The sequence below is a fragment of the Rosa chinensis genome, chromosome 5 (assembly GCF_002994745.2).
Source record: "Rosa chinensis cultivar Old Blush chromosome 5, RchiOBHm-V2, whole genome shotgun sequence".
Classification (NCBI taxonomy): domain Eukaryota; kingdom Viridiplantae; phylum Streptophyta; class Magnoliopsida; order Rosales; family Rosaceae; genus Rosa; species Rosa chinensis.
The window spans coordinates 24,962,218-25,023,165 of NC_037092.1; the positions used below are offsets into that span (position 1 = coordinate 24,962,218).

At 41.5% G+C, this 60,948-nt stretch overlaps 9 protein-coding genes and 1 pseudogene across 15 annotated transcripts in view; 6 read left to right on the top strand and 4 right to left on the bottom strand.

Annotated features, from left to right (window-relative positions):
* The window catches only part of LOC112165408 (protein DJ-1 homolog A), a 15,298-nt gene extending 9,793 nt beyond the window's left edge, over positions 1-5,505 (top strand). The window contains exon 9 of the mRNA XM_024301894.2: positions 5,361-5,505. The gene's annotated coding sequence lies outside the window, so the exon portion shown is untranslated. The remainder of the gene's footprint in view (positions 1-5,360) is intronic.
* LOC112165411 (protein DJ-1 homolog A) lies at positions 577-5,474 on the top strand. Its single transcript, XM_024301896.2, has 9 exons — positions 577-847; positions 1,359-1,687; positions 1,764-1,964; positions 2,561-2,710; positions 2,839-3,024; positions 3,879-3,959; positions 4,236-4,436; positions 4,519-4,659; positions 5,040-5,474. Exons 2-9 carry the CDS (start codon positions 1,520-1,522, stop codon positions 5,244-5,246), a joined length of 1,335 nt encoding a protein of 444 aa, XP_024157664.1. The 5' UTR covers positions 577-847; positions 1,359-1,519; the 3' UTR covers positions 5,247-5,474.
* Positions 5,506-18,397: 12,892 nt separating the features above from the next.
* Positions 18,398-23,531, top strand: LOC112166215 (cold-responsive protein kinase 1). Of its 2 annotated transcripts, none has more exons than XM_024303002.2 (7): positions 18,398-18,774; positions 19,805-19,999; positions 20,762-20,877; positions 21,004-21,214; positions 21,291-21,528; positions 21,984-22,134; positions 22,807-23,531. In XM_024303002.2, the coding sequence occupies exons 2-7, from the start codon at positions 19,927-19,929 to the stop codon at positions 23,179-23,181; spliced, it is 1,164 nt and encodes a 387-aa protein (XP_024158770.1). In that variant the 5' UTR covers positions 18,398-18,774; positions 19,805-19,926; the 3' UTR covers positions 23,182-23,531. The 2 variants fall into 2 exon arrangements, with proteins under 2 accessions (XP_024158770.1, XP_024158769.1); XM_024303001.2 differs by having other exon boundaries at positions 19,847-19,999; positions 22,807-23,530.
* A 167-nt stretch (positions 23,532-23,698) lies between these two features.
* On the bottom strand, positions 23,699-25,650 carry LOC112166214 (ABC transporter G family member 10). Its single transcript, XM_024303000.2, has one exon. It carries the CDS (start codon positions 25,529-25,531, stop codon positions 23,699-23,701), a length of 1,833 nt encoding a protein of 610 aa, XP_024158768.1. The 5' UTR covers positions 25,532-25,650.
* A 97-nt stretch (positions 25,651-25,747) lies between these two features.
* LOC112203511 lies at positions 25,748-42,909 on the top strand (annotated as a pseudogene).
* A 1,148-nt stretch (positions 42,910-44,057) lies between these two features.
* Positions 44,058-45,026, top strand: LOC112203512 (NAC domain-containing protein 83-like). Its single transcript, XM_024344473.1, has one exon. It carries the CDS (start codon positions 44,058-44,060, stop codon positions 45,024-45,026), a length of 969 nt encoding a protein of 322 aa, XP_024200241.1.
* Positions 45,027-45,662: 636 nt separating this feature from the next.
* LOC112168205 (UDP-N-acetylglucosamine 1-carboxyvinyltransferase 1) lies at positions 45,663-47,735 on the bottom strand. Of its 4 annotated transcripts, none has more exons than XR_005800620.1 (5): positions 47,560-47,732; positions 47,139-47,421; positions 46,362-46,440; positions 46,046-46,249; positions 45,663-45,927 (listed from the first exon to the last, which is right to left on the bottom strand). XR_005800620.1 is itself a non-coding variant. In XM_024305326.2 (3 exons), the coding sequence occupies exons 1-3, from the start codon at positions 46,931-46,933 to the stop codon at positions 46,171-46,173; spliced, it is 231 nt and encodes a 76-aa protein (XP_024161094.1). In that variant the 5' UTR covers positions 46,934-46,949; the 3' UTR covers positions 45,666-46,170. The 4 variants fall into 4 exon arrangements, 1 of the variants encoding a protein (XP_024161094.1); XR_005800619.1 differs by having other exon boundaries at positions 45,664-45,931; XR_005800618.1 differs by having other exon boundaries at positions 45,665-46,249; positions 47,560-47,735.
* A 3,254-nt stretch (positions 47,736-50,989) lies between these two features.
* LOC112203513 (heat shock 70 kDa protein 1-like) lies at positions 50,990-51,361 on the bottom strand. The gene has a single exon (XM_024344474.1). The coding sequence runs from the start codon at positions 51,359-51,361 to the stop codon at positions 50,990-50,992; it is 372 nt and encodes a 123-aa protein (XP_024200242.1).
* A 1,407-nt stretch (positions 51,362-52,768) lies between these two features.
* LOC112165111 (multiple organellar RNA editing factor 8, chloroplastic/mitochondrial) lies at positions 52,769-55,338 on the top strand. Its single transcript, XM_024301537.2, has 4 exons — positions 52,769-53,229; positions 53,684-53,781; positions 53,871-53,936; positions 54,425-55,338. Exons 1-4 carry the CDS (start codon positions 52,820-52,822, stop codon positions 55,048-55,050), a joined length of 1,200 nt encoding a protein of 399 aa, XP_024157305.1. The 5' UTR covers positions 52,769-52,819; the 3' UTR covers positions 55,051-55,338.
* A 328-nt stretch (positions 55,339-55,666) lies between these two features.
* Positions 55,667-59,947, bottom strand: LOC112165112. Of its 3 annotated transcripts, XM_024301538.2 has the most exons (7): positions 59,841-59,947; positions 58,563-58,969; positions 58,398-58,456; positions 58,162-58,199; positions 56,987-57,377; positions 56,177-56,460; positions 55,667-56,048 (listed from the first exon to the last, which is right to left on the bottom strand). In XM_024301538.2, the coding sequence occupies exons 1-6, from the start codon at positions 59,855-59,857 to the stop codon at positions 56,203-56,205; spliced, it is 1,170 nt and encodes a 389-aa protein (XP_024157306.1). In that variant the 5' UTR covers positions 59,858-59,947; the 3' UTR covers positions 55,667-56,048; positions 56,177-56,202. The 3 variants fall into 3 exon arrangements, with proteins under 3 accessions (XP_024157306.1, XP_024157307.2, XP_040375655.1); XM_024301539.2 differs by lacking the exon at positions 59,841-59,947 and having other exon boundaries at positions 58,404-58,456; positions 58,563-59,828; XM_040519721.1 differs by lacking the exon at positions 59,841-59,947 and having other exon boundaries at positions 58,563-59,828.
* Positions 59,948-60,948: the final 1,001 nt, after the last annotated feature.

Here is a 60,948-nt window from a genome sequence, read left to right on the forward strand (position 1 = left end):
AAATTGGTCAATACTGGTCAAACTAAGAAATGTCGGTCAAACAATGGTCAAATTTGGTCAACTCCTGGTCAAAACAGGAAAAGTTGGTTTGGACGATATATTAATCGTCGAGATTTCCTATAATTGTTCAAAAGATATTAACCATCGAAATGTCGGAATCTAGGACTCCAGTTACCCAAGGAACGGAAGCTTCGCGACTCTCGGAGTACGTGAGAGAAAGCATCGGAATCCAGGTAGGGGATTCAGGACTCTCCTCGGTTAGCGATTTTCTTATATTGTTATTAATTGATACACGTTAGTTGGTATGGTTTGGTCATGTTCAAATGCAATGCATACTAATCAAACCATGTGAGAAATGTGATGGCTTGAGAGCGAAGGGTGGCTCTGACTTCCTTGGGTTCGATCCCCAAAACCTCCGGAGGGTTAGTTACACCGGTCGGACGGTGAGCGATCGCAATAACGACCCGATCCGTGTGTGTAGCTAGGTAGCGGACGCTCTCGCTACGCTTACCTGGTGATAAATTAATTTGAGGTAAGGTCGTGTAGTGGGTCTATGGGACCGGCCATCAGGTAATATTTGGATTTGGCGCCGTATTTATTTAAGCATCACGCATCTGTTTTCAAGTTGAAAAACATTAAAGTTTGTCGTTCCTTTAAAATGTTTGACTTAAGCATGTTTTCATACTGGGATCCCAAATATACATTAAAGGGTTTCAAACCTAGTCGTGGTAGAGTTCCTGTAAGAGCAGCGAGGACGAAAGCTCACCCCTACAACAGTGTGGATGCAGGTACTGTGCACTGGTGACGGGACAATAGCGGACGGAGCTGGGTGTGCAGAACAAATTCGGTAAATTACCTTTTTATTTCTTGAACTTCGTATTCCGAGACCTGTAAACAGTCAACTGAGTGTCAAATCCAGTCACACTCTTGTTCTTTGAAGTGCGTACCCTTTGTGTGAACACTAATTCCAAGCTTTAGCCGATTGAAACGAATTTTTCACCTCAAAAGTATTTGTAGCTTCCGCTGTGTTTCTACGAAAAGTTTTCAAACAAAATGCCTAGCGGTTCTCTAGAATGTAAATCGAGCGTTCGGTTTATGTTTTAGAGTCTCGCGGCACTGTGACGTGCTTAAGCTGGTGAGGTGCAGCTTGGGGCGTTACAAGTTTGCTGAACGGTTCAGAACAATACCCAACCCGATCCGACTGGTTACACCACCGGCTCCTCTAGCCGCTCAAATCTGATCCGCTCGATCAAATGACGCCGGCCCACTTGATTAGGCCAAATAAATCCCTACTATATTGAGATAGGCTATCAGAGTTACTTTGATAATAATAAATTTATATATTGTTAATATTTCAGAATTATTTTAATACCTACGAGGAAAAAACTTAGATGGATGGATTTTGGACCCGTTTACTGAACGGTTCGGAACAATACCCGACGCGATCCGACTGGTTACCACTTACGGTGTTAAGTCCACATAAACCCCGGGAAGCTAATCTAGAAGGTCTCGGAAACAGATGGCATTGCCTCGCTCATTTCTGTTTGGCTCGTCTCCCTTTATATTACGTAGCAGACTCCATCATATAACAATCCTTCTCCCTTCTCTCACTACCAAACCCATTCCTTCACTCTCTTTCTCTCTCTCCTCCACCACCGCCATGGCTTCCGCTTCTCCCGCCAAGAAGGTAATAGCACTACTGATTCTCAGCTCTTGTGTGTGTGGTTTTGTGTGAGTGAGAGAGTGACTGTTGAATCTTGCAGGTTCTGGTTCCGATTGCGAATGGCTCGGAGCCGATGGAGGCGGTGATCGTCGTCGATGTTCTGCGCCGAGCCGGAGCTGATGTCACTGTGGCTTCTGTGGAGAAGCAGCTGAGGGTTGAGGCGTGTCGTGGGGTTAAGATCATCGCTGATGCTTTGGTTTCGGACTGTGGCCAGACCTCCTTCGATCTCATTACTCTGCCTGTGAGTATTCCATCCCTCGTGTTTGAATCGATGAGTATATATGTGTTCTTAATTTTTGTGTCACAACTTCAAATTTTGGCAGCTTTTGTTTGATTGCTTAAACTCTTGATAGAAAAGAAAGACGAAAGTGAAAACTAACGATAGAAACCAAGAGAGTAGTGGGAATTGTTGAACTGGTTACTAAAGAAGTATGCTTATTTGAAGCAGCTGTTTTTAGCTTTGTTGAATCTAGGCTTGTGGTTGTTCATTTGGTTCGTAGCCGGCTTGTGATTAGGAGTTGATAATCAACTAATTGGAGAGCTGCGATCGGGGAAATTTAGGGAATCAGTGGGATACCTTATATGGAACTGTTTGAGGAAACTGATTCATATCAGTCTTAAGCAACCATCTGTTTCCTTACCGTTTAGTTTCCCTCAAATGAGCCCATGTCTTTTGATAGAACTATGCATACAGCTTGATATAGTCCATAACATATATCAATGGAGGAAGCCTTTTATCTATCTGTACTTGCATCGTTCTATCTTAGGAGTTTTTGAAGTGTGCGTTATTGGTTGCTTATTGTAATTGAACTTGACTTTTGGCTTTTCATGCTATAGGGAGGGATACCGGGTGCTACCAATCTTAAGAATAGTGAGGTCCTGCAAAGCCTGGTGAAAAAGCAAGCTGCCGATGGGAAGCTCTATGCTGCAATCTGCGCTGCACCTGCAGTGGCACTTGGGTCTTGGGGTGTGCTGAAGGGATTGAAAGTAAGTACGCTAAGCCTCTGCTACCATTTTATTTTTCATTTCTCATATTTACAAATTTTTATTGTAGTTCCTTTTTTTCACCTGAAGTAAGTAGATTTGAGCTTACGGCCTGAATTGGTTTTTGACAGGCAACTTGCCATCCTTCAGTAATGGATCAATTAGCAGCATCTGGTGCAACTGCTGTTGAATCAAGAGTGCAGCTGGATGGCAAAGCTGTGACAAGTCGTGGACCTGGTACTACCATAGAGTTTGCTGTTGCACTTGTTGAGCAATTGTATGGGAAAGGGAAAGCTGATGAAGTTTCTGGTCCCCTGGTAAATGTTTCCTCAGCATAGTTTCTTTTGACTTGTTACATTATTTCCCAAAAAGAAAAGTATAAAACTATGGAAATAGCATTTGAAGATAAGGTCATTTGGGTAGTTTGATCTTGATAGAGTTGGTACAACGGATATTGGTTGCTTATCTGATGTAGGAGAAGGAGTTCAGTAAAGAAAGGGGAATTCAGTAGAACTTTCTATAGCAAAACAATGTGGTGGAATTCAGAAATGGAACTTTTAATGTCCTTCGACTAAATGGAAACAATTGGTGAAAATTATAGAGGACATTTTAGTGTTCAGTTCAGATAGACTGCAGAAGATGATCCAAAAAAAACTATTCACCTAAGGTTCATTCATTTGAAGAAAGAAATGGATAAGCGGTAGTATTCAGCTGAAAGGGTGGTTTATTATAATAGTTGCACCTAGCTGGGTTTAAGAGCCTACCGGATATGGACCATTGTGGTTTGGCTTCTTAGTTGAGGAAGCCACAAGCTTTGATGTTTGGCTTTGGGCCTTTGGCTTGGTTTACTTAAACTTAAAATAGGCTTCACCAGAGCACAGTTATGTATCAGCTATCTGTGAATGCTCATATTTATTTGGAAGACCTACCCTATGATTATTGGGTGGAGGTAGTGGTTGCTGCTTTCCAGTGGTGCTATTCTGTTAGTGGCTTTCTTATAGAGTGATTGGGAAGCTATCATTGTCTGGAAAAATGGAAATAAAAAGGCTCTGTTATGATCTAACCTCTTCTGTTGCCATTAGTTTTATCGCCAAATAGAGAAGTCAATGCATTTTTGAATACTCTTTTGTTTCTGTTTGTGCTGGGTGTGTGACTTCACATTTTTACTCAGGTTATGCGTTCCAACCATGGGGATGAATATATCATAACTGAGCAAAACCCAACAAAGTGGACTTTCACTGATTCCCCAAAGGTGAACTTTTCATTTTTTATATATTTGTTTTGTCTTGGAACATTGTAGGCAGTGTTGGTTCACTATTTAGCAGAGAGTAAAATTTGAGAACAAAAAGTGAGCTCATTATTTGTCTTGTGTAGTAGTGTTAGACATTGTGTATATAGTCATATTCAAGTGCTTTACATTTGCAATTATTTTCATTATCTTACGAGAAACTATAAGTTTGATGTGACAGGAAGAGTTGCTATTCTGTTTCAAGATGCTCCTTTATGACCTTTTGTCTTTATCCTTCAGATTCTTGTACCGATAGCTAATGGTACAGAGGAAATGGAAGCTATAATGATCATTGATATTCTACGAGAAGCCAAAGCAACTGTTGTGGTGGCCTCTGTAGAAGATAAGCTAGACATTATTGCTTCTCGCAAAGTTAAGCTGGAAGCAGATGTGCTCCTGGATGAAGCGGCCAAACTTTCGTATGACCTAATAGTTTTGCCTGTAAGTTAGTTTTCTTGTTTGCTTTTGTTTAATCATTACTGTTCACCAGTTGACTAGGGTAACTGTATTCTTTACTTTTCAGGGTGGACTTGGCGGTGCTCAAGCTTTTGCAAAATCAGAAACACTTGTGAATTTGTTGAAAAAGCAGAGGGAATCAAATAAGCCTTATGGAGCTATATGTGCTTCACCAGCTTTAGTCTTTGAACCCCATGGCTTACTCAAGGTATGCCCTATAGCATTTTCTGAAATCCATTTCATTGAAGGACCACTCCACTGAAACTTGATTAACTCCATTAACATTGCCCAGAGCTGACTGCAGTGCATCTAATGCGGTAATCTACTAGTTAGTTCTAACTGCATAAGAGATTCACCTGACCACTGTGCTTGTTGGATTTCTCTTTCGCATCATTAAGATCCTTTCTCTCGGAATCTGATATCCATTATAGTCATCCAAATGTTGTTATTTGAAAACCATGATATCAACACCATCATCTCAACATTTTGAAATGTGAATAGAACATGTTTTAATATCAACGTGTAAGATCCCCTTTATATGCCAGAGTGCTGCATCCAGTTGTAAACTATGTTTTTTCTTTCATGCAGGGAAAAAAGGCCACAGCTTTCCCAGCAATGTGTGACAAGCTGTCAGATAAGAGTGAAATTGAAAATAGGGTATTGGTTGATGGTAACCTCATCACCAGCAGGGGGCCAGGAACTTCCGTGGAGTTTGCTCTAGGAATTGTTGAGAAGTTTTTTGGCCGCGAAAAAGCAATAGAGCTTGCAAAAGTTATGGTTTTTGTTCGTCCATAAAACTATATTCACCTAGAGAAGTGGAGAGCGGGATTCATGTGCAAACGAATCCTTTTATGAGGTTATGTATCATGGTTTTGTATGTACATAAATGTGTAAGGGATGGAGCTCCACATGAATCCTTTTATGAGGTTATGTATCACGGTTTTGTATGTAAATAAATGTGTAAGGGATGGAGCTTTGAATCTTGTGATAATTCTAGGTTTATATGTCTAATTTCACTGCCTACTTGAGAGTTTATCTCTTTGTAGTATCATCCTCCTCTGTTCAGAAGTTCTTGAACCTTTTGGACCTTGAATTTAGCACCTGGTTTTGTGAACTCTAGGCTCTCAGTGTGTACCAGATATTGTATGAATTTGTACATGGGTCGACTCTGGTTTGCAGGCAACCATACTGCAAGTTACTAGTGTTTGGTGTTAATTTCGCCTTCAAAATTTTAGTGTTTTATAGTCAGAACGGTAACTTGTTTTGCCGTTTGAAAATTGACTACGAGGAAGATGTCTCTGGTGAGTCTGCTCGCTGCCAATCTCACTATAGGACAATACTGAAAGATCTGTAAGAACTTTAACGTCTGAAAATTTGAGTTGAAATTATCAAAGAAAGTATCCAAGGAATAAAATCCTGTTTTAATGATGTAATCAAATCAATGTTCCAGAAATCGGTAGGCAAAAGGTCGAGTCTTAGATAGATAGATATGTATTTTAATGTTATTAACTTATTATACAATTATACAATAGATTAATTAATGTTCTTACAGTCGCTAGGGGGTAGGCTGATGGGAGGAGGGCCTACTGCCTAATTGTTTAGGCAGGCATATATATTTTAATATTTTAATTTTATATAATAACATATAAATACGTGTCTGCTATAGAGAAACTGAAATTGAGAGGAAATCGCTGTGTATTTTCATTGATAATAAGGGTCTCTTTATATAGAGGATTACAATGTATAGAATCTCAATCATACAAGGAAAGTAATCGTACTTTGAATAGGAATCTAGATCCTTCTAATTTAACCCTATTACTACTAGGTCAAGTAACCTAGAGTTTGGGCCAAACACAAATTAGGGTTTACTTGAACACTCCCCCTTGTGTTGCCCAAGCGCGTTGCTTCTCTCGTTGCCTCGTTAAAAACCTTGCCGAGTAACAAAAACCCAGTGGGACAAAAATAACCTTGGTCGAAGGGGAAAAAGAGCACAACACACCCTTCACGTTTCGAGGTGAACATGTAGACATCTCCCCCTGATGTCTGCGTCTCCACCTGATGACTACGATCACGAGAGTTCAGATAATTTCCGCAAGCCAATTCTTGCCACATGTTTCTCGAACGTGGATTTGGGCAATGACTTAGTAAACAAGTCTGCCACATTATCTTCATATCGAACCTAGTTCACTTTGGTATTTGAGGAGAGTCTGTTGTTGCTGATTATGCTTGGTATTGTCGCCTTTGATGTAACATTGCTTCATTTGTTCAAAACGAACAGCATTATCCTAAATGCTCGTAGGCTCATCTTGTGGTAGATTTCAAACCACAATTGTTCGAACATGCGTGATTATGGATCCAATCCATACACATTCATGAACCACTTCGTGAAGAGTAATAATCTCTGAATGGTTTGAAGATATAGTGACTATGGTCTGTTCTATAGACCTCCAAGATATCACGGTCTTTTCCCATGGCGAACACTTAACCAGTTTGGGAGCGACCTTTGTGTGGGTCAGAGAGGTACCCAGCATCAGCAAAACCTTCCAAAACACTTATATCGTTTTGGGATGGGGATAGAGAACGCAGGCCAACGTTGGCGGCGTTTCTGGTGTGTGATGGGTCCGAATCCATCTTCTTTCTGTAGGGATAGAACAAATTCATATCAATCGTACATCTCAAGTATTGAAAGATATCTTTTACACCAATCAAAATGGCATCGCGTTGGCGCAGAGCTATACCTTAGCTAACAAGTTCACTGCAAACGAGATGTCTAGTCCTGTGCATTGAGCTAAGTACAATAAGGCGCCTATTGTACTCAAGTAAGACATTTCTGCCTCTAGCACATCTTCGTCATCATCCTTTAGAAGAAGAGGATCCTTTTCAAGATCGAGACTACGGACGATCATGGGGGTGCTTGAAGGTTTGACCTTGTCAAAATGCCTAAGCATCTATCGACACGATGCTCAAGTTCCAAACTGAGACATAATCGTGTTCTCCCATAATCCTTCATCTCAAAATCGGATTTCAAGTGTTCAGCGATTTCCCTTAACTCTTTAAGGGCTTCTAATGAAGATCATGTCCAACATGAACCGCGATGAAATCCGAAACTTGTTATGGAAACACTTGGGCATATCCCTTCCCAATCAAGTAGTCATTTTAGCGAGCGTTTCAACTTCTTTGTAAACGCGCTCCGTGGTTTAGAGCCACTTGACTTGGGTAAATGAAGTTCACCATGAACCTTCATGTATATTCCGTATCTAGATCCTTATAGAGATACGTAGTGACCACATTTGTAAGCTGCATGTTCAATTATTCAGAAACTACCAAACTGACAGGGTAGTGGAGTGCAATGACATCCATTACGAGAGAATATGTTTCATCGTAGTTGATTTCAGGGCGTTTTATGAGAAGCCTTGTTCCATAAGGCGAGATTACCATCTCTTTTTCTCACTATGCTTTCTAACGAAGACCCATTAGTCAACATGTTTTATGTTAGGAGGTGTTGGCATCACTAGCTCGAAAACCTTCCTCTTCGTTAGAGAATCCATCTTAACCAGGATCGCATCTTTCCATTTAGGCTAAATTTCTCTACGTTGGCATTCATTCATCAACTGAGCGTGGTTCGATATCATCTGACTCAACAAACTCATGCGCAACTACATCATCAATTATGATGGAGTTTCTATCCCACGTCTTATGTACACTAGTGTAAGTTTTATAAAGCTCTATATTCTCAGGAATATGTTCTGACGTTGAGGCGTACCCCAACGATAACCATAACCCGGAAAATACTCATGAGACGGATTTTGAGTGTCGATGATCAAAGTATTGAAATGTGCCAAAGTATCATTCGAACCCACCGACCTCTCACGCATCCTAGCTGGGGCCATGGCCTATAACACCAGAGTGCCACTCTCTTTGGCATTGGCGCCATGCCTACCTCCATGTAGGGTGGAGCTACGTCCTCTCGTAGGGACGTCCTTCCTTGCAGGCATGTTTGCAGCATATTTGTGTGATCTCGTCACTTTAGTAAGGATCGGGATGAGACATAGTGGGGACAGACCACGACAATTCCTGTCGTTCCTGCTGAACATCTGTGTTCTTATCTCCCCCTAACGATGGGAAGACTGTCTCATCAAAGTGACATCCGCAAATCTAGCGGTAAGGAGATCGCCTAGCAAGGGCATGAAGTGGCGGACTTCAAGAAAGTGTGTGTGTAACATTTTTTTCAAAACCTAGCCCAACCAGGCATCTTCTAGAGTTCTAGACTAATTGAGGCGGCTAATCATTGATTGGGTCCTTAACCTAAAGCACCAAACTAAACAAATATTATCTCATTTACTCTAGCAACATAATTTTATTCCCACATACACAATTTAACATCAAATGACCATTTTGCCCTTAACTTAATTAAGAAACTACAACGTGCCACTGATGTAGATCGATCTCCTCTCTCTCTGATCTTCGATATTCGATCTCCACCTCCGAGCTCCGGCGCAGTGATGGCTTCCACGCCTGAAGACAACGACGATGCCCTCCCTTGACCTCGACGCCCGCTTCCCTCCGGCCACCTTCGAAGTCGCCAACGCCGACAAAACGTAGGTCTTCGGCAAATTCTATCTCCTCTCTCTAGAATGCCCCCAGCCCCCTCCTTGGATGTCAACTGCACCTCCAATTCCGAGCACCGCCGCCAGATGAAGAAGACCTCTGAAGCTCCGCTGCCACGCTAGGGTTGTCATCAGACCTCCGAAGCTCCACGCGCCAACATGGGAGTTTGGTTCGGGTTGGGCTCCGACTCTGTTGTTCAGTTTGTTTTTTTTTTGGGTAAAATGGTTTTTCTGGGTGCCTAAATCTTTTTTTAGATAAAATAAGTGCAGAAAGCTCAAAAGGAAAGAAAAAAGAAAAGAAAAAAAGTTCTATTGGAGGGCAATATAAGTCTATTGAGGGGCAATACAGGTTTATTAAAGGTTTATTGGGGGCAATAGATGTTTTGAATTGATGTATTCTCCTTTTTTTTTTTTTTCTAATCAAAATTTTATTTTTCTAATTTTAGAAAGATTAGTTCCCATTCTGGTGAACGAAAGTTCTATTGAGGGGCAAAAGAGGTCTATTGGGTAGCAATAAAGGTCTATTTGGGGGCAATAACCTTTCTGGCGACTTATGAGATCTTCGAACGACCTCTTTGGGGACCTCCAGCGAGGTTTTCAGAGAAGTTTGGTGGGCGGTGGCCTGTGACCGGGCTCCGACGAAGTCTCCTATGGTTTCTCTCTCTTCCTTTTTTTTTTCTCTCTCTCTAAATAACAAATGATTGAGGGTAAAATAGTCTAAAAAAAAACTTAATGTGATAAGTGAGAAAAAAAATCCATAAAAATGGGGTAAATGAATAAAATATATATTTTTTTTCTTAAAAAATTATCAAAACTCCTCTGTTATCTCTTGTCGGAACCAATAAAAAAATAAAACCTAAGAACATGAAAAGCCTAGATCTCAAATCCAAGGGAGTTATCAACTAATATATGATGTCTGAATGGATCAAGAGTTCAAGACTAAGGATCTCGTCAATTTATATTGAGTGAGTGGGTGAAGCAAATGGTAATCCTACATGTCTATGACTAATATCAGCAAGAAATGAGACTGAAACAATGAGCAAAAGAATTGTGAAGATCCAAATGAAGGTGCGACAAGGCTTGAGTTTTGGTTCTTTTGAAAATCCCAATGAAATAATTGGATTGAGCAATAAGCTCAATAAAGCTGAAACCAATCACCAAAACCAACTTAATCATGGGAAGAAGGAAATTCAAGAAAGACCTAACAGGTCAAATTATATCGCTTGCTATTCAAATCTTCCAACCGCCCAGGCCAAGTCGTGCGGTCGTACCTCATGGTACTGTATAAGTAATATGGGCAGTTTGCAACTTTGCATTCCAAATTTCTAATTTCTTTGCAGAAGTGCGTATGGTTACTTGGTTAGGTTAGGGAAGATGAATTTTCATATCTAATTTGTAATTTCAATGCCGTGGAAAACTGTTCTTGGTTGACGACTTGACGGGGCTTAAGTATCAATTTGTAATAGAAAACAAAAATACAAACGGCATTAATATGGTCCAACCACAAACGGTTCACATATGCTATGTGGATTGAAAATTATTTCGATTTTTAAAACATTGAATCAAATAGATAATTAGATGATGAATGTATTTCTGTTTTGTATGAGTTATGTAACGGAACTCTTCTTTTTTGTTTTTTTTTTATGTTATAATGAAGCTCATTCTTGTTGGGACCAAAATGAAAAGTCCCTTCCTTTTGCCCTTTCTATTCCCTTAACAAATGCTCATCAATTGTCATAAGAAAGTCTTCATCAATATCTCATTGTCAAAAAGTCATTCCAATAAAAGTGCCATGTCCGCTTTGGGTGCCATCATCAAGGTTCAATTCAAATGTCATATCTATATATACTGTTCTAAAAATTCTTCTACGCGGTTGTTCAGACTCAGTCTAAGCGCTACAAAGTCACTAGCCACTTAGGTATGTCAGGTTGAAGATAACTATTCATAATATTTTTTATGACTAACTTTTAATTTGTAAGTATTCATTATATACTTAAATTAATTTTTAAGTATTCATTATATACTTAAATTTTTCCACGTGTTTTTCAATCAAGTATTGCTAACTATAATTTTTTATTTTAATAAGACACTTATTTGTATGTTACATAATAAAATAGAAACCGCCTAGACGCCCACCTAAGAGCATCTCCAACAGAATACTTATTTTAAAAAAAATTTGAAATTTAACTAGTTTTAGGCTAAATTTGATCTCCAGCAGACTAGCTAAACAAAAGCTGAATTTAGCTTTAGCTAAAAGACCTAGCTATATTAAGCTAGAGAGGAGAGAGAATTTAACTAAAAGTTAAATTTAACTTGAGTTTTAGGTATTTGCTGGAGCATAATTCAATATTCAACTAGCTATATTTCAATTTTAGCTACTTTTAGCTATCCAGATAGCTATCACTGTTGGAGATGCTCTAAACAATATAGATACTAGGCTTCTCCCCACCACCAGCCTACCGCTACTTTTAAAACATTGCTAATGCATACATGCTAAATGACTAAACTACAAGCCAACCTTTTTTGTTTTTTCCTTTCATTGTCCATTTATTCTTTTTCAACCCAACTTACATAATCTAATGAATAAATCAAATTAACAACTGGTTTGTCAGTAGTTTTAATATATATCTAATATGAAATTCCAATTTGTATCACTGTGTCTGTAAGCTAGGATTTCAAGTTGGGAGATAATAGATTCAAGTAACAACATATAATAGGAAGAATTAATATAAGTACAAGATATAAAAATAATTGTTACGACGTAGTCATTAATTGGACTATGTATCCTTGCTTTACTATTTTTCTATCTATTAGTTGTAGTGATATAGAATGTTCATATTTCCATGACTTCGATCAATATCATGATTTGTAGTCTGTTTTTGGTGATAGATCTCGACTAAACGAAGAACAAGAACAAGAACAAAACAAACAAGGAAGGGCATGAACCAAAACCACCAGTTAGAAACAAATTAATGACATAAAGCCTAATGAAAAAAGAAGAAGATAAATACAAAATAAATAACTATGAAGCTTGAGAAATGTAAAGCATACTTGGATTAAAGATTTATTTCCGCGGTCTAATTTTTAATTTGTTGACTAATTTGTCTCGTTGAAAACACAACTGTGAAGTTTGTTAATAATATTACTTTTAACTTGATTTTGTGTATAAGACATCAATTGTAGCGATTTGGTGCTATAAAAGAAAGTTGTGATGATATGCAAGTTGACAAGTTGTTACAAAATAGAAAAGTGAATTGTACGCTACACTAAAACAATAATGTAAGAACCCAGGGCATGATTACAAGTTGACATTATATTTGACCTTTTTTTTGACGAAAATAGATTAGTTATTTCATTAAATTCAGCAAGCAGTACAAGAACGAAACACCCCTATGGGGTCGATAGAAAGCAATCGTCCCTTAGAACTATAAGAAACCCTACTATAGACAAATAGCGCCCTATATAATCTCTAGTACACTCACCTTTTAGGAAGTCTACGCACCATTATTCTAACAAAAACCATAAACCTCAAAGCAGACATAAAAAGTAAAAACTAAGGCACTGGTTTTTGTGACCCAAATAGAAATTAAATTAAACTAGCAGTAGAAGGTGACAGACCACCTTCCACATTATCCTCAGCATCAGGAGATGACCCAAAATGGACCCATAGCCCTGTCGAAATTAACCACATCCAAGGCCCAATGTGAGTAAACCCTAGAGCCCAGCTAGGGATGGCAATGGGGCGGATTGGGGATGGGGATCACAATACCATCCCCATCCCCAGGGTCATTCTCTACCCCCATCCCCGCCCCAATCCCCAATAAAATTATATTGGGGATTCCCCATCCCCATCCCCATCCCCACTGGGGACTAAACCTCCAAACCCACTCCAAATCTCCAATAAGAATTTAATAAATAAATTTTTTTTTTCTCATATTACCTTTTTAAAAATCAAAATCTACAACAAATAAATTTAAAACATGATTAAATTAATAAATCATAATTCATTGAGTGCAAAAGTCAAAACACTATTAAAGTAAAGTAGTAAATGTATATATTTATGATTTATATTATAAAAAATAAATTAAAATATATATAGTTAAATATATGTATATATTATTGGGGCGGGTTTGGGGATGGGGATCACAATACCATCCCCGCCCCATCCCCAATCTTAGATAGCGGGGATTGGGGATCCCTATCCCCATTCCCCATTTGTCTCCGAATTCTCCCCCCATCAGGGGCGGGTATCCAATGGAGCTCCGCCCCTCTGGGGATTTTTGCCATCCCTAAGCCCAGCAAGCACGTACTTTAGGAGAAACCCTAGCCTCCCCAACAATTCTGCAGTCGCCGTCACCCTCTTGGAAACCGCCGTCGTCTCTATAGAAACTGCCACCCCCATAGAGACCACCACTGCCACCATAGAGACCACCGCCACCCAAGTTCCCATGGGAACACTGACCACTACCATCATAACCACCATCAAGGACATATTGCATAATCAGATTTGATGCCCAGCAACTTAAGTCCCCCGACGAGCAAGACAGATCCACCATCACCACCATCAGATTGATGCAATCCCAGGAAAACCAACCTGACCAATCATCACCACAAGCTGCATGCCGAACACCGGTACCCGCCTTCGCATCCATTCTCCCTAGAGAACCCACATAATTAACATCCCGATCCAAGCTTAGATTGGTAACAGAGCCACCATCACCATAACTATAGCCGGCGACGAGAAGAATTAGGCAGCAACCTAGGAGCAAGGAGCCTCGTCGAGTTGTCTTGCCGGCGCCACCAAGAGTTAAACTAGAGAAAGGTGAATGGACCCTCCTCTCAGTCAAAAGCACTAGACCGCCACTCCTTGATAAAAGTCGCCGTCGAGAAACCTCCCCCAAGGGAGTCAGAGAAGAGAGCATGGTTCGACATTATATTTGACCTTGATTGCATTGATAATTTCTTGGAATAATCACACACTTCTTTTGAGTTTTGGAAAATAATAGCCGAGTATGCTTTGAAGTAGCCACCCTAACACAATTTTTGAGGTCTAATTGTTGAGGTTTGTCGCAAGAGTAAGAAACCTAGGATTTGAGATTAGGACGATAAAACAAGGTCAGGAGTAATTTAGAGTTTGAAGTGAATTAGTTAAGAATTCGGAATCATTTTTCACCGTTACGACTACACTTCAATGAGTTGAATCATAGTGTTAAATCCAAAATCCCTAAACTCCAACCAACGAGCCATGTCCGGCAAACTTTATATGCTTGCAGGCCCCCACAGTTTGTATTCTATGGTGGGAAAATATATAGCTTGATCTATTAGAACCCAAGTCAACTAGGAGCCCTAGGCTCAACTCTTCATGCAGCCTAGCTCCAAGTCTTGCAAGTCAAGCAAGTTTGGGGCGTAGCTAGCTAGGGTCGAGGAGGGTCAAACGACCCCGTTGACTTTAGTTTCTCTGTTATAGAGATCTTATATTGTCTGCTTAATATTGCTTGTAAAGTTATTGTTGATCCCTCTAATTCTTATTATTTCTTTCGCTTTTTATGATTTTTTAATCTAGTGTTTGAGTAAAACCATTTTTTGCTATATATCGATGTCACATTTGTAAGGAAATTAAGATTTTTCTTCTTTTTATTTATTTCTTTATTGTGCATAAATTTTTCACCTAAATGTAAACCCTAACTTAAAAGTTAAAACTATATATTTGACCGCGCTTATTACAATCTCTGGCTACGCCACTATAATAGCCTGGTTAGTCTGAGATTGATGGCACTAATTAGCAAGTAGAAGGCTTTCAAATACTTGTTTGTTCATTCTAAATAGTTAGAAGAGATATCTCATCTTTTTGTCATGCTCCTAAGCGGTGAGTATCCAACACTTAATTTAGTAATTGAATAACCCCATATTTTTTTTCAGAAATCTTATGATATATAGATACAAAACTAAAGAAGAAAAAATCGGCAAATACCCATATATTTGTCCACTACGTATCTTGACTGGCATGTCAAACAGTCAAAGGAGAATAAGTCATACATCATTACATTGACTCCTCCATGCCTTTTTGATATCAGACGTCTGATGACGACATAATTCCAAGAGAAATTTTTTATAAAAGCTCCGTTTGAGTTGTTTCACACTTGAACAGTTGAGCATGTCTTTCTTTGATTCTTTCACATTTAAAATGCCAATTTGAACTTCCTGTAGAAATTGATATTAACAGATACATTCAGGTAAATAAAAAAATAAAATAAAAACAAAAATAGAAGGCACGTCATTCATACTATATTGTTTGCTACTTTGAACCTATCTCAATTTTCGTAAGACTTCAACATATCGGTCGGTTTAAAATTTGATATCCCAATATTCTTCGTATGGACTTGGTACAGACAAACAATGCCACTTTTTGGTACAAAATAATTTCCGTGAAATTTATCCACTTATTAGATCAATTGGAACCAGAATTTGTACACACTGGATGTGCCAGCATGTGACTATCCTTCCTCACTCAATCAAAAAGACTCCTCCCTCCTAAACCTTCAAAGAAAAAAGAAAAAAAATCTTCTCCGATGCCTATATCATTTTAAATTTCTAACACCTCAAGTTGTTTCTTAATTTAGTAATCACCAATTTTTGTTTCAGCCTCATCAGTAATCACCTAGTCTATGATCCCAGCAATTTCAACATAATGTGGCTTCATTTCCACATGACATAAGTTGGGGTAAAAATTTGATGTTAAAATGTACCAACTTTATCCTCAAAAGATTTGAGGAATTAGTTGATGATGAACTAAAAATTAAAAGGGGGGTGAAATTTGCACCTCTAAAATTACAAACTACACTCCCTTTTATTTTTTTAATAATATTTCATATCATATGTTTTTTGCACTTCCTAAAACACCCTCAATGTCGGATTTTCTTTTTTCTTTTTCTTTTGGGTCTTTTCTTCTCTCTCTCCCCCCTCTCTTCCAGACCACCACCAAAGTTCTCTCTCTCTCTCTCTCTCTCTCTCTCTCTCTTCTTCCCGATCTTCCTGATCTCCCGTTCCGCCTATCTCGCTCCGACGGCTACTGCCGGAGCTTTGTAGACGAGCTGGAGAGTCTATGCACGAATTCTTTAAGCCAGCTCCTTCCCGAGGCCACGTCAGCGGCTAGACTGGCCTTTGACGGCAGCGACGGCGGGAGCTCGCCGAGAACAACAATCACCTCTTCTTTCTTATCAGACGAGCCGTTTCTGGCATTGGACAATCTGATCTCGGAGTCGTCATCGACGAGGTAGTTGAACGATCCGATGGAGTAGGGCGGCGCGGGCTGGAGTTGGACGTCGTAGTTGTTTGGCGGCGGCTGACGTTGCCAATCTCGATCGGCGGCGGCGGCGGATTCGGCCGGAGATACTCCAGGGCTGGAGACTCGGGCGGGGGTGTCGTGGATGCAAAGGAGAATTCGGCAGAGGGAGAATGAGGCGACGATGGTGACGACGACGATGAGAATGAACTTAAGGTTCTCACGGTCAATGAGCAGTTGTTGTGAGGTGGCGAGGTGGTGGAGGTTGATAATGGCGGTGGCGGCGGAGTCCTTGGTGAAGATCGGGAAGAAGATAGAGAGAGAGAGGACCTTGGTGGTGGTTTGGAAGAGAGAGACAAGAAAAGACCCACAAAGAAAATATGACTTTGAGAGTGATTTAGGAAGTGTAAAAGAAGAGACAAGAAATATTATTAAAAAAATAAAACAGGGTGTAGTTTGTAATTTTAAGAGTGTAAATTTCGACCCCCAATTAAAATGTTGTTAAGTGAGAGAGTTTTGTAACATTGTTTGGCTCACCAATTATATTAACATTAATGTGAGCGGGACTAGCGAGAAATTTTAGATTTTGGCTTAGAAACAAAAAGGGCTAATTACTGTTTAGTACCCTGTGGTATGGGTCGAACATCAATTCAGTCCCTCGACTTTTAATTTCATCAAAAACACCCCTACACTATCATTTCTCGTCCAATAGGTCTATTCCGTCAACTTCAACAGTTTAGCTGATGACGTGGCGTTCCAAGTCAGCACAAGTGGGGCCCACACGGAAGTGAAATTTCCAAATTGACCCTGGCCAACCAAATATGAAAAAATCCAAAATAAATTCCAATCTTTGAGATTGGGGAGATTCGAACCCACACCAACACTTACGCAAATGAAATGCCCAACCACCAGACCACTTGTATTGTATTGCAATATTACAAACAAAAATAATATATGTATAATAGTTTAAAAACTCTCCTTCTCCACCCACCTCTCTCCTCCTCTCCTCTTCTTCTTCCTCTGTGCATTCCCAGTTTGCCCGTGGTAAATGAAGGAAAGGTCAGTGGTAAATGAAGAATCTCTCTTCTCTCTTCTTCCCCGAACCCCTAAAAACCTCCCGATTTTCGGGCTCGATTTTCCCGGCAAAAATCGACAGCCGCAGCAGCTCCGTCGCTCGACCTGTCGGACCGGACCAGCTTCCGGGTCGAAGGAAATGACGGCGAGTTCGAACGGATTTGCGCCGAGCTGGGCTTCTCCGGCCCAGACAACTTGGCGATACCCGAGGCGGCCTGGGAGTCCCGGAAGATGTTGTCCACCAACTCCGATGTTCTCCCCCTGTCAAAACTGTACGTGATGGATAGTCCGAGACCCGACCCGAAGGACGAATCGGAGCATGAGGATGATGCCGTGGGTAGCGAGGCCGGTTTGGGCTGTAGGCGGAGGCGGAGGTGAGCAGCAGCGCGCTGGGATTGCTTCCTTAGGCAGTGAGGCCGGTCTGGGCTGTAGTCCGGCAAACTGTGAATGCACAGAGGAAGAAGAAGAGGAGAGGAGGAGAGAGGTGGGTGGAGAAGGAGAGTTTTTAAACTATTATACATATATTATTTTTGTTTGTAATATTGCAATATAATGCAAGTGGTCTGGTGGTTGGGCATTTCATTTGCGTAAGTGTTGGTGTGGGTTCAAGTCTCCCCAATCTCAAAGATTGGAATTTATTTTGGATTTTTTCATATTTGGTTGGCCAGGGTCAATTTGGGAATTTCACTTTCGTGTGGGCCCCACCTGTGCTGACTTGGAATGCCACGTCATTAGCTAAACGGCTGAAATTGACGGAATGGACCTATTGGACGAGAAATGATAGTGTAGGGGTGTTTTTGATGAAATTAAAAGTCGAGGGACTGAATTGATGTTCAACCCATACCACAGGGTACTAAACAGTAATTAGCCCAAACAAAAATCTTTAGACTTGTACACTTTTCATTTTTTCGAAAACACAGGTCTTTTGATTAAAACTCGTACATTTAGGTAGGAGGGATGTAGTTTCATAATTTATTTCTGATTTCGACAGCAAGACCTTTCTAATAATATCGAAAGTCTTCAACTTGTGGAAGTACTACTCCTCTACTCTGTCCCCTAGATTTCTGTTATGAACAGCACCCCACCGGCGCCATAAGTCAGACCCTTCATCTTTGAATGTTCTCTATTTCCCATCTTGGGTTTTACATCTGCTTTATGTTTCTCTCCGGCTGCTGAGAGAATGTAAGGAAACCCAAGACTTTTGACTTTTCATTCACCGTCTGGAACAAAAAAAGAAGTGATTTTTGGATCTGTTTCTGGGTCCTCAAAAACTCACACAACAATGGTTTCATATGCCTCGGAATTTCTGTTGGAAAGATAGCAGAAACCCACGTTTATTTCAGTTTGGAGAGTTATAGAGGTAATAGTTGTCAACAAACTTGTTATCCTTTTGATCATCATTTCAGTTTTTGGTGCTTCCTATTTTGACTTGTAAGATTTACAGTTGGTCAATCTTGTCCATTGCCTTGGTATAGAGTATTTGGTACAATGAGAATTACAATGATACCGTACTGAAAGAATTAAATTTTATGAGCTTTTCTATTGTCAATACTCCTCCTCTAGATATTTGGTATCTCTGTAAACTTGGAGCTCTTTAGTTTTGAGTGATTTTGTCTTGAATCAATTTCCCCAATAGTGCAAAATTTTCAAATATTCCAATCGGCAAACTATGGTCCCAACTCTAACTATACCTGCCAGGTGCCAACTGTTATTGATTCATAAAATTTGGTCTTAGGCCTAAAATCTTGTGGTAGTTTCGTGTTTATTTGGAGTCTGGTGTTTGTGCAAGCAGGTTTTAGATGTTCCCATTTATGGTTTAGCTCTTGTAGTAGTTGGTCTAGATGTGGCTATTAATAGTAGATTGTACTGACTCACTGTACTAGTAATCTGCGTTTCTGATTGATCTTGAGGGCAGTAGATTCTATGAATGTAACCTGCTGCATTTTCAGATAACCTTCCCTCTAGATTCCTTGACTTTAGCTTCTCACTGTTAAAATAAATAATGAAACGTTTTGCTTCGACAGACACGTACAGGCTATAGAAAAAACTTGAAACTTTGAATTCCAATGGATAGAGTTGCAAACCTTTTCTCTTTTTAATTTATTTTCTTCAGAAAAGTCCCTCTTCAAACAATTTCAATTCTCTAATACGTGGACCGTAAATGCTTAAGCCAACTACTCAAAAGTTTAAGCCAAAACTATTGTACTGAAGCATGTGGCTGTTGCGTATATTGAAAGGAGATTGACAATGCAGTCGGTTGCGATATCTCATTTCCAGTTGCTAGACAGAGCATGTAGAAGAAATAGCCACCTAGATGTGCACTTTAGATTTCATAAGCTTTAGATTTGCTACTCACTAATGCGTTCCCTATCTGTCTCCTTACAAAACAGGGAGCTGTTGACACGTTTTCGGTTATTTATGTACTCTCACAGGTTGAGGATTGTGATTATTTACTCTCACGGGTTGAGGATTTTGATTGATCGGGGCTATTTTTCAACATAAAAAGAGGGTGATGGCTTGTTTCTCTTGCTTGTTCAGCCAGAAGGCAGCTTCTTCAGTTAAACGGACTGTTGACATTGATGAAGGTAAGGTGCTGATGCCTTTATTCTGTTGTTCCTATGTAGAAATAATTGGAGAATTGAATAATTTATATCCATCCAAACACGATTTGTTCCAATATTAGTTACTTCAGCTCAATGCTAGCTGTCAAATTAGCTGCTGCTTCCCAGTGAAATAAAGGGAAAAAATTTCTAGCCAAACATGGATCTTCCAAAACCAAAACAGGTGCATTGTTCTATGCTTAATGCTTTCATAGTATTAGTGTCGCCTACTGATTCTGAACCACTTAGAAGTATGTGGTTCAAAGCCTACTATAGAAAGTTGCTGCCGTACAGATAAATTGTTCTTTCTCAATTCTATCTGTGAATGGGTTCCCTTCCGGATCTTGATAACCTTGGTCTTCTTACGGGATCACATGGTCATGTAAAGAAGACTGCATTCCCTATTTATGTACAGAATGCTTTAGATTCAGGAGTTTGCTTTTTATTTAGGTTAAGGTGTGCCTTCAGTTCTCTCATTTACTTTGTGCTACTGCACAAATTATGCATGGAGAGGACTCTAAAAAGTACCTTTGTTTATTTTATTCCAACAATACTCAAAGTTTTTCTGTTGATATCTTGTTTTGCTTACTTTGTTCAACTTACATGCCACTGAATTGCTCTGCGTTACCAAGTCTTTAACTTAAACTGTCAACCTTTTCAAGAAAGGGAAACTAATGTTATCTGTGAGGTTTTGCATTGCATTTCAATCCTACCCTAAAAGCTTCTAATGGGATTGTATGGCTGCAGTTGTTTCAGGTATTTCAAATCTCAAACTGTACAGTTACAAGGAACTGCAAAATGCCACTGAAAATTTCAGTGAATACAATAAAATTGGGCAGGGAGGCTTTGGCTCCGTATACAAGGTAATATCACAGAGAATGCTTTTGTTTATGACTTTGAGGAATACTTGTTCAGCCCACTTGATTTTCTTAAAAACTCTTTCATTGACTTTTGCCCCTCCCACATTATTGTGAAATGTGTTTGATCAGGGAACACTCAAGGATGGCTCTGTGGCAGCAATAAAGGTGTTGTCAGGAGATTCTAGGCAAGGGTCGCGGGAATTTTTGACAGAGATTGAGGTGATTGCAAGTGTTGATCATGAGAACCTAGTTAAGCTATACGGTTGCTGTGCAGAAGGAAATCATAGGATATTGGTTTATGGCTATCTCGAGAATAATAGCCTTTCACAAACTCTTCTTGGTAAGTCTATTTACTTGGTCTTTATTTGAATTAATTCAATGTCTGGATGATGACTTAGTCCCTCTGCACTTTATAGATGGAGGCCAAAGTGGCATCCAATTTAGTTGGCAAACAAGGTGTAAAATCTGCATTGGTATTGCAAGGGGGCTCGCTTACCTCCATGAGGATGTTCAACCCCATATTATTCACAGAGACATTAAAGCAAGCAATATTCTTCTTGATAAAGACTTTTCGCCCAAAATTTCAGATTTTGGTCTTGCAAAGTTTATCGCACCCAACTTGACCCATGTTAGTACTCGTGTCGCTGGAACAGCGTAAGTTCGCTACTTCCAATTCTACTTTGTTTATATTTCCTGTGGAATTCATGAAAGGAATTTATGTGCACCACTCAGTGGACTGTAAAGAAATAATTGAAGAGTTTCTCCTAAAAGATTTATCAAGCTGGTGAAAATATTTGGTGCTGGCAGTATTTTTGTTAGCTAGTTTCATGTGAAAAATTGTCTAAACATCAATGTAGCCTTCACCCTCTGGCTTAAGAATTAGTATGGATGTCTTCCAAGGTTTCATGACTGAAAATGATACAATTTGACCTTAATATCATGGTATCCCAGCATGTTAATGACTTGACTTCCTACCCATGCGGGCAAGTAGTGTGATCTAGCTCTAAAAGTATTTTGCTGTACTAGTATGGCTTTTTTGTCCCCAATTTGGTTTGTTAAATTACACAGGTTTATGTTGACGTATTTGGGTTCCTGTTTGATTTTTGCAGAGGTTACATAGCACCTGAATATGCCATACGAGGTCAAGTGACAAGGAAAGCGGATATCTATAGTTTTGGTGTTTTAGTCTTGGAAATTGTTAGTGGCAGGTGCAACACAAACAGACGTTTACCATCCAAAGAACAGTATCTTCTTGAAAGGGTATAAATCTTTGAAACTAGTGTCATCAATAAGTATTTCCTTCCATGACTAAATTAAAGTCTTTGGACTAGATTATAGTTTTTACTTGTGATGAAAGGTTTCTTCTTGAAAGGGCATACTTATATGATTTTTAATATTGTCAGTACTCGGTATAAACTTGCATATTTCATGAACACCTCTCATGCGAAGTTTTGTTATTGCAATTTACAAGCTTTCCATATAATTCATGTAACTACTTCAATACATCAGAATCATTAGTTTTATCCAACAAAAATAATAGACCCAAGACAAAGTTGCCTATACTAATACAAAGACATCTATTACCCTAGTTTTTTATCATGACTGTTTCACGTTTCACAGTGAATATTTACTAGGGACCCTGAAATTACACTGACATTATATTAAAAGCGAAACCATGAACTGTTCCAGAACTTTGAGTTCTTTATGAGCAGTCTTTGAGTTCTCTATGAGCTGTTTTAGGTGCTTTTTATTTGTGAAAACCTTCTCCTTAATTTTATGTTATCCCTTTCCATTTTCTTGCATAGTATTTTGGCTTCCTAACTTGGTGTCATCTCCAATTGAAAATCTCTATAATAGTTAATAATTGGCAATTTGATAATCTGATAACCCATCTTGAGAAAACTTATCAAAAGAAAAATTTTGCTCTCGAAGGTATGGGAACTACATGAGAGGGGTCAGCTGGTGGAGTTGGTCGATACATCATTAAATGAAGATTTGAATGTTGAGGAGGCTTGCAGATTCATGAAGATCGGTCTTCTTTGCACCCAAGACAAGCCCAAGCTCCGACCAACCATGTCTACAGTTGTTAAGATGCTGACAGGTGAGATAGACGTGAATGACGAGAAGATAGACAAACCTGGAATGCTTTCTGAGTTCATGAATCAGAGAGATTTGGCTGATGTTAAACACTCATCTTACTCACTATCGCCTTCTGGGAAGGTTCTCAATTCTTCATCTTCCTCTGAACAAATCACCACTTCATTTGCTACCATGACCTTCAATTCTATATATGACCGAAGCAATTAGGACGGTGAAACATCTTTCTGGCATTGTTTTGTTTGGATAGGATGCATATTAGTCTTATATGTTGGTTGGAGAACAAGTACCCATATCATTCTTTGCTTTCTTAGGCGATGAAATAGCCCTTCAACCATTTTGTAGGGTAACAGTATTGGTGTAAAGTCCTATAATCACTACGCTTTATCTTTTTGGTCTGTAAAGAAAGTCCGGACTAAAAAAAGAACCCTTACATCCCTGTGTTCAAATCCAGGTATCATGTATAGTCAGAGACCTTTTCTTTTTGATGAATTTTGTGTACTAGAGCTCAGATTGAATTGAATGCGCGTGCTCTCTGAAAAGGCTGAAATTATGAATGGGGATATTATGGAATTGAGGTACCAAACCCAGTTTTCAAAGAGTGCTAAGGTTACCTTTTTATGTATGAAGATGATACGGTAGTTTGATCATCATTAAAGAATATACAAAGAATTGAATACAGGAATGACATCAATAATTTGTATATCTCTATATAAAAACTTTCTAGCTAGTTTCTGTTTCTGTAGCATCTGTACCACAGAATAAGAAAACAAAGGACTCTATACCCAACTATGAAACCCAGCATCACAGCCAAATTGCTCCATTTTTGTGTGTCTCTTAAATTCTGCTGTCTTAACAATTCATCCCCATATAGATTGCATACTCCTTTATCAATAATCTGAATGCACCTTCTTCCCTTCTCTCCTCCATACTCATTTATCATAAAGCACTCAAAAGGGTACTTGAAAAGACTTGAGTAATGCATGAAAAGCCAGTAACTTGGAATGTTCTCCTTCGGAATAAAGTATCCGGAAAAGAGAAAGAACGATCCCATTAGCCCCGAAACAACTGATGTCCCCATGATGAAGTTAGGCACAAGAGCACTGAAACATGCTACAACAGAATTGGACATCAGAAGAACCATCCAGACCACAAGATTGAAGTAGATGAACTTGTCGACGTCTCCCCTCAATCCAATCAACCAGTAAACCGGAGTGGAAAAGAGAATACCAACCATCAAAAGGAAAGGAAGAAATATGAGGGCGTTTGCTATAACATAGGAGGAAACTCTGTAGGCTCCTTTGGAAGTCTCACTCATTAGTATTCTTCTCTCTTGTAAGAAAATCGGCAGGCCTTCTGTTGTGGAAGATAGCAAGAAAGTGAGGCTGAAGGCAAAAAAACCAGTTTGGGTTTGTAAAGCGATTGTACTTTGTTGTCTGCCTACGTTTAGAAATATGGTTCCGAGTAGTAACCCAGCTACCAAGGCTTGTACGACTCTTGTGACAAACAGTTGCTTGGTTCTGAAAATGTTGCTGCAGAATCTTTCTCCTAGTATAACAACTTCCTCGAGTCTAGAATTCCGGTAGAGTTGCTTCTTTTCTTCTAAACTGTGAAAATGGTGCTCAAACTTATGATTCCCTCTGAGGAAACGTCGGTTGTTTAAGGCTTCTGGAATTTGTGTATCCAAGCTTTCAATAACATCGATTGCAAATTCAAGCATGTTGACATGGTTGGGGATGCAATGTCCTGCAAACTTGAGCCTTTCTTTGAGAAAATGCATCGATCCGTTGTGCATGACAGTTCCGTTGGAAAGCAGAACAAGGCGATCAAACATTTCTAAGATCCGAAAACCAGGTTGGTGAATGGTGAGAACAATAGTCTTGCCTTGATTGACAACCATTGTTTTGAGCAATGACACTATATGGAAAGCTGAGGCAGAATCCAGTCCTGAAGTTGGTTCATCAATCAAAATCACAGCTGGATCATGCACTAAATCAACTCCAACTGAAACTCTTCGCCTTTCTCCACCTGAAATCCCATTTTTGCTTGATCCCCCACCGATTCTTGAAGCCGCAACATGTTCCAGCCCAAGCTCTTTCATCAGCTGCCTCACTTTGGCTGCAGCCTCCTTTCTCCCACTAGGATGCCTCAGAAGGGCACTATACATGAGTGTTTCTTCAACCGTAAGTAATGGGAATAGAGCATCATCTTGAGTAACATACCCCGACATTCTCCGAAAACTTTTAGCCTCCATGGGAAGATTATTAACCAGAACTTGACCACACACTTTCTTTGGGGAGATCTTTCCAGCAAGAATTTCTAGCAGTGTGGTTTTCCCAGCTCCACTAGGACCAGCAATGGCAGTGATCTCACCAGGCCTTGCTTCACAGTTGACATTCTTCAAAATGAAGCTTGGAACTCTCTTGGAACTAGCACCACCACATAGCACCCATTTCATTTCATCAAATTGGGCACATAATTTGTAGCTCAGATTTCTGGTTTCAATTCTATATGGTGTTCTCTGGCCACCGTGGACCGGAATCTTCACCGGCAACTCCATTGTGAGGGAAGAGTGAAAGCTTGAGAGGACGTGCGATATTTGTGGGATGTTTGAGGGATATTATGGGAGATGAGCTAACACACCAAACTTGGTGTTACCGCACAAGTTACACTACAGCAGAAGCCAGCTTTGATAAAAGGGATGAGCTTAAGACATTTGGAAAGTCTGTACTATGTAGTTGACTTGGTATTGCTTTCTACTGTTTTCTTGTTGGCAATGGAAAAATGGAAGTTTTGGGAGTTGGAGAGGTTCAAGAAACCAGAGAAAGAGGATGACTTGCTTCATTGGGAAGTTTATTTCAGGTGAGCTGATTATTGACTGCGTAGGGTTGGTGTTATTAGTTGCTTCACTATCTGCCCACTCTTTAACTCATCAGCTCAGCAATCAGCAAGTTTGGTTGGAAAATGCTAGTTAAATGGACCAATTAGTCAAGGACAACAATAGAGTTGCCAAAATGAAACAGAAACAAAAAGATAACCTCAACCTCGCCCCATATCATTGTGAAGCCCATATTTGAATTGTTTCCTGGTCTGGAATTCGGCGGGTCGACCCGATTTAGACATAAGCCCGACTTACCAATAAAGCAGAATTTTACACAAATGATCATTGAACTTTGGAGTTTGACCAATTTGACACTTTTTGAGTTTTTTCACTCATTTTTTAAAAATATCACTTTACTTACTGAACTTACTAACTCACTTTAGTCATTTTGTCAATTTTATCGGTTAAAAAGACTCGTAAATAGCCACAATTTTGAGGATATTTTAGTAATGATGGTATAAAAATAATTTATTTTTTTACTCCTTATTTATTTATCTCTCTTGACCACACTCATATTTAACTTTATCAAGATACTCACAATCTTGATCGAGCTTGGAACGAGTTCATGCTCGATTGAAAATAAAAATAATAAAAAAATAAATACTTTTTTTTTGGATGATTGGACTAAAATACCCTTAAGGTTAATGATGTTTAACATCAGATTTAACGGCAATAACTAAAGTGAATTGCAAAGTTAAATCTGAGAGTAAAGTGATATATTTAAAAAGTCAGTGACTAAAGTGTCGGATGAGCTATAGTTCAGTGACCATGTGTGTAATTTTCTTATTTCTCACTACCAATATTTTTTTTTTTTTGTTTCGACACTTCCATCCATTCAAGTCATCTTATTTTATACTTTTAAATTTTTATTAGGAATATGTATTGAGAAAAAAAAATTATCAAAAGAGATTCTAGTTACACCTCTAAATTTACTTTCTACTGTTGAAACTGATTTTTTTTTTTTTTTTGAAAGTCTCATTTTACCGTTTTTCACTTTTTCCTATGTTTTTATCCTAATATGCATCTTCCCAACATCCTATCTCCACACTAACACAAGCAATCAATATGGTCATTTACAAAATGTAAATATACTAATATATACTAATCATATTAAATATATAGTCAAATAATATGATATTTCATGATTTTTGAAATTAAGAATATTTTAGGTATTTTGGGTTGTGTACTTAGAAACTTAAAAAGTTCAAAAACTTAGAATTAGAGTATTTTTATTTTGTGAGTCGATATATAATTAGTCGAATCTAACGTTTTATTTTATTATAGTAGTTGTATGACTTTATGGTCAAGCGATGACTAATATTAAGCATAAACTTTCTTATTCTACTTAAAAAAGGCAATGTTATGGTGTGATTTTTATGTATTCTGGGCATGCATTCCTCAAATACAAAGTTTGCATTCATAATGTAGCCATGCATTAATAATAGGGAGTTTCTATTCATACCTCTAAAATTGGTATTTGGACTATTTTTTTTCTTCTAAGTAATAGTTGACTTTGTCAACTCATATCAAATTACCAACTAGGACACAAAAGATGGGAGGAAATAATAGGAGTTTTGTCCATTTACCCTATTTCTAGGGAATTTTTTCCCACTTACCCCATTAAGTTTTTTTAATTCCCTCTTACCCAATACACTCTAAGGAGGTATTCCCTAATACCCCATTAAGATTTTTTTTTTTTGTTTTTTAATACCATTTTGCCCTCACCCCTTTGTTACTTAGAGAGAGAGAGAGAGAGAGAAACCATAGGGGACTTTGCTGGAGCCTGGTCACGGCCGCCGGATTCTGGTCACCTGTCGCAGGAATCCGATCAACTGTAGTCGGATTCAGGCCAACTTTTGCCGAATTCCGGTCACCGGCCGCCGCCAACCGGACTGTTATGAAAACCTCACCGAAAAGGTTTGTTGCCCCCAATAGACATCTATTGCCCTCCAATAGAGGGGCAATAGACCTCTATTGCTCCCCAATAGACGTCTATTGCCCCTCAGTAGAATTTTCGGTCACTGGAATGAGAACTAATTGTACATACATGTGCATTTGCAAGCATAATTAGCTATAATGAGCCACGCTCATTGTACCGCCAGGGGTACCAACGCCCACCATATAAGTGACTGGCGTAAAGACAGCTAGCCGGGTTACCGCCTGAGCCCCGGATCAACCCCAAAGCACCGCCGACGCGCCGCCACGCGCCGTGTCAAGTTAGCATCAGAAGCTACTGAAACTAGGAACTGAAGCACATCAGTCCTACATCGAAAACAAGGAGAAGATCATCCTCTTCCTCACCTATAAAAGGTCCTCTCCTCTCTCCTCATTTATTACGCATTCAATACTTACCTACTGTTACTTTGTCAACATAAATACATTGACTAACTTAGGCATCGGAGAGTTGAAGACCGCCCAGCGCGGTCTCCCTCTGACGCCCATTGTATTTTACTTGACAGGTAACGGGAACCACTAACAACAGAAGTATCGATCCGCCCGCCGGATCTGCGTTAACTAAAGTCCAGCTACCGCTAGACTTTTAGACATTAACATTGGCGCCGTCTGTGGGAACTCTTGAACTAAAGATCATCCCACTACAATCACCATGACTAACGGTAGCGGGGGAAACGCTGAGGAGCAGGCAGAGCTCCCCGCCATTCCCCAACCCTCCGACCCCGCGATCAGCGTTAACCGCGCACTATTCACAACCTCGGCCAACCCCGGCGGTGAGGCAAATCCAGGCAGCAGCCGCCCATCAGGCCAAGATCTCGTCACCATGTACGAGATAGCACTGGTGGATCTTCATAAGGCAAACAGAGAGCGTGAGGAGGAGCGCAAGGAGAAGACCGAAGCCCAAAGACAGGTGGCCGCGCTCATGACGCGCTTTGAGGAACTAAAAAACACTTTGGCGACCACCGACCGCCCGGCACAGAGCGAGCAGTCAAGCAGCACCAGGCGTAGTCGACCCAGCGCCGGCACAACGATGCCAGGGCCGGTCGTACAAATGCATGTACCGCTGAACCCACCTGGGTTGTCGGGAATGGGACCGCCGCCCATACCCCAACTAATGTTAGAACAGGTGGCGGAATCACTTCCACGCACCAACCGCTTGAATACCAGGGCAGGGACTGAGGGTGATCGGCCCATACCTAGGCGCAAGCCAACTCGGCAGGTCGGTCAGGCCGATTCCGCCGGCGATGCAACAGCCCAGCTATTGGAAAGGATGCACCAAATGGAGCAGAGGTTGATCCAGGCGGAGACGGGCGTCCCAGCGTCAACTCGAAACCCGCTATTCACTTCCAGACCCGGCCCATTTTCCGCCGCGATCCTGCAGGCTGTCAGACCGACATATGCAAAAACCCCGAAGATGTCGCAGTATGGCGGAATGACCGATCCCTTTGTCCACATGGACACCTTCAAGAAGGTCACCAACAACAAGGGGTTCGACGACGCCACCTTATGCCATCTGTTCAGCGAAACGTTGGACGGCGAGGCAATGAACTGGTTTTTTGAATGTCCGCCAGGATCTGTCGGCTCATTCCATGCACTGTCGCATGCTTTCCTCTCCCGCTTCATCTTACTGTCCGCCGGACATCACAATACAAGTCAGCTTTTCGGCGTTAAACAAGGGGAGGACGAGTCACTGAAGGCCTTTGTCACAAGGTGGCGGGCGGCAGCATCTCAATGCCGCGACCTAGACAAAACCATGGCATCGGCAGCCTTCAGGAAAGGACTCCTCAAGGGACCGTTCCTCTATCACCTCAATTACAATCATCCCAATGCGACGTACGACCACGTCATGAGTGAGGCGGTCATCCACGCCCAGGCGGAATTCATCACATATGGAGAGACCCCACCACCAACAACGCCAACAAGGTCAACTCAACCATCTTCCAGTCACCAGGTAACCGCTGACAAGCCCCCCTCAGCACCGCCAGCTGACAAGAAAAGGGAGTGGCAGTAGGACCACCACCAAACCAAGCGGCAGAAAGGGCAACATTATTACAAGGGAAACCGCCCAACTCATGGGGATAACCACAACAGGCAGGCGGAGTCCTCACAGCGGTACGCAGTTTTCACGGTCCTAACGGCCTCATATGAAGATATCTATAATCAGTGCAAGGATCAGATCCCACCGCCACCCCCTCCAAAGTACCCAAAAACAGGCAAGCCCAGGAACACTGGCAAGTGGTGCAAATACCACACGGACAGCGGCCACAATACAAACAACTGCAATGCTCTCAAAACGGCCATTGAGACTTTGTACCGTGACGGCAAGTTGGAGCAGTTCAAGGTGCGCCAACCACCACCAGTGATGGCCAACGTTGAGACCTTGGGCCGCATCAACACCATCGATGGCGGTGCTCCAATCACCAACATGTCTCACAGGGCAAGAAAGCGCTATGAACGCGCTAACCACCCAAAGGAAGTTTGCAACATCCGCTACGAGAGATCCGCCAAACTCCCGAGATCAGGTTGGGAGCCTATTACCTTTTCAGAGGAGGAGGAGCGCGGAGTACATTTACCCCATGACGACCCATTCTTAGTCGATGCCATTCTTGGCAAATTCTCGGTGGGGAGAATCTTGGTGGATAGCGGGTCCGCTGTCAACGTCATCTTCAGCGGTTGCTACGACCATCTCAAGCGGAACAAGAAACTACTCCAGGATCACGAGCCACTGCTCAGCTTCTCCGGTGACATCACACAACCACTAGGGTCGGATTACATGCGACTAGTTATCGGCACTAGTCCCTGTATGGCGGAAGTGCACACGGAGTTCATTATTGTCGACTGTTTCAGTTCGTACAACGCTATCATTGGTCGACCAGCGCTTAATAAGCTCAAGTGCATCATTGCCGGATACATGCTTCTCATGAAGTTCCCCACGCCCAACGGCACAGGCTGTGTGAGGGGAAGCCAACAGCTGGCACGAGAATGTTATTCAGCGACTATGGCACGGCCAACGCGCCGCCATGAAATCCTCACAGTGGGTAATGACCCACCACCACCGAATATCTTTGAGGATCCCAGAGATGAGGAGGAGAAATATGTAAAGAAGGAGCCGGTCAACCCGGACACGTCGCTGAAGGTTGTCTGCATCTCAGACGAGCATCCTGAGAGGACGGTCCGCATAGGCGCCCAACTAGATCCAGAAGTGGAGGCAGAACTCACTCAATTCCTACGTGATAACGCGGCCGTCTTTGCATGGTCCTATGCGGACATGCCAGGCATCTCTACTGAAATAATCACTCATAAGCTGACCATCAAACCTTCCTTTTTTCCCATCAAGCAGAAGCGGAGGGCTTTTGATGAGGAAAAGTACCAGGCAATCGGACAGGAGGTCGCCAAACTACGGGACATTGGATTCATCCGCCAAGTCATCTACCCTCAATGGATCTCAAATCTGGTAATGGTAAAAAAGCCCAGCGGCAAGTGGCGGATGTGCGTCGACTTCAAAAATCTCAACAAGGCATGCCCAAAGGATAGTTTCCCGCTACCTCGTATCGATCAGCTGGTCGATGCAACCGCCGGACACGAACTCCTCAGCATGATGGACGCCTTCTCCGGATACAATCAGATCAAGATGCACCCCAGCGACCAAGAATGCACCACCTTCACCACCGACAAAGGCCTCTACTGCTACAATGTCATGCCTTTTGGTTTGAAGAACGCCGGTGCAACTTATCAGCGGTTGATGAACGCCATGTTCGCTGAGCATCTGGGAAAAATCATCGAGGTCTATGTGGACGACATGCTAGTTAAGAGCATAAAGGCCAGTGGACATGTGGCAAACCTCAGGATCATAGTAACCATCCTCCTGGCCTACGGTATGCGCCTCAACCCAGAAAAATGTTTCTTTGCAGTCACCGCTAGCAAATTTCTGGGTTACATCGTCAGCGAGCGAGGTATCGAGGCTAACCCAGATAAGGTACAGGCCATCCTTAACCTGTCGGACCCCAAGTATAAGGTGGACGTCCAGTGCCTCCAGGGCAAGTTAACCGCCCTTTCTCGATTCATCTCTCGACTTACTGACAAGTGCGCCCCATTCTTCAAACTTCTCAAAACGACTCACAAGAAGGTCATTGACTGGAACCCAGAATGTCAGGCGGCGTTCCAGGGCCTAAAGGAATATCTGGCGGCAGTCCCTCTCCTTTCTGTCCCTGTCCAAGGAGAGACACTATTCATATATCTGGCGGTCTCGGCAACGGCAGTAAGCTGCGCCATAGTCCGGCGGGAAGGCCAGGATGAACTCCCAGTATTCTACGCCGGCAGAGGTATGAACGGAGCGGAAACAAGGTATCCACCTTTGGAACAACTGGCTCTCGCACTTATCGTTGCCGCCAGACGCCTCCGCCAATATTTCCAGGCTCACACGATCCATGTGTTAACCAATCAACCGATGAGGCAGGTAATGCAGAACCCTGAACACTCGGGCCGCCTCAGTAAGTGGGCGATTGAGCTCAGCAAATTTGACATAGAGTACAAGCCAAGAACCGCCAAGAAGGGCCAGGCAGTAGCGGACTTCATCGCTGAACTTACCGAGCGTCAGCCGGAACCCAGTACTCAAACAAAGTCCGCAACAGAAATAGTAGCCAGTGTAGAGGCAACTCCCCCACAGTCCGATTGGAACCTCCACGTGGACGGATCCGCCTGTGCCAAGGCCAGCGGCGCCGGAGTCATCTTAACCGGACCCGGGGGACTGAACGCAGAGTACGCGTTGAAATTCAACTTCAAAGCTTCAAACAATATGGCGGAGTACGAGGCGCTCATAGCCGGTCTACTCCTCGCCATTGACTCCGGAGCTGACAACGTCAACATATTCAGCGACTCCCAACTAGTCGTCAATCAGGTCAACGACAGCTTCCAAGCCAAGGACCAGCAGCTAGCGGCATATTTGGGGTACGTAAAGACGTTGCTAAAGAAGTTCAAATTTCACACAATCACACAAATCCCCAGGGAAAAGAACGCCAAGGTTGATTCACTGGCGAGACTGGCAACCGCCCAACCGCATAAGAGTCCAGCGGACACAAGGGTGGAGTATCTTGACAAGCCAAGTATCACAAAGACCCTGGCGGAAATCTTCAACTTTCAGGTCAACCCCAGCTGGATGGACGAGATCATTACATATAAACGCAACGGAACGTTGCCAGAAGACAAGGTACAGGCAAGACAGCTCCAGCGAAGAGCAACCCGCTACAACATCCAGCACGGCAAGCTCTACCGCCAGGGGTTCACCCATCCTAACCTCCGCTGTCTAACCCCAGAGGAAGGAAGGGTTGTCCTAGCAGAAATCCATGGCGGGGAATGCGGAAACCACTCGGGCGCCAGATCCCTGGCCAACCGCACAATGCGACAAGGGTACTTCTGGCCCACACTTGGTGATGACGCCCGGCGGATTTCGAGGTCTTGCCACAAATGCCAACAGTTTGCAGATCTCCCACACGCACCAGCGGAACCACTGTCAATCATCGTGGGCCCATGGATTCATTCCACGTGGGGCCTTGATCTGATGGGAAAATTCCAAACTGCCAAGGGTCAGTTCAAATACATCATTGTTGCCATCGATTACAACAGCAAGTGGATAGAGGCAGAGCCACTGACGGCAATAACTACCGCCAAGGTAATTCGCTTCCTTTGGAAGAATATCTACTGCCGCTACGGTGTCCCACACACAATCATTACAGACAACGGCACACAGTTCAACAATGACGAGCTCATCTCCTTCACCACCAACTTAGGCACCAAGTTGAGGTTTGCATCTGTCGCCCACCCCCAGACCAACGGCCAGGTCGAAGCGGCAAATAAGATAATCAAAAAGTTGTTAAAAAAGAAGCTCGACAACGCCAAGGGTTTATGGGCGGAAAAGCTCCCAGAGGTTCTGTGGGCCATACGAACAACTCCAACCTCCGCCACCGGAGAAACTCCTTTTTGTATGATGTTCGGCACAGAGGCTGTCTTACCCATTGAAGTTACTCAACCTACCGCTAGAGTCGAAGGCTACTGCCCAGAGAACAACAGCGCCGGCGTCAACTTGGACAAGGACCTCCTAGAAGAGAAAAGACGCAAGGCCCACTTACACAATCTACAAAACAAACAACGGGTATCACGTTTCTACAACGCCAGAGTCAAGGCCCGGAACCTCCAGCTGGGGGACTCGGTCATGAAGGAAGTCATTCCGCCGCCGACAAAACTCCGCCCAACTTGGGAAGGCCCGTACAAAATTGTGGAAGTCGTTAGCCCAGGCACCTTCTACTTAATGGACAAGGACGGCGTCACATCGGCCCGCCCTTGGAATACTGAACACCTTCGGTATTACTACAAATAGTCAGAACGCTACCCAGGAGCATCTTGACTTAGCTAAATTTTTTGTTCAAATATTTAGCTAAGGGAAGCTACCCAACGGGTACTACCCCGCTTTTGTACACTGATCAGTCAGCTATCAATGAAACGAGGAATTATTCAAACCATTGTTACCAAGTCTAGCACTGAGGGCAACTGGCAACGCCAGCAATCGTCGGCGGACCTCGTCCGCTACGAGGTGCACTTGGACCAATCTTAATTCCTTTAATGTTTCATTGATCGACAAAAGAAAAATATAACTTAAAAACACTACATGGCAAACCAAGTCAGAAATTTATGTTACGCCCCAAAATTCTTTACAAACTGATATGCCTCAGCGGCTACAAAAAAGCGGAAAGCGAAAAAAAAAAAAAAAACTATGGAAGTCTCAGCTAGCTTCAGCGGTTGGCTTCGACATCTGCGGCTTCAACAGGCGGCGGCGCGACCGATCGGCTCGCTTGATCGGACCCTCGAGCTGTCGGACTGGGGGTCTCTATAGTACCATCCACCCGGGTGTGTGCCTCCAGAAATCCGGCACGTGACACCTCAGACGGGGTCTGCTGGGGAGTCTGCTGGGACCCTTCCGGCGGATGTGGGCCACTTTCCCCGCTGCCCGAGTGAGTACCCGCAGCTGGGGCAGGCACGACGTCTGTCTCCAGCGGGACACTCTCGGCCGCCGGCACGTCAGGCTGTGACGCCTTTGCAAAGTCAATGGTACCCTTCCGCTTCAACATGTCTATATTGGCCCGGGCCCCAGACTTCGCCGCTTCGGTCAGTGTCTTCTTAAATTCTGCCGACTGCTTGAACGCTTCGACAGCGGCGGCCGCAACGGTACTCCCTTCAGCTCTCAGGCGGGTAACCTCACCCCCCAGCCGCTTCATTTCGACCATCCTATCGGCAGACTCCCGCTGCACTATAATGAGTTTTTTGTCTTTAGCGGCTATCCTCTCCTGCAACAATGCGATCTCCTGCTCCAACTGGGAGACGCGTTCATTCCTCTCCAAGTCCCGCCTGATGGCCGCATTAAGCTTGCCGCGGGCGTCCGCATAATCACACTCCGCCTTGACCAGCCCCCGCTCAACCTCCGCCAGTCTCTCCTTTGCCTCCGCCAACTCCCTCTGGAGACCTCCGATTTCTTCCCTGAGCTCTCCCTCAATCCGGGGCAGCTTCGACGCCGCCATGAACATATCATGTAACCCCGCCGATATTTGGCCAAAGGCCGAGCTGAAGGGCGATTGGTCAATTGCGGTCGGGCGCGATATGCCCGCCAGACCGCCAAACCCCAGCCGCTCGCACAGATGGAAGAGGAACTCCCGCTCCCCTTCTGTCATAAATGGCGCATACTCGGCGAACGAGTCTAGCTCACCGACGGCGGGCGCCTCTCCCTCCACCGCCGCAGTCTTTGAGGGAGCCTGTCGGGCCTTCTTCTGACGACGGGACCCGACCACCACCTCGTCTCCCTCTTCCTCGTCAGGAGACTCAGCCGTCCGGCGCTTTCTCTCCAGCGCCCTCTGACTCCCAGCAACGGCCCTCGTCACCCTCACTGGCGGCTCCTCCCTTGTCACAGTGACATCTTCCGCCGGTTGCACAACCTTTTGAGGACCCCGCCTGTGAGCAGGCATCCGCTCCTTCTGTGGCCCGGCCGCAGCACTTCCCCTCTGATCCACGCCGACTGTCTGAGTCCCCGCCTGCACCGTAGGCAGACCATCCTCACCAAGGTGAGACTGGTGCGGCATCGGCATCACCACCGGAACATCGGACTGGCTCAACACCAATGTCTCCGGGTTCACCACGGTCTGCTGGGCCGCCAGCCCCTCGGCATACATGGCCTCCAAAAAATTGTCTATCTCCGCCCGATCCATCGCCTTCTCAAATGCGTCGCGACTCGATTTGTTGCCCGGCGGAGTTTCTAAAAAAAAAAGCGACAGCCATCAGTCAAACAATTCAAAAATATAGTACGATATGACAGGGTAGACTCCTCACCAATGGAGCGTGTTAGTCGCAGGTCGACCAGCAACTCCCAACCAATCAGCAGGCGGAAATCAAGCAAGTTTCGGTTCCGCCAGCAACCCCTGATCCTCGCCACGCGACACTCTTCTTCGCGCGTTAGCGTGTACCGAAGTCCCGCTGCACAAAAAAAAAAAAAAAAAAACACGTCGTTAGTAGGAATACAAGTGCAAGCACGTCAACACGCCAAATACTTTCAGCGGAAACCGGACACCAACCTCGAATAGGTTGGAACTCAGACTTGATCCTAAATGTCGGCCCTTCCTCATTCGATCTGGCGTGGTACTCCCAACCGTCTGTAGCGACGCAGAAGGTCCCCCGCCAGTAGGACATTGAGTCCCTTAGATTCTCAATTAGCTTGGGCGCTCCCTGCCGGCGACTCAAGTTCACTTGCCCTTTGCAGCCTCGGCGCTTCACATACACCAACTCGTAGAAGTACAGCACTTCCGCCACAGTCGGCCCCTCGCACCCGGATAACCGCCAGAGGGAGTTCAGGGCCAACATTAACCGCCACATATTGGGGCAAATCTGACCAAACGCAAGGCCAAATTTGCACACCAATATCTGGAGGTTGGGCACCAGCAGGAATGTCAGTCCTTGACGGAATATCGCCTCGTGAACGGCAGCAAAACCCGCTGGGAGAATCGAGGCCTTTTCATCCGCTGTCGGCGGGCGCAGCTTCACCGACCCCGGCAACCGAAACGTCTGTTTCATCCGGTTAACGGCAGCGGCGGTCATCCGCCCACCTGCCTCGTCGACGGCGGTGCCATCTGAGAGAAACCACGCTGATTCGGCATTCTGCCCCGCTACTTCCTCTTCGCCAGCAGAGCCGCTAGCAGCACTATTGCTTGCCAAGCGCTCGTCGCGCCTAGTTTTGGCGGCAGCGGCCTCACCCGCCCTAGAGCTCTCTGGACGCGAACCACGGCCCATAGCTACGTCCCAGAGGATGGTCTGAAGAGGCTCAACTTCTAGCGGTTTTGGCAGTGAGGTTCCTGCATGGGCAGACGGACGCAACGAATCAATAAAAATCCTATCCGCCGCGCTGAACGACACGTCAGACCCGGAATCCTCACTGCTCGAAATCTCTATAACGTTAGCCATCCCAAACCCTAAAACCCACATCAGTTAGCACAAATACAGATCTAACCTACTCTCGCATCAGATATAGCCAAAGGTATCAACAACAAAACCCAGAAAACTCCAAAGTGCAAAACAGACGCACTCAACCCAGATTCGGCTATCTATTCCTTAACCACCAACGCTTAGCCAACCATAATCCAACCCCCCCAAAGAAATCCCATTCACACCTCAAAACACACCCAGCAAAACCAGCAGTCATCTCAGAAAGGCAAAAACAGCAAAACCCAGAAATAAACAGACCCACTAAAACAAAAACAAAAAGGGGAAATCCAGGTACCAACCTCAGTGGTGCAATCTTCAGCACGGTCGTGCACGGTGACGATCGACGTCTCTCTGGAAACGGTATACCCACGCTCCGGCAGGCTCTCTCTTCGGTCTCGGATAAACAGAACTCGAAGACGACGACTAGGTTTTCAAATTTTCGCAAAGTGGCAAATCTCCCAAGGTCCTCCCCCCCCCCCCCCCTTTTAATCTCGGCATCAACGCGTCCTAAGCCGTCTGCTCCATAACGGCATCACGTACCAGCCGTACACGTGTCATCAGTCTCCACTCACTCTCCGGAGTACCCGAGGCGTTACCTCGGTTATGAAACCCACAATTAATATCATTAAAAGCTAGATGATGGACAGGCTTAGGAGACAAGCCTACGCACGCTAACCCGCTATAGGTTCGACACGTGTTAAACAGTTGGGATGACTTCGTAAAGAACCGCCTGAAGTCTCCGCTGAGCGAAACCCCGCCAGCGGATCTTCACTTGTCATCCTCCAAGTGACGGAGTCTCCGCTGAGGGAAACCCCGCCAGCGGATCTTCACTTGTCATCCTCCAAGTGACGGAGTCTCCGCTGAGGGAAACCCCGCCAGCGGATCTTCACTTGTCATCTGCCAAGTGACGGAGTCTCCGCTGAGCGAAACCCCGCCAGCGGATCTTCACTTGTCATCCTCCAAGTGACGGAGTCTCCGCTGAGGGAAACCCCGCCAGCGGATCTTCACTTGTCATCCTCCAAGTGACGGAGTCTCCGCTGAGGGAAACCCCGCCAGTGGATCTTCACTTGTCATCTGCCAAGTGACGGAGTCTCCGCTGAGCGAAACCCCGCCAGCGGATCTTCACTTGTCATCCTCCAAGTGACGGAGTCTCGGCTGAGCGAAACCCCGCCAGCGGATCTTCACTTGTCATCCTCCAAGTGACGGAGTCTCCGCTGAGCGAAACCCCGCCAGCGGATCTTCACTTGCATCTGCCAAGTGACGGAGTCTCCGCTGAGCGAAACCCCGCCAGCGGATCTTCACTTGTCATCCTCCAAGTGACGGAGTCTCCGCTGAGCGAAACCCCGCCAGCGGATCTTCACTTGCATCTGCCAAGTGACGGAGTCTCCGCTGAGCGAAACCCCGCCAGCGGATCTTCACTTGTCATCCTCCAAGTGACGGAGTCTCCGCTGAGCGAAACCCCGCCAGCGGAACTTCTTTTGTCACCATCAAAGTCTCCAACAGAACTTCTCTCGTCATTCCGTAAACGGGGCGTCCTCCGCTACACAGCACACCGCTAGCGAACCCCCTTTCTCATCTGACAAACTGCGTACTTTATTCAGCGCAATACCGCTCAATAAAATACCACCAAGCACGTCTACTTGACGCTGCTTCCTGCTACATCTAGCGGGGGGACTTCCGCCAGCGGTGGATCCCGAGGCCACGCCTCTCTGACAACGCCGCCACGCGGAGTTACGGTCAGAATGTCCCTACGGGACACGGGGACTAGTCAACAGTCTACGACAGCCCTGATCAGGTACGTTGACCCCCGTCACTTGGGTGCTAAGATTGGGCTCGCAACCCAACACCTTCTGCTCCGTGCAGCGCTGCTCCGTGCAGCTCCCCCTCAACAAACAATAATAGCGACCATCCGGAGGTCCATCTTAGCCGGGGAGTGGGGGACTCCCTGGGGGGCCTAGCAGGGGCCCACCCGAAAGGGCACAAAGCGTTTGCTCAGTAAATCCATGGTTGACGACGCACTGACGCTAATTATGCTTCTGCAAAGTCTAGCGGGAGAAACGCTTCAAACCGCCGATCAACTCCCCAACCAAGATTGCCCTCCTTGACTGGGGATTTGGGGGACTTGTACATACATGTGTATTTGCAAGCATAATTAGCTATAATGAGCCACGCTCATTGTACCGCCAAGGGTACCAACGCCCACCATATAAGTGACTGGCGTAAAGACAGCTAGCCGGGTTACCGCCTGAGCCCCGGATCAACCCCAAAGCACCGCCGACGCGCCGCCACGCGCCGTGTCAAGTTAGCATCAGAAGCTACTGAAACTGGGAACTGAAGCACATCAGTCCCACATCGAAAACAAGGAGAAGATCATCCTCTTCCTCACCTATAAAAGGTCCTCTCCTCTCTCCTCATTTATTACGCATTCAATACTTACCTACTGTTACTTTGTCAACATAAATACATTGACTAACTTAGGCATCGGAGAGTTGAAGACCGCCCAGCGCGGTCTCCCTCTGACGCCCATTGTATTTTACTTGACAGGTAACGGGAACCACTAACAACAGAAGTATCGATCCGCCCGTCGGATCTGCGTTAACTAAAGTCCAGCTACCGCTAGACTTTTAGACATTAACACTAATCTTCCTAAATTTAGACAAACAAAACTTTGATTAAAGAAAAAAAAAAAAAGGGAGATTACATCAATTCAAAATGTCTATTACCCCCCAATAGACGTCTATTGCCCATAAATAAAACATTTTTTTTCTTTGATTAAAGTCCTCCTGCCCCATTTTATTTATTAAAAAAAAAAAACGTTGTCCCAAAAAAAGGACGTCGTCCAAAAAAAAGAAGAAGGAAGAAATGATCGATCTCAGACGGAAAAAAAAAATTGCAGAGGGATCCAGTCTTCGTCTCCGGCAAAGAATCAACGGAAGGTCCAGATTCGGAGCTTTCTGGAGGAGAGTTCTAGTTCCGGCTAGACACCCAAGTCAAAAGCAGGCGCCGGTGCTTCGGATCTGTGACTCCCAGATCGCGTACCAGGTTGTCTTCACTCAGCTTCGTCGTCGGTCCTCGACTTCAGCCGCCGCGAACCTACCAAACCTCCTACTCCGGCGTTTCTCTTCATTTGACTCCGGCTACCACGTAGCTTCAGATTTCTTCCTTGCCGCCGACGAGCCGACCAGGATCTGAACTGTGCTGGCAAAATCGACCCAGCCCCGGCGACTTAGCGCATACAAGATCCGGTGCGGGCATCGACGCTGGCGTGAACAAGGACCGAGAGAGAGAGAGAGAGAGAGAGAGAGAGAGAGAGAGAGAGAGAGAGAGAGAGAGAGAGAGAGAGAGAGAGAGAGAGAGAGAGAGAGAGAGAGGACGCAGTGGCATGCTTGTAATATTTTAATTGGATTGAGGGCAAAATGGTCATTTTTTGTTAAAATGGGCATGTGGGAACAAAAATCTCTTGCTGGGGTAAGTGGGATAATTTTCCCTCATTTTGGGGTTTTGGGTCAAGGACCCAAAATAATAATAATAAGTCTTCAACTTGGAGAAAACTTTCTCCTCCAACATAAACCTAAATTCATTAGGAACAGTTATTCTTTATCTCTCAAACGTCAATCTTGGTGGTGAGATTCTACTCCCCGAGTCAGAGGTGAGATAGAATCTATCAAGCTTAATACCTAGTTAGAAAGTTATACCTAGTTTTAGCTTCTTTTCTATCAGTTTTCTACTTAGAAATTTATACCTAGTTATCTAGTAGAAATTTGAATATTTATATTTGACCTTTGAACAATCATATAGTTTTCTACTTAGAAATTTATACCTAGTTATCTAGTAGAAATTTGAATATTTTTGTTTGACCTTTGAACAATCATATGATGATTATGCACATTCATATGTTCTACAGTACCCAGCTAACTTTTGAACTTTTGATATAACTCGTCAACGTCACATGCACAAGTTCATGGAAGAAACACTAAAGTACATATAGAATGAAAGAAATAAATAGGAGCGACAAAATTAGGTGAGGGAGAGAGACTACCACCTGGAGATTTTTTTAATTTTTTTTTAGGTAAAATAGGATTGTGAATTGTTCAAAAATTGAAGGAGGTCAATTTACCAATTTTGGAGGTATGAATAGAATCTAAAAAAAAAAAAAGACTTTTATTGATTTTATTGGGCAATGGGCATTTTGGGAAAATTAGGGAGGTGTAAATAGCTAATTGGTTATTTGTAAAAGTAAGTTTGAGGTCTATTAAGTGGAGAGGTCCAAATACCGATTTTGGAGATATAAATAAATTGGAGAGTTGGCTGTGTTTTGTTGTGTCATCTTTAGCCTCTATATATAGGCTGCTCGTAGATTCACATTCCAAATAGGAATGAAATACTATATTTTAGGCCACAGTTATTGGCCTTGAATCAAATCAAAACTCTTAATAGTTTTGATAACTATCGTAAGCAATAATAGATTGACTCTGTCGTAGCAATCTTTTAAGCAAAGTTAATTACCTTTTAGAGTCCTGGACGTAATCTTCCTCTTAACAACGTAATTGCCTCAAGGACTGATTCTTGGATATTGCCTTCGCGAGCACTACGTAGCTTGCGGCATGCAATCATGTATCCCTTGTTTGTTGCAATTAAGGATAATTGCATCCTTCCATATACTGACTATTTGCATGGGAAAGCAGTGATTGGCTTGCATATATATCTCTTCGCGACTTTGCGAGGACTCCCTTCAACAGCCTTTAATTATGCATATATATGTGTAGCCCCACATAACCTTGATTGCCTCTTCATTGCCACATATGTAGGCAAACTTAATTGCTTATAGGTGAACAGGGGCGGATCCATGTGGCAGGCTCTATGGGCTGGAGCCTAGACAATATTTTGGGCCAAAAACCCTTAAGTATATGTATATATTTACCTTCAGCCCATACTAGCCAAAGAAAAAAAAAACTTATCTGCAGGTCGCGTACTCCCACAGCCACAGCCCACAGCAGCTCACTACTCAGACCTCAGTAGGTCAGTGGTGGCAGAAACTACGCCGCCCATGCCAAAGAACTCGGCAATGCCGTCCCCAAGGTCCCCTCTTTTCTTCTCTTTTCACTCTTTCTGCATCTCATTTTCCGTCTCAATTTCCAATCTTGATTCGGATGATCCGTGAAGGAGCCTGTGCTTTTTCTCAAACTGACGTCTTCTTACTTGGAAAACGGAGGCACCATCGAAATCCCTCACCCTTTGGAGTCGTTGGACCATGAGGTGGAGGCGTGGAGCTGCTGTCATCATATCCAAGAAAGCTCGCGATGTTCCTCAGGCCAAGGCCATGGATGACGTTGGTGGTAATTTATTTTATTGATTGTTGTATTTACTAATCGATTGATTCTTGTGTTAATTTGATTTTAAAGAGATTATCTTGTTTGAGTTGGAATCTGATTAGTGACAATCACATTGTTTAAGGTTATACACTTGCTCTTGATATGACTGACATAGAGATTCAAGCTACTGCTAAGGTAATCATCATAATTTGTAGTGTGAATTGATGCTATACTTATAAATCATAGTGTGACTGTGTGAGGCTATACTTTAGATAGCTATTCAGTTATGAACAATTTGTCAATATACGGTGCACCGTTTTCCATATAAATCTGTGGTTCCCCCGCTTCTCTTCAAATGTGTAATCAAAGAAGTGTATGCACTAGGATATGCTTGGTAGAGGCAATAAATATTGGATGAAAATCTTTAATAAATCGAGAGGTACCTTAATCTTTATATAAAATGTGTAAAACACCAGCAAGTTAACTCCTTTAGTGTGTTCCTATGAAGTATTCTAGCGCATTAGTTCAAATTTTAGACCTGCGATCTTGTTTAGGATGTGTGTGGTTTTAACATGCTTTGCTCTATATTTCAGTGCATCAGTTCAAATTTTAGACCTGCGATCATGTTTAGGATTTGCTTTTGGTAATTTTGTTTTCATGTGGGTTCCAAATCTCAATAAATAAAAAAAAAAAAATATATTAGTGTACTTCTAATTAGCCTAGACAAGTCTCGGATCCTGGATCCGCCACTGTAGGTGAAGATCAATAAAAATTCATTGATCACAACACACACACATATATATATATATATATATCAATAAAATTTACAAATAAATATTATTTACTATAATTCAAAAAATTCAATAAGAAAGAAAAAATAATCAATAAATCTTGATGAGATGATGAACATCCATCGGCTTCAATTGATTCATTAATTAGGATAAGAAAATAAATTTGATAAATGAATTGATGGAGGGCCCCTGCGCACTTGGAAGGAAGAAAAATAAAAACCAATAGCAATGGAGAGAGATAGGCTGTACCTTTGAATTTCTAAACGGCATCGTTTGGAGGATCCCTCACTCCCTTTCCTCTCTCCTCTCTCCATTTAAAAAAAAAAAAAGCCATTTATTGGAATCTGATTGGTCCACGTACGTATAAACCCCTGCAAAGTCGGTTCTTGTCGATCAAGTTTTGAGTTTCTATAAATTCACCCTGATTCATAGTGGTTTCCACAAGTCCTTAGTTTCTAAATTTCATCCGCAGTCTTCACGCTAATTAGGGCACCAATCTTTTTTAGCAGCGAGTCCCAGTTATTCGATCTTACACTCTCGATCTCTTTAGGTTTTCTCAAGTTGAATTTTCAGTTTTAGGTTCTTTAAAATTAAAAAGACCCAGCAGATCGAAACAACTAACTTCTTCCATTAATGGAGGGTGGCTATATGCTTCTTCCGGGCCAAAGGTTTTGCCTCATGGAAGATGAACTACTCATGTACTACCTTAAACCCAAGGTGAATGGAGAGGAGGTACCCGGAAAAGAAGCCCTTATTTGCGAGTTGGATCTCTATGGTGAGCAAGAACCTTGGAATATATGGGAAAGATATGAAGCAAGAAGGGCAAACGACTTGAGAAGGAACAAAGATCTCTACTTCTTTACCAAAAAGAAGAAGGTGAGTGCAAAAGCCTCGCGTATAAGGAGAAAAGTTGGGAGTGGTACATGGAAAGGCCTGGACGCAGCCAAGGAGATTTATCTTCTTGATCAGAATCAGCAGCCAACAACTACTCTTCTTGGTTTCAAGAAAACCTACACCTACAAGAATACGAGCTCTGTGCATCATGGTCGCTGGATCATGTACGAGTTCAAACTTGCTGAGTCGCAACTCCTGCACAAGCAGAAACAAGTAAATAAAAATGCATACTCTCTTTGTTTACTCAGGAAGAACCACATACTACCAGAAAAGAAGAAGAGAAAATTAAGGCAAGAAGAAGAGAATCATGAGATGCTCGAAGATTATGTCAAGGATGATAATGTGCCAGCACCATCATTATTGGATTTCCCTCAGCTTGAAAAATGGTATGATCAACAACAATTCTTGCTGCCAGCTGAACCTCAACCAAGCGAAGAAAATTTGGGGCAACAATGTCAGATACCAACATTATTTTCAGCTAATGAAATAATGAGTGACCAAGATAAAAATCAGTTGCAGCAAATGCCAGCTGAAGAGGGTATCTTGACACCAGGGGAAGTCGATCTGTATGGAGGCAACTTGAGTGATGTTATGGTTGGTGCAAACTGGCCCGACTCTTTTATAGGGGAGCTAGTGAAGGATGACCAGCCATATACCATGGAAGAGGGTGAATGGAATGATTTTCTTGTTCAGATTTTGAGTACTTAGCATTTTAGTTCATATTTTTTTCTCTTTTGCGGTCGATCTCTACCAGAATTAATATATGTAATTGTTGACAGGATTTAGGCTTTACGCCCCCCTTGTTGTATCTTCTTCTTCAACTAATAATATGAGTTTGAGGGCCTTACCGCCCCAGCTAGACTCCGTCTTCCAGCCCTAAGTTAAAAAAGTTTCATCTTATGGTTAACCATAACAATTAATGTCATTTGTTATCTGATCGAGATTACTTATCTCTCTGTAAGTAGCAATAGTTATAACTTATAGTTGTTCACTTTAAGTCTTAAAGTCAAATCAATCAACAATATTGATATCAACAAGTTGGATCTAACAAAAACATCAATTCCAATAATGATCTAGCAATATTGAACCATTTCTATATTCAAATAGCTGGCCATTTACTGTATGGGATTTGCCATCACCAAATCCTCAAATGAAGAGTCTTCTATGGGAGGTTGAAGTAGCCAGAAGAATTTGTAGGAGAGCAATTTCACTCTAAAGCCTAACCAAATTCCTCCTGGACAGGAGAATAATTCAACAAACATTAGGCCGAAACTGAAAAAAAATTATAAGAGCAGGAACACGAGAAGAGAAACAAAGTTGATGAAATGTTTGAAAAGCAACAAAGAAAATAGATCAAGGATGTGCAGGCACCTCTATCTCCCAAAAATACAGCTTTGTCAATAGCTGAACTTGAGATCGAATTTCTGAATGGGCTTATATGGAGAAGGGTGATGAAGCCTTGAATGATGTAGGTTTGGGGGTTTCCACTGTACAGCTATGAAGAAACTAAGGACCTTTAACCTGTGACACTACTATAACCATCTTAGAATCTTCTTCACTCTGATGTGTATGTATAGCCCTGTCACCTGTCTCACAACCCATTCTTAGCCTGGCTTTGAAACACGATATTTAGCAAGCGAAAGAGTAGTTTTGTCAAAATCCTCGTCAGTCACAATGGGTCCAATCGTCCAGAAAGATAAGAAATTATAATGGGAAGAATTATGTACTTGTTCCACTAGGAAGAAGCAGGGGCCGTTAATCTTTTGATATCGGCTCCCAGCATATGAAGTTGTGTATCTACATTCTCATAACCACGGTCAATATGAGCAACACTGCTGATCTCAGTAGTACCTTATGCAGCCAATGCAGCTAATACCAATGATATCCCACCTCTGAGGTCAGTTGCAGCAAGGCAGGAACCAGACAAACCACTGCCAGCAGAATGGAAACCATTAGCGCCATTTAGTTTCCAATTGAAAAAGGAGAGAAAACAGTAAGAAAATAAATAAAATTAAGAGAAATATTTTAAAGGATTTTGCATACCTTCTATTATCTTTCCCGAAAACCAGAGCAGAGCTTGCACAGACTTGAATTTTTGCTCCAAGCTTCCGCAGTTCGTTTACTAGTATAAAGCAGGGAACATGTATGACAATAGGTCAATGCAAGTAGCGTCATTTGTAACAAATATTATCATCTTTCCAGACAGAAAAACAAAGAAGGAATGTCTATAAAAGAATACAGGGGATAAGAAGTATTTCCTCCTTGTACTCTTTTTTAAAACCATCAAAAACCAATTATAAAAGAAAAACTAGAGACAGTGTAAGGGTTTAGAACAAGACTCGACAACATAGATGTACACACCTTAATGCCTCATTATGTGTGTTTATTATGTATGTATGCATGTACACAGACACAAACATGCATGGACACGTGCATACTATGTGGCTAATAAGATCATAAACCCTCAATGATCCACACCTTCATTAATTGAGAATCTGCATATATAATACAAATGCGAATGCACACAGTATATGCCACATACCATTTGCCATGCGCTTTTCAAATACAGACTCTTCTACAGGACTTAAACCATTGCACGTGGTTAGCAGGGCCATTGTTTGCGGTTGGAGATCTTTAGGAAACCAGGGAAATGGTCTTGTCTTAACCTTAAAACCTCGCAAATTCTCACCACATTGAGACACTGCTGAAACTGAAGTAATAATGAAATATACCACAGCATGAAATTAAATTACCACAAGAGGCAGATAAGCAGAGCAAACAAAATGGGAACCAAGCTATTTATGAAACAATTTAACATACTTCCAAGGTATCATGAGAGCATTGCCTTATTTTGCAACCAGCGGCCAAGAGTTTTTGCATCAGACAGGAAACTTGGGAAGGAATGACGGGTGAAATTGAAATGAATGAGCGAGCAATAGCTGCAGCAAGCAAAAACGTGCCTGCTTCAATACGATCAGGTGCAATAGTACATTTACAACCATGAAAATAAGATTTTCCCTTGATGACAAACTTTGTTGCTTCCTGCTCCTTCCACACAGGCCCCACTTTTAGTCAGAAATCGAGCAAGATCAACCACTGGTTCCTGTGGTTAAATGTTGGCGAAAAGTCCGAAAACAGGTCACTTAATAAAATCCATTAGACAGCAAACAAAAACACTTGAACATTTTCCATTATCATCACAATCAGAAATCAAAACTTCAGAGAGATTCACTAATCATACTCTGGCAACACTGGACAGTATAGTTGTTCCATCAGCCATACATGCAGCCATCAGAAGGGTTTCTGTTGCCCTAACGCTAGGGTAATCAAGTTGGAAACTTCCCCCAACCAATCCTCTTCCATTTAATGCATATGCCTGAACTTTGCCATCCTTGTGTATCACAGAAATTTACTTGATCAACTCATCTCACCATTCATAGATGATAGAACATGTAAATAGTTGAATACCAATGCAATTGGCTGAACTTTACTATGGGTTAATCATAAAAACAAGTGTTACTGACTAAGGAAACATGCAAGTCATGTAGAATAACAGTCACTAACATAAAAATTTGCCAAAGCTGCCATAGCTGAGATTAGCGATTTAATTTTGTACTTGTAACTGGTTTGCGGTAATTTAACAACATAAATGTGCTTACGTTATACCTTCAACCTTAGATGGTATCTTAGTCTCTTTTCTAGACAAAAACTATATACAAGTGTAACTATAATTCATCATCTCACACGCCACATAAACCAGAGAGTTTAATTCACATGAACATTTAGCAAGTGGTCTCTCTTTTAAGAATGCACTAGTAGCACCCCATGGGCCATGTAATACGTAGCAAGTACAGTGTAATTGTGTAAGACATCAAAGATATATGAAATTAAAACCTTGGTGATTAAAAGAAGGCACTTTATCAATTCAAAACACAGAAGGGAAAATACAGAAATTATGTTAAATTTAGTGCGGCAACTCCCCATGGACCTCCTGAACTCCTGTGAAGGAGAAATTTTACTCCTTCATAGGAAGAAAGGAGTCTAATAGCCATATCGATTCACGACTTAAATGTAATGAGCTTTGGAGAAAAAAAAAAAAAAAAAAAAAGAGCTTTTAACCCCAAATGTTTTGATCAATGGTATAATGAATATCAAAGCATCTAGCTGTTGCATCATCCAGTATCTAAACACTAATAAGAACATTTAGAACAGTGAACTCCAAGCACTACAAAAGTAGTTCCTGACAAAAAAGTTGAAAATTATTGAAGATGGTGGACACTCACTATATAAAATTGAAATGGTTCACAATGAGATATGCTTTTTGAGATGGTTAACAGAAAAAGATATGCTCCGTAGGATGGTTATCGGAAAGAAAAATCATGAAAGGGTATGTTATCATCATAAGATTCATAACACATTTTGTCCCAATCTGCTGATTAATAAAGAAAATATGCTTTGCTTCGAGGGAAACACCTTCAAGAGATGAAATTTGTGACCTATCTACCACAGTAACACATGGTTTCATTCCTTACATGGGACTTGGGATATAAAAAGAAAGAAAAACATAAAAAGAAATCACCCCTCCAGTTTGTTTCCTTTACTGACTCATCATATTATAAGCAAGGTACTGCTCGATCTGACAATGAAAAATACCTAAAATGGAAATAGCTTGAACAACAGCATAACCATCCATAACAGTATTGAGTAAGTCGGTTCTAAATGTGCTATACTTCTACACAATGTAGTTAGAAAATCACACACCAGTGTCACCTCGCATATCATACTACATTACTACTCTTACCCCAATTCTTCAAAATAGTCCATCTAGTACCACTCCTAATAGTAGCACAAATTTTTGCAACATAATCAAATTCAAGTCAACTAATTCAACATAATCACTTCCGTCTGCTTGCGTCCCTCCATCTGTCATCGTCCCTTCTCTTGATTTGAGAAGGGGTATTTATAATGTCATTATCTCCCTCAATTTAGAATGCATTGATGACATAGCATTAATCACATTTCGTAAATATGTAATTAAATCAATCAGTTTTAATTTGTTGATTTAATTATTTTTTATTTAAGGAATATGCCAATCAAATATGATTTGATTTAATGCTTGATTTCAATCAGAATTAAATAATTTAATTTGAATGATATTTGAATTTAATACTTGATTTCAATCAGAATTAAACAATTTAATTTTGATGCTTGATTTTCATCGAGATCAATCAGTTTAATATGATTGATCCGCTTTAAATGCTTAACTCGAGCGATATTTGTATTTAATACTTGATTTCAATCAGAATTAAACAATTTAATTTTGATGCTTGATTTTCATCGAGATCAATAAGTTTAATATGATTGATCCGCTTTAAATGCTTAACTCGAGCGATATTTGTATTTAATACTTGATTTCAATCAGAATTAAACAATTTAATTTTGATGCTTGATTTTCATCGAGATCAATCAGTTTAATATGATTGATCCACTTTAAATGCTTAACTCGAGCAACAACCAATCGGCGATAAATTGATGCTTCCACAATTGATGCTTCTGAGTCATTTAATTGATGGATCACTTGTGTTTTGACATGTGTCATCCTAGAAGCTCCATAATTTTGGTGACGTACGAGCCACGTGTACCTTTTGTAGGACTCATGTGCCAACTAAGCTTATTTAGTCAGAATTTCAAAGATTGACCGATTTATTTAATGAATTTTATTTTCATTTAATTTCTTGTGTCTACAGGTTAGATTACATCAAAAATACTTTTTGGTTATTAAAACAAATTATTAATTATAAATATCAAGAGTTGAGATTATTCTATACTGTCGCTGCATAGAATTTTTTTTAAAATATATGTAGGTGTTTAATTTGATTGTAGGAAGTGATTAACCATCTATTTCAAATTCTCAATCAAACTAACAGATTTTGATGCCTCTCCACTTAAGCTCTTCTAATGCATGGTTGCTTTTATTATAGCTAATCATGATCTTAATCCATGATTACACTAAACACACCAATAGCAATATAAGAATTGCATTTGACACAGCTAACTATGTTATTATTGCCAACGACTTTTTTTTTTTTTGAGAATAATTATTGCCAACGACTTGGCTAGCTTGAGAGCAACTCCAACAGTTTCCCTATAATTTTTGTATTATAGAGAAGCAAAAGTCAAGCCTTTAGCCTATTTTTCTTCTCCAACTCCAACAGATTTCCTAGTTTACAGTAATCTATAAAATCTCCATATTCTTCTTTAAAATTTTGGAGTTTGCTGTAAATATAGGGAATTTGGTTTTCTCTCTCCTCACTTTCAAAATAGAGATAGTTATAGGGAATCTGTTGGAGCAAAAGAGGCTTATTTTTCCCTAAAGTAGAGAAAAATCAAAATATAGGGAATCTGTTGGAGTTGCTCTGAGATTTGGAAAAGTACCGGATGGCTTTTTTCTTCCAACTTGTTCAATTGTATAGATAAACAATTTAAACAAGTCATGCTCACCTCAAATTTTTTTTTTTTCTCTTCTAACCGGGCTCGATGGGTTCCGTCGGACCGCCCGTTAACTAACGGGTTGGCAGCCTAGTAACACGTTAAGTTATCGGGCAGAAAAAAATGGGTTTTTAGCGGGCGGTTAACGGGTCATGGGCTGAATTGCCAAGCCTACACTTGCATCACAAATCGATAGAGACGTACTGCACCTCTTTTATACTAGCTGTGCACAACATTGCACCTACAAGAGATGCACCATAAGCAACCACCGGCTCTTTTTCTTCTCTGTTGATACTCACTTGAATCCCTCTAACTCTGAAGTACACTCGCACAAGTTCCTGCAGCATGGGGACCTTTGGGGAACAGCCAAGCAGCAACACATCCGAGACACTAGTTGCGTCCATTGCAGCATCATCTAAACACTTGTCAACTAGCTTGACACACTGGTCATATAAATCCCAGTTCAACTGATCAAATTTATCCCTGGTAATAGTTCCATCGAATTGGATATAGATGCATCTGCAAACATGTTTGGAGTTTGGAGAACATAACATATCTAGGAAAAATATCTCTCCTTTACAAGCATAAGAACCTTTACAAGTTGAAATGGAGAATAAATAGAGGCAGTAGAAACAGCCAAATAGTGCATTACCCCAGCTAGAAAGTTTAAAGCTAGCTAAGGTATGTAGCAAACAGAACAAGAAAACCAGAGCGGCATTCAATATTGGCAAAACTCACTCTTCTATCATTCTTCTAATGGCATTGGCAAATGTACAATCAGTGACAGAAACTTATGGCTGTTGCAATTGTTACCTGGGGTCTGCACAGCAAAAATTGTTGCAATAGAATGTGAGTCACATTAAAAGATTAAATCCAAGTCTCATAACCAGATAATAGCTAGATTCGATCCACCAGCAAAACTAGAAAAAGGAGGACTACAAAGTAAAATAAGAAACTTAAAAGGAAATGCTGAACTAACTTTATGTGTGCATGTGTTGTAGTCTCCTTTCAAGGATTTGGTTCAGATAAACTTGGATGTTCAAGATATAACTGCACAGAGAGAGGTTGGCTACTCATTGACTTAAGAGGGGACGTCACTAAGGGAAGTTGTTTGCACTGCCTTGTGTCTGTCGGAATCAACGATCCTCTTTCACCCATACTCGTACTTGCCTGAGGAAGGGAATGAAAGTAAGCCGTTATCTCCCACCCGCCATCTATAGTAGACAAAAAAAGCCTACAGCAGCACTGCAATCTTCAAAGAGAAGCATGAAAACCCAGAAGGACCAAAATGTAGTTCAAGAGCGCAGTAACCACCCAAGCATCTGGTCAGCATATATTCAACCAATTAAACCGAAGATGTAAGTGTTAAAAAACAAAGGACAACAAAAGGAAATTAAATTGGATAGTTAAGATCAAAATACAACATCGAAGCATGAAACTGAATAAAAAAATTTAATATGAACTTAAGAACACCAGGTCAGCTTCTTCAACCTTTGAGACATAGGACTGATCCACAGTGAGCTTAAACATGAATTGTTCGATAGGGTTGTTGTCACTGTTGAAGAAAATGACTGTTACTCTCTCCACCAGACCTTATTTTGTAAATTTTATGTCCGTTTCAGTGAGATTGCACGGCACATTATTGGAAAGAAACAAGATAAAACATGAATAAGGAGAAGATTATGTTGAATCATACTCACAGGGGAATAGAAGGCGTCAACATGAGTATGACCCAATCTTAATTTGTTTCTATCATCACAAAATGAAATTTTGACTTGTGTGAGTTTACATCTTAAAAAGTGCATTTGATAGGTCGCACCGTAATATATAATTTTATCGTTATAAAAAAAAAAATAAAAATAAAAAAATCCGAGATAGGGTGATATACTAAAAAAATGAGGGGTAGTTAAGTACTTTTATCTCGCTATAAAATCTCCGTTGAAAAACCCTAACCCCCTTTTATCATCTCCCCAGATTCCCATTCTGGGTTTATCACACACACACACACCGCCATGGCGACCCATTTCCTCTCTCGCTCCTTCCCCAAAACCCTAGCCCTCTCCTCCTTCCTCTCCCGCTCTCTTTCCACAGCCACCACCACCGCCTCCACCCTCTCCTCCGCTCACTCCCGCTCCTCCCTCTCCCTCATCAACCGCCTCCGCCCCCTCGCCGGCGCCGGCGCCATCGCCTTCCCTGGAAAGCTCTCTCCCGCCGCCATCCGTTGCTTCTCGGCCAACGCCACCACCTCCTCGCTCCGCGACCCCAACCCCAACTGGTCCAACCGGCCTCCCAAGGAGACTATCCTCCTCGATGGCTGCGACTTCGAGCACTGGCTCGTCGTCATGGAGCCGCCGCCGGAGGGGACCACTAGGGATGACACCATCAAGGAGTACATCAAAACCCTAGCCATGGTCGTCGGAAGGTGATCCATTTCCCACCTTCTATTCTTTTCAATAATCTTCTCAATTTCTTCAAACTGGTTGTTGTGATTAATAGAAAATGAACAATATTGGAGATTGATTCTTTCATTTCTGCCGATTTTTATTGCTTAGAAATTACGACCAGATTGTGTTTTTACATATATGCAACTATGATCATGGTATTACTGTGGTTATTATTGAATAGGGATGATCCTATTTAGAAGGAATAGATATGCTGTAATTGAGATTTAAAAGGATCATTCTTTGTTGTTTTTTTTGTGTGCTGGGATTAAACCTGATTTTGGTATTCGGTTGTATGATAGTTTATATGAGCATATCTGCAATTCGGGTTCGGAAGTAATTGGGTGTTTGTTGCCTCAGAGTTTATTTACAATCTGACTTGGAATAGTTGAAGTTTATTAATTGTGTGTTGTGTTCTGTATGCATCTCAACCAGTGAGGAAGAAGCGAGGATGAAGATCTACTCTGTTTCAACTAGGTGTTATTTTGCATTTGGTGCACTCGTGTCTGAAGAGCTTTCATACAAAATCAAGGGTACTACTTCTGTTTCTACCTGCTTGTACTTTTGATTATCACCTGGCTTTGAGGGTTATTTCATTCATGTTTTCATTAAATTCTTGCAGAATTGCCAAAGGTCCGCTGGGTGCTTCCTGATTCGTACCTGGATGTTAAGAACAAAGATTACGGAGGTAAGAACTTGCTTGTTACTTCAATTCTCATTTGCAAACACTAAAGAAAAATAATTGCAATCAGTTAAGTTTTTAGCCCCATCTTCTCTTCTGTGGTCAGCTGTAACTGAATTCTATGCCTTTCTTTGGGTGGGAAAGGATGGTCTGAGGCTTTATAATGCTATGCATGATTGTTTTCCTTACAGGCTGTTGATGTAGTGCAATTAGAGCTCTTGTAATTATCATGTTAAAGGATTCTTCCACTCCACTCAAAGTTGCTTGGTAGAAATTGTCCTGGTTACTCACGGTTTCTGTGATGAGCTAAGCTTAGAAGCTTTTCAGTACTTAACTCTTTTTAATAGAGAATTCAATGATAACATGATGCTATTGATTTTGTTATGTGGACCTGTTTCTTTGTTGTGGTTTGCAACTAGTTTTTTTTTTTTTTTTTGACTAGTTTGGCTTCAAGAATAGTTTTACATGATTCCTTCTGCTGGTCGTTTTGTCAGGCGAACCTTTTATTAATGGGGAAGCAGTACCATATGATCCCAAGTACCATGAGGAATGGATAAGAAACAACAGTCGGGCAAACGAGAGAAACAGACGCAATGATAGACCTAGGAACTTTGACAATTCAAGGAACTTCGACAGGAGAAGGGAAAACATGCAGCGCAGAGATGGCCCGAATAGGGGTGCCCCTCCTTTTCCTAATCAACCAGGCCAGCATGGGCCTGGCATGGCCGGACCTCCCAGCAACATGAGTCCACCCAACAATATGCCTCCCCCACCTGTGGACAGGCCTCCAATGCCTCCCAACAACACGAGTGCACCAAACTACAACAATATGCCACAGGCAAGCAACAACTGGGGTGGAGGACAGCCGAACTACAATCAGATGCCTCCAAACAACTACAATCAAGGGTCGCCTAACAACTATAATCAGATGCCTCCAAACAACAATATGCGAGGGCCACCACCACCCCAAAACCACATGGGAGGACCGCCACCACACATGGGAGGACAGCCACCACACATGGGAGGAGGGCAACCTGCGCCATCATGGTCTGATCCTGCACAATACCAAAATACCTACACACCAGAGAGAGATAATGGTGGTGGTCAAAACCGTTATTGAGGTTATGTGCTATGCTGCCATCAGTCTTTGTAGGCAGTCAGGCATGCTGTAGAGAGATCTTAGGAGGCTGCCCCTAGGTGGCTTTTGATTTACTAGTATTTTTTTCGACACCTTGCTGGGTCAGGACCTGGTTGCCTTTTATCTGATATGGTTATAATTTCATGGTCATAGCTGGATGTGATTAATCGGATCGTTCCTTTGCTATGTGATATGAGTTATTTCATGTAATGCACATATTGGCTGAAAGCACACTGTTTAGTTATTTTTGTTTCTTGGTGTTGATTTGCATTTCTGTCGTATCTTTTCTTGGTGAACCATCTTATCCTCCTAGACAAGTATGGTGTAGTCTTAACCCAAAATCATTATGGAACAATGGGGATTTCCAACTATATCATGTCAATCTACACATTTATTTCTCGAGACTGATGTAAAAGGAGCATAATGTGTGCATGGCTCAGTCATTGGTAATTGATTCTATTACTTAAATCATTTTTGCCGTGGATGGTTGGTAGCCTGCTTCAGTACAACTCTGATATGTGTATATTTCCTTGAAATATCACTCTTTTCTACCCCACACACAATTTAAGTCGAGTTCTGATAAACTTGAGGCAAAAAATAAAAATGAAATATGCTCTAGCATATTGAAATAAGAAGGGATTACAATTTACATGAACTTCACAATTTCAATTTCCTTTTCCTTACAAAACTTTGGGGTTCCCTGTTGGAGATTCATCCTTGTTTTCTTAGGGAGTTACGTCCTCAACCTAGCCCGACAGAAGCGAATTAAAAACTAAAATTAGTAAGGAGTTTCATCTGAATATTCAACTACACCAGGATGTTATGAATAACATGCAATTTCTGCCCGTAACAGGTTCACCGAAAAAGGGTTGCATTGCAGCCAGAACCTCCTTGTTATTTGAACATCAAGCCCTGGAAAGAAACAAGGGGACTCTTGCCACTAGATGGAAAAGGTGTCCAGAAGTCCAATACTTCTCATCCTACAAACCATCAGCAGAAGAATCATTAAGCTAAACAAGAAAACTGTCAATTTTGAAACTCTAGGGTGGTGAATTCTCGAAATTGAAAACCCAGGAGATGTATAGGTAAAGTTCAGAGTAGTAATCACCATTTTCCTTTTTTGATGCTAACAAACTACTGAGACTGCAGAAGTGTATGGGTATGCATCCCTGGTTTCTCGTTTACTACCCCAACAGATGGGGCTGCCATAGCTTGTTCCATTTTTCTGTTTTTGGCAGCTCTTATCTGGTCTGCAAATGAAACTTCTGCTCGCAATTTTTCTCTCTTTATAAGCTCTGCATCCAATTTCTCCAAAGCTGAGATATGCAATTGCGATTTAACTATGTCCCTTCGACTAGCAACTTGATCATTTGTGGAAGTCTCTCTGTCAAGCTGTACAAAAAAAGGAAGTATGTGACAGCACTCCAAAGAACAAGATTGTGAAACATTAAAGAATCATAGTAACATGCCCATGTAGAAAAGGTCCCCTATATTCTAAAAGCCAAGAAATCAGGAACAGTTGGTGACTATTGATTTCAAGATATAACCTCAAGAATTCCTACCGGTTTCGTGAATCAGGTAAGTAGCTTTTTATATACACAAGGCATAAATTAGTCCTGTCCCAAATATGAAAAGGATTTTCTTCTCAGAAATAGGAAAGGATTCATTCCAATTTTTTCCGTTCATCAGGCCACATTCCTAATAAATTTGTCTCATTCAAAAGCCCTAACTACATGCTCATTTGTTGGTAAGGAAAAGCCCTAACATCTGTGACCAATTTATCAACCAAAAATTCGTGCTTCTTTATTTTTGCATAATAAGTTGTTCTGTGTTATTCATATATGTCTATCTTATAAATGAGACACTACAAAATTTGTAGTAGCTATATTTAACTTGATCTTGGTTCATGAGCAATTACCTTCGTTGATCTCTGCTTAACTTTCAGCCCTTTCAGAGATGTCAACTCTTCATTGTCTTTGTTAGTCTCACTATCTACTCTCCTTTCAACAGCACGCCTTGCCTTCTTTTTTACTTTAGCTCGTGCTGCTGCTTCCTTGGCTCTCATCTTTGCCCGTTCCCTTGCCTTTTTCTTTTCTGCAGCCTGCTGAAGCTGTTGGAGATATAATTCTTCCCTTATATTCTTATAGCTATCCCAATTTAACTCTTGTTGTTCACTCCCACCTGTCTTAGCCGCCTCTGCTATGCTTTCTACCCATGACAGGAAGAGTTTCTCCCTTGACTGTTTCCATTTTAGACGCCTTCCCCAAAGCCGTCTAAGTGAAGAACTCATTTTTGCCTTGGACTCCACACTACATAACAGTTCAAAATGTGATTAAAATTGAGTGGCATGTTAGTCTTGACTCTCCTGATTCAACCACTCAAAGAGCCAGACACTTGTTAAACAAATGACAACAACAAACATATCTATCAGCAGTCTTCAATGTACAAAGATTGGTTTCTAGTGTTTGTGAGACAAAAGTGGTATGTTACTTGGTTAGATTGCCTGAAAGCCTTACAGAACTCACTCTCCCTCCCTCCCTCCTCCACACAATGGGAAAATACGAAAAAGCTTACGAGAAAGTATTTAAAAGATATACTTGAGGCCCGACCAAGAGGTTACACATGTGATCTTTTATTCCTTCTCTTTTGCAGGAAGAAAGAGTTCAACTATTTGCAGGAAGAGTTCAAAACATAAATACACCTAAAGCCCCATAAATTCTAATAACCATTCTACCGTATAGCAATTATTAGAATTGGGCCATTAGAATTCATTTATAACATGAAGGTGCTTCCAGAAAACTATACAAGAAATTACTAACTTTATTCCAGATAATCTTTTCTAGAGTAATAAAAGAACCATCAATGGCAGGGTCACAGCATTTTTCTATCTTCCATCCTCTGTGAAAATATAGTTACAAAGTAACTATGATTGAATCTGAGTAGTAAAACTAATTTTTTTGGTTTCCCCACATTCAAAGCCTAAACCTACTCTTGGTTAGAAAGTTTAATGATAACCCAACTAGCTTTTATATAGTATTAAGTTATAGTATTAGCTTTCAATAAGAGTATATGTGAAAAGGTCTCTGAGTGTACCTATGAGAACGGGGACGCTGGGACATCTTCTTTCTAACCTGAAAACTACTGAGGGTCATAACAGGAGATTTCAAAAGAAAGTAAAAGGATTGAAAAATGAACAAGATTACTCTTCTTTACATAAGTTCTGCTGTACTTATGACTACTGAAAACAACAATATAAGCTCTTACATGCTATTTCAGAAACACCCATGTGCTGAAGAAAAATATCATAAAACTTGATAAATCTTACATGCCTTCACCTTGGGGTCTTTTAGGGCCTCTATGGTTTGTCGCTTGATGCGCTCACAAGTCTCTGCATTATGTGGAAAATCAAAACTTCAAATTCAACCAAATGTTTGAGAGTTCAAAATCCAATAACAAATATACACACTGTATTTTATAGATATATATCCCTTTACCTGCACTATGTTTCCTGCCTTTGTTCCATGGCACTTTTCCTTTGTTGGCTAGTCCTATTTTCTTTCGTCTTTCTCTTTCCTTGTAATCTTCTTTGCTAATACTTATTGTAGAGTCATTCTGACCAATTAACTGAACCTCCTTTCTTACGTTTTGCTGCTCTCGTGGCTTTCTGCTAACTATAGAATGGCTGAGGTTAGCAATATCACATTTCTCATCCATGCCAACACTGATCTGCATAGCTCCAATGTAATGAAGTTGAGGGAAAGAACAGACAGAGGCAAACCGATTCCTCAGAACACGTAAATGATAATTCAAATGCTCCGTGTTCTGTGGAAAGTGATTGGCTTCCGCCACATAACCAAACAGCGGAACATGATCAAGGGTTGAATATGGAGCAGACAATCTCCTGTTAGAACTCAAAAATGTGATAACAGACTGGTTAATCATATGGATTTCAATCATTTAATTATGAGTTATAAAATTACATATGCAAACACACAACCACTTAATAAAAGCACCCCCATATGTATACAATTCAAAATCATTCAAGCAAATCATCACCCTCAAAGTTATTAGAAACCTCGCAGCTACTTTTTACTAACCCAACACGTCAGACAGTTGCACAAGAACTTCACCAGAATTTCAACATGAAGAATAGAAATCTGACCAGCCACTTCAAGCATTCATTTACACATAAGTAAATACACTAAACTACTAATGCCATCTAATTTTTTTTTTATGGCATTTAAAGCAAATTCAATCATGAGCAATTTCCACCCGAAGCATTGTCAACTATTCAGCCTCTATGAACCTTGCTAAATTTCAATTGTAAGCTAAACCCATTTTAAAGAGTTCAACATTGCTTAATAGAATCAATCTCACTATGCGTTTGAAATCAAATTTTGTTACATTCAGTAGAACACTCGATTCTATTGTAAGTTCTCTACATTCCACTATTATATAACATCTACATGGAGAACTCACATCTGTAGTAGACTGTTCACACTCATTCATTTATAGTAAAACCACATTTTTACCAGGAAAGATTCAAAATTTGGTTCAACTTACTAACAATAAGATACCCATTTCCTAGTTATTAATATCAGTTAAGACCAGAAACCAGAAAAAGGAGCAGAAGCTAAGTTGAAGCATTCCTTCGAGACTCAAGTTTTGGAGGTGAGTCAGAAAGTGGGTAAGAAGAGAAACAATGTAGAGAAGATAACCCATTTCAGTTAAATGCGTTAAAGTTTGTTAGCGAAAGAGAAGAAGGAACTTACAGGTGAAGGAACGGCATTTGAAGGTGGAAGATAAGAGAGTGAGCAGGCGAACCAGAAAGACCCGCTCCCTAATTTCCTTCTCGGATTGGGCCTGGACTCTCTTTTTCAATTTTACTCGGGGTAATTGGATTGACCTGGCAAAATTCCCATTTCGTATCGGATTAATTTCATTTCGTATATTTTTGGTAGAACATGATAACAAAACGAAAACCAAACGATTAGGTTTCGTGTTAAGACCGGTTAAGAAACCTCAAACCAAATTCTTATAATTTTTTTCGTGTCGTGTGTAATTTTGCCAAGTTTATTGGACCATTTGAAAGTGTGTTTTTTTCGCGATTCGGGGTAATTTCGGGTCTGTGATCGGACAAGACCAGAGAAATTTGTCCTACGGTAATTGACTATCGTGACTGTTTTTGATTGAAATTGCACGAGTCTTTTGCGAGAAGGGGACTGGTAGTGTATCATCTCCTCTATATTTCAATGCATTTTAACAATGAGAGTTTCTATTGGGACCTCCAAATCTGCTCATTTTATATGACATATATAACCTACTATAAAATGACTATTAGGGACAATAATTATACCCAAAAAATGGTTATATTTATTTTCTCCCGACTTTCCAATTCAATAATATTAGATTGCATTCTTTATTATTTTCCCTATCTATTTTCATTTTCCAATTTCACTACGTACTCATTAAAGCATATATATATATATATATATATATTAAGAAATAAAACTATGATTAGATAAAAATGTATGATATGCATATTGAACGCATATTACTAAGGAAGAACAAAATAAATTGTATTTTGCCCTAAATCTAAATCTATCTATTATATTTGTAAAAAGAAGAAGAAAAAAAAAAACTAGCAAATAAAAAATATTTAAATAATTAATCATGAGGTACATAAAATAGAGAAACATTAAGAAAAAGTGATTAATCTTCTTTTTTTTTGAACAGCTAAAAAAGAAAAAGGTAAATAAAAAAAATCACATAATAGTTCATGTTATTTTATTTTTATTAATTTTTAAAACTCAATACCTTGTGTTTGATTTATTTTTTTATTGGATAAGAGATTTATGTTATCTGATTAAGGAATTGAGA

Bases quoted from the DNA above. Each gene is read 5' to 3' on its own strand.
- LOC112165411 (XM_024301896.2), top strand. From the start codon at position 1,520: ATGGCATTGCCTCGCTCATTTCTGTTTGGCTCGTCTCCCTTTATATTA. The intron at 3,960-4,235 runs GTGAACTTTTCA...TTTATCCTTCAG, and splicing joins CTTTCACTGATTCCCCAAAG to ATTCTTGTACCGATAGCTAA. The intron at 4,437-4,518 runs GTAAGTTAGTTT...TTTACTTTTCAG, and splicing joins ATGACCTAATAGTTTTGCCT to GGTGGACTTGGCGGTGCTCA.
- LOC112166215 (XM_024303002.2), top strand. From the start codon at position 19,927: ATGGCTTGTTTCTCTTGCTTGTTCAGCCAGAAGGCAGCTTCTTCAGTT. The intron at 20,878-21,003 runs GTAATATCACAG...GTGTTTGATCAG, and splicing joins GCTTTGGCTCCGTATACAAG to GGAACACTCAAGGATGGCTC. The intron at 21,215-21,290 runs GTAAGTCTATTT...TGCACTTTATAG, and splicing joins CCTTTCACAAACTCTTCTTG to ATGGAGGCCAAAGTGGCATC.
- LOC112166214 (XM_024303000.2), bottom strand. From the start codon at position 25,531: ATGGAGTTGCCGGTGAAGATTCCGGTCCACGGTGGCCAGAGAACACCA.
- LOC112203512 (XM_024344473.1), top strand. From the start codon at position 44,058: ATGGAGGGTGGCTATATGCTTCTTCCGGGCCAAAGGTTTTGCCTCATG.
- LOC112168205 (XM_024305326.2), bottom strand. From the start codon at position 46,933: ATGGCCCTGCTAACCACGTGCAATGGTTTAAGTCCTGTAGAAGAGTCT. The intron at 46,441-46,860 runs GTATGTGGCATA...GCTTTATACTAG, and splicing joins TGAAAAGCGCATGGCAAATG to TAAACGAACTGCGGAAGCTT. The intron at 46,250-46,361 runs GTATGCAAAATC...TTCTGCTGGCAG, and splicing joins TTCGGGAAAGATAATAGAAG to TGGTTTGTCTGGTTCCTGCC.
- LOC112203513 (XM_024344474.1), bottom strand. From the start codon at position 51,361: ATGTTATGTTCTCCAAACTCCAAACATGTTTGCAGATGCATCTATATC.
- LOC112165111 (XM_024301537.2), top strand. From the start codon at position 52,820: ATGGCGACCCATTTCCTCTCTCGCTCCTTCCCCAAAACCCTAGCCCTC. The intron at 53,230-53,683 runs GTGATCCATTTC...CATCTCAACCAG, and splicing joins CTAGCCATGGTCGTCGGAAG to TGAGGAAGAAGCGAGGATGA. The intron at 53,782-53,870 runs GTACTACTTCTG...AAATTCTTGCAG, and splicing joins GCTTTCATACAAAATCAAGG to AATTGCCAAAGGTCCGCTGG.
- LOC112165112 (XM_040519721.1), bottom strand. From the start codon at position 59,025: ATGATTGAAATCCATATGATTAACCAGTCTGTTATCACATTTTTGAGT. The intron at 57,378-58,161 runs GTACACTCAGAG...ACTGTTATGTAG, and splicing joins CAGCGTCCCCGTTCTCATAG to TGTGGAGTCCAAGGCAAAAA. The intron at 56,461-56,986 runs GTAATTGCTCAT...TTTTTTGTACAG, and splicing joins TTAAGCAGAGATCAACGAAG to CTTGACAGAGAGACTTCCAC.